This window comes from Condylura cristata, unplaced genomic scaffold, assembly GCF_000260355.1.
Source record: "Condylura cristata isolate star-nosed mole 26May11 unplaced genomic scaffold, ConCri1.0 scaffold00005, whole genome shotgun sequence".
In the NCBI taxonomy this organism is placed as follows: Eukaryota; Metazoa; Chordata; class Mammalia; order Eulipotyphla; family Talpidae; genus Condylura; species Condylura cristata.
Genome location: NW_004567106.1, coordinates 46,272,381 through 46,344,469, shown reverse-complemented (window position 1 = coordinate 46,344,469; position 72,089 = coordinate 46,272,381).

Genomic DNA, 72,089 nt, shown 5'->3' with positions numbered 1-72,089 from the left:
AACTCATGGTTTTGCATGCTTGACTTATTCCAATTTAACATCCAGCAATATTACTTCTGTTACTGTTCACTGGCTCTTTTGTCATTGAAGCACTAACCCTGATATTTTCAGAAGCAGCTTTGATTGTTGATTAAAGACAGATTACTTTGGACCCATCTCATTTTGTCTTTACACCAAACTGAGAGTCAACTAGCCTCCAAGGATCAAAATTTGTGTGCCAGGGTTGCACAGCAGAGTTCGTAAGAAATGAGAGCAGTGTCCCTGCAGTTAGGCCAGTTATAATAATGATAGAGCAGGAAAATAAGTCTCTTAAGGACATGCATTCACACTGATTTTTCCTATGTAACCTATTCCTGGTACCAACTTATCCTGCAGACTTGATCTTCAGCTTATAATAAATATATAATAAAATGGAGAAAATGCATTACCCTCACAGTCAGTATCAGAATTCCTCCTCAGGAGAGCTCAATCTCTCTTGGGGAAAACAAAAAAAAAAAAAAACCTTAATTTTTTTGAGAAGATGAACTCCACTTTCTTCCCCATTCCCACCTACTAGGACTCAGAAGGGCTAAAGAAAGAAAGGATTTGGGTACAGCAGAGAGGAGTAAAACAGGGAAGTTAGGCTTTATAGTGCTTACTCCCCCTTAGATCGTCTACCAAATAAATAAATAAAACATCAAATTCCTGATGTGTATGCATGGTCTCACAATGGAAGGAAGGGGAGACTATTCATGGAAACTGAAGAAAGGAGCGGCGAGGACAGAATATCACCTCAGATTGAGGGATTGTGGGACAAATACAGTATGCAAGAGTGCACACAAAATGTGCACAGTTAAGAGAACTGCAAATAAAAGTTTTCTATTAATTTGAGAAAAATGTGGATTATCCCGAGACTTCTACAGAGTGGAATCAGTGAGGTTAACATGAATTTCACTTTGATACTGAAAAGAAAGGCCTCTAGCTTAAAAATATGTCATAAATAATTGCTTTGAGTAGAGTTGCCTGATGTGGCAATTAAAACTACAGATTTTCCATTATAATTTCACAGGAAAAAATTTATGATATGTCTTGTCAATACGTGGGACATAATTATACTCTCTGGAAGCCCAATAACAGAGGTTATCTCATAATGGAAAGGAATAAAAATTGTGAACCACTTACTAAATGAGAGAGAGAGAGACATCTACAAACACATCCATTGCAATCGCGGGATCATCTGATTTTCCTAATTATAAAAATATCGAAACTTTATAGTTGTGATAAATAGAAAAAGCTCCACCCCATTCATTTCAGTGTTAATTTCTGATTTGATCATCCTGATTCTACATGGACTCTACCTCCTTTACTTTGCAGATGCCTCAAGTCAACAGGTAAGAACCAATGTTTTTTAAACCTACTTTCTAAAATTCTAACAATATCTGTGCGCACATGCAAGAGAATCAATAGAAATTCTTTCTAAAATAGTTCTTTGGCTCCAATTAATTACTTTCTTCAATGCACAGGACATAGCTTGGCCTCAAACACTCCAAAGCTTTCACATAAGCTTTACAAATTGATGACTGTAACATAACCCCTAGATTATCAGATCTTTTTCAAATTCAATTGCTTTGCAAAGCTGCTTTGGAAAGGTGGGAAATCTTTTCAGGTAGGAACAAAGCAGCATGCAAGGTAGGAAGATGCCTGTCATGCTCTGCAAGGATCCTGTGCTGTCAGGGAGACATGGCGCCTTCACTGCAGTTACTAGCATTTTTCCTCTTTCACGCCCACTCACGTTTTCAACACACACCACCTTGCATGCAGTGATGCATGTGATGGGGACTTCTAGTTTAGTTTAATCCCGTGATGGATCAGTGACCCAATGAAGAATTCACCAGGAATGCACATTTCGAGTGAAATATGCATAGCTAAGAATCTTCAGCAAGGAACCAGTAGATTTTGCATACCCTTTCCAAAAGAAATAATAACTAAAACAACAAAAAATAAAAGTTAATAAAACTAACTGAAGTAATTAATAGAAAGCAATGTACTTGCAAACCTTTCTAAAGTGGCATTTCAAAGTCCTGCTGAGAAAAGAGATGACTAAACTATATCCAACTGTGATAAGGAACTCAAAATGACCCCAGCCTTCCTAGGAATGAATTAAGAAAGGGGCATAAAATTGCCTTTGCTTAGATTGTCAAAAGACAGGAAACAGTCTTCAAGCCTCACTCTTATCATGTGCACAGAAATGGAACTGGAATAAACCGGTGTATTCAAACTGTGTTCCCAGAAGGCCTAGTGTTTCTGTGGCCATACAGATGACCAAGTGTGGTAGGTATCACATAAATGAGTCAGAACAGTCATAATTAACTTTTTGGCTTATTGGAATTCAAAGAAAACTTCCATGGAAATAAAACTTTACTGCTTGTGTCAGTTCCTGAGGGTGGCTGCAACAAATTTAATAGCTTGATCAATTTGTTTTTTCATGGTTATAGAAGCCAGAGGTCCAAAATCAAGGTGTGTGGGGCTGTTATTGCCAGCAGCTCTAGGGAAGTTTCTGTTCCTTGCTTTTGTCAGCTTTGGGGACTCCTGGTATCCTCTGACTTGTAGCTCAGCCCAGTCTCTGCCTCAGTCTTCATGATCTCCTCTTCATGTGTCATCTCCACTTCACTTCTCTTACAATAGCACTTGGTACTGGACTCAGGGGCCACTCTAATCCAGGATGTCCACAAGTGGAGATAATTATATTTGTATTGCATATTTTTCCAATAAGATCACGTTCACAGATTTGGAGTGAACATGTCTTTTGGGTAGCTACCCTTCAGCCCACTGTGATACTGAAAAAGATCAACTCAGTATTTTTATAAATAATATAATAGTTTATTTTTACAACATTTTGTGTCTTTTTCCATTTCAGTTGTAATCCCCATGGGTTTCTATCACCAAATCACCCATGTGCCATCACCATAGTCCAGTGCATTCCACCCCCCACTTTTTTTGATCCCATTACCCATTCCACCCCCATAAAATGTCTCTGATATATAGTTGTTTACTATTATTATTATTATTTTCTCCCCTGGTCCTTTATACTTCTGCTATGAGTGAAACCATCCAGTACTTTTCTTATTCTTTGTGGCTTATTTCATTAAGCATGATCACTTCCAGCTCCATCCATGTTGCTGCAAAAGGCATGTGTTTATCTTTTTGACTGTTGAGTAATATTCCATTGTGTATATATACCACATCTTTGTAATCCAGTCATCCACTTTTGGACATTTGGGCTGTTTCCATGTCTTTCCGATTGTAAATAAAGCAGCAGTAAACATGGGGGTGCAGGTATCTTTGTGAATCAGTGTTTTTGTGCCTTTTGGGTAGATATCTAGGAGTGGGATTACTGGGTCATAGGGAAGCTCCATGTTTAGCAGTTTGAGGAACCTCCAAACAGTTTTGCATAGTGGTTGTACTAGTTTGTATTCCTACCAGGAGAGTTCCTTTTTCTCCACATCCTCACCAACATTTATTGTTGCTAGTTGTTTTAAGATGTGCCATTCTCAACAATATGAGGTGATATCTCATTGTGGTTTTAATTTGCATCTCCCTCCCTTATTACAAGCGATGTTGAACATCTTTTCATATTCTCATTGGCCATCTGCATTTCCTCTTTGGAGAAGTGTCTTTTTAGCTCTTCTGCCTATTTTTTGATGGGATTGTTTATTTTTGTTGAGTTTCATCAGTTCTTTGTATATCTTTGTGATAGATCCTTTATCACTAGTTTTGTGTGAGAAAACTTTCCCCAATCAATGGGATTATCTGTTTTTTGTAATGTCTCTTTTGCTGTACAGAAGCTCTTTCACTTGATGGAGCCTCATCTGTTTATCCTTCCTTCACTATCGTTGCATTGGGTGCTGTACCTTCAAAGATGTTATTGAATGTGTGTCGTTGTAGAGTTTCGCCCATCTCTGCTTCCAGGTATTTTATGGTCTCTGTTCTTATCTCTAGGTCTTGAATACACTTCATCAATTCAATAGTTTAAAGATTCTTTTTAAGATATATCTTTTCAAGTTATGGATTTACACAAACTTATTGTAATACATAACTTACAAGGATATATAAAGAAAAATTTACTTTTCTACAACCCTCCTCTACTTACCTCCAAACTCACCTCTTTTCAACATTTCTCTCCAATTCACCTGGAGCCTAGATTGATTGTCTTTTACTCACTGATTGCATCCTTTATTCACAGAATTTAATTACTAACTTCATCATATAATAAAATCTCAAATATACCAGAATCAATTGATGAATGTGTGTGTGTGTGTGTGTGTGTGTGTGTGTGTGTGTTTGGAGGTAGCATTGCTTTACAAAGTTGTTTGTGTTCCAGAAATACAGGACCTCCCATTCAGGTGTTGTTGCCACACCATACCCGCCAATGCAGTCTATCCCCATACCCCCTTTTCCTCCCTGACCACTCTGTTCACACCCTCCCCCTTTGGTAGTCTCACTTCTAGGATTAGTTAATAGTTTGGCATTGTCTGACTATTCATTTGCTTTCTCAATATTCCACATATATTCTCTATATTCCACATGTAAGTTACACGATTCGAAATGTGTCTACGTCCTTCTTATTTATTTCACTTAACACAATCCCCTTCAGATCCATCCATGTTGTCACAAATGTCAACAGTTTATCCTTTTTTCTCTTTCCACTGGGTATATGTATCTAAGCCTCATCTTCCTGAACTACTCATCTATTGGCCTCATAAAATGTGTTTGCAATTATTCCATCATTCTCCACTTTTGGAAGAGTTTTGGAAAGTGTAATATTAGCTCACTTTTAAAGGTTTGTTGAACTCACTAGTGAAACCATCTGTCCTAGGCTTTTGTTTTTGGGGGACTTTGATTACTGTTTTAATTTACTTGTTGTAATTGTTTGTACAATTACAATTACAAGCAGCATAAATTCCATTTAGGTTTTCTATTCCTTCCAGAGTCAGGTTTGGTGAGTTGTATATTCCTAAGGATTTGTCCATCTCTTCAACGTTACTTAACTTAGTAGCATACAAATGTTCATAGGAATCTCTTATAGTCCTCTGAATATTTGAGTTAGACCACATGGGAGTAATAGGACACTGTACCCCAGAAACACTAAATATACATTCTTTTAAAGAGCACTTGGAAACTTCTCCAGGATTAACTTCTCATTGGGTTACCAAACACCAAATTCAGAAATATCAAAATCATATCAAGCATCTTCTCCAACTTTCTAGTTTTAGGAAAATGCCACATTAAGCTTTATCACAGTAACTATTGTGTTTCCAACGATGGCAATGAGCTAGGTCTTCTGTCACTTCTGATTTTTCATGGATAGTTTCAGGCATTAATTATTCCATATTTAAGATCAAAATAGAAAATCTCTCCAAAAATAAAACCTCACGAAATCTAACAAAATTGTATTAAATTCTTATTATAACATTAGCAGTACTGACATTTTTATTATATATCCCACCTAAAAAGATTGCAAGTTTTCCATTTTTTAGCAATACTGTTTTTGATTCAGAGATACTAGTTTTCTTTGTAATAAATCTATGTAATTCAAGGTAAATGTATTTCTTTTTTTTTTTTTTTTTTTTTAAAGATTTATTTATTTATTTGTACAGATCTGGGGTACAGGCCAGAGATGGGGAGGGTGAGAGGCTTCACCAGAGACAGAGTGGGGAGCAGAACAGGCAGATCTACGAAGTACACTGCTGAGGGGAGCAGCGGGCGGGTCAGGAGAGGTCTGGCTCGCCATGTGGTCTCCTCCGGGGCAGGCGGGAATCGAACTCATGCGGAAGTGGCTTTAGTTTCTCAGTGCAGTGCTTTAACCCGCTGCGCCACCAGGGAGGGCCCGGTAAATGTATTTCTAAATGTTGTATATTATATACAATATTTGTATTGTTGTTTTAATGGGTTTCTACTTATTTTTATTTGTAGGTCTCTTTGAGTAATTGCAAGACTGTTCATTGACTATATTGTGTCTTCTAACTATATATCCACAAATTTATTTTATTTATATCATTCATGAGTTTGTATTTTTGCAAATTTTAAATATATAGTCATTCATTTTAAGAAAATAATCTTTTTTCCAGTATCTTACAGATAATCCTTGTTCTAATATTTGTCATAATTTCCAAAATGCTGAGTATTAATGGCAACAATAAGAACCTCTACCTAGTTTCTGATTTTAATTGAAATAATTTCAAGGTTTTAAAAAAAATTTAATTCTATTCAAATTTTACTTAGGGGATTCTTTGAAATTTTATCTAATATGCTTTCACCTTTTGCTGAAATTATGTTTTTTCTCCTTTGGTTTACTTATTAAGTAAGTTTTAATGAAACTTTCTGATACTGAATCACCTCTACATTCCTACATAAGTTCTAGTTAGTTTTAATAAATACAGACTAGGAATGTGGTACATATATACAATGGACTACTACTCAGCTATTAAAAGCTGAAATCTTTCCACCTGCAACTTTGATAGAGCACTTGTTTGTGCTAATCAAAACAAGTCAGAGGAAAATGGATTATTTCAAGTGTGCAACATAAAGAAGCAAAAAGTATCAAACAAAACTAAACAAATATGACTATTGAATAAAAATATGACTTTAGAACTAAGGCCACTAGAGGGGAAGGAAAAGTGGCCCAATGGGCCATGGTGAAGGACTCGGGTGGTTTGGTGCTAGTTATGGTACGGTAACAAATCTAAAGAGAAATATTACCATAAAAATATATTAAACATATAAAAATATTTTGCTACCAGGTCAGATTTTAATTGTCATTATTTAAAGATATGATTTCAAGTTTTTAATCTAAATTAATGTTATGTCTGCTCTATTTAACTTAGTATTATGTTTTCAATGTTCATCCATATTGTAGCAAGTGTCATAAGGTTATTTTTTAGATAAAATAATGTTCTGTTGTATGTACATCATTTAGTTTATCACTGATCTATAGTTGGACACTTAGATTGTTTCTATGTTTTGACTATGGTGTACAAGTGTCTTGTTGAGACCCTGCTTTCAATTCTTTGGACTATATTTCCTAGGAAACAGCTTGCTGGATCACATGGTCTATGCTTAAACTTTTTGAGGCATCTCCAAACTGTTTCTACAATGCCTGTGCCATTTACTTTTCCATCAAGGATTCACAGTTTTTCATGATTTGTCTTTTAGCACCTTTCTTACTTCTTCAGTCATAATTGTTTTATTCAAGTTCTGTATTTTATTTTATCATTTTTACTAATGTTTACTTTTCTAGGAAGTCAATAAATTTTATTTCAAATGTTTCATTCTCATGTCCTACTATTTTATTACTTATATAAAAGAACCTTATTTTAATGTTCTTGCTTTTAAGGATAAGCTCTAGAAAGAAGGTGATGGAGGGAGAACTGTGTCTCCTTAAAGCGACATCACTTTCAGAGTCCCTCACTCGTCATTTTAGTACTTGATTATGTCACTTACTTCTCTCCACTCTTAAATTATTTCACCTGAATAGAGTGAGGTAAGAAGCTTTATTCAGAATTAGGAAACCAGAGTTCAAAATAAGAGTCTGCCAATAGCTGAGTGATCTTAAGCAAGCAGACAACTATTAACTCTAGAACTAGGTTCTCATCTGTAAATTGTCCAAATGTAGAAGATGACCCCTAAGGTCTTTTCCAGTGCTACAATTCAGATTCTACCATTCTGGATAGGAAAATTCAAAGGGGGAGATATAAGTAGCATAGGTCAAGTACAAAAGGGAAACTGCTGGCCCTCCTTGGTGGTGCAGCTGAGTAATGCACAGCACTATGAAGCTGTGCACAGCCACTGCAGCACAAGTTTGACCCCCAGTCAGGGAGCCAACCCACAGGGAGTGGCAGACCTCCCACTGCTCCCCTTTACAGTGTATTCAGTACATCTGCCTGTTCTGTTCCCCATCCTCTCTGGTGAATCCTCTCACCTCACACCTCTGGTCTATACCCCAGTTCTTGTATGCATGAATAAATAAATCTTTTTAAGAAAGGATGAAACTGCAAATTTTCAGGATTAGTGATAAACACAAACTTGTTTTACTATAACAAAATATTATATGCAAAGCTACTATTACAGCATCAGTAACTTTAAAAATGCACTAGACTGTGGTGATGGAGCACAGGTGAATTGGTGGTGGGAAGCCCACGGAGATTACAATTGAGATGGAAAAATGCACAAAATGAAAAATGAGTTTAAAAAATACTATAAAAAATTTAAATAGCATCAGTTTGTACTTGTTTGTAAAAAAAAAAATTACAAATTTGAATTGGGTTAAATGCTTTAAAGTCAATCCTATCGTTCATTAAGATACCTGCTAACATTAACTGAATATTTTAAAATTATATATTGATCTTCATGACTTTCCAATACAACCTGTTCATAATGAATAATTACGCATTTGCAATGTACCTGTATCTGGTAGACAGAATTATTTTGTGTGTGTATGTATGTCAAGCCATATTAACTTTATACCAACCACCGAAACTATAATCAGAAATAAATTCCAAAATATAAATGATACTACTTCCTCCAAAGTCTATCAGGAAGAGCAGGTAAAATTGTGCAGTGTAGGTCTTCATATCCATTCACAAGCATTGCATCTCTTCTCCTCTTTATCCAAAGAAAGGAGCATGTAGCTAGAATAATACCATGGATATCTGGTAAAAAGAGCTCTTAATTGGATATCCCAAAACTTCTACAATCCAATAGTAAGAATTCTGGAAAACAAGGTATATGCTAATAAATTCACTGTAAGTGCATTGCTTCTTACAGTCTGAATGTGAGCACAATTAAAAATCAAAGCTAAGATTTATTTGTCCTTGCATATAAGTAGACCACACCCATACTTCTGAAGACTTCTGTGGTTTCTAAGTACTTAAAAAAAATCAATATTTTATTGAGCATCTATTATGATCAGATAATTTGCTTTTGAGGTATGAGACAATGAAGTAGAGAAAATATAAAAATATGGAAGACTTGACATCTACCCTTGAATTTACAATCTAATTTCAGAATATTAATAATAATGTGGTATACAAAAAAATGAAAAATAGTTATAAGGAAAATTCAGAAAAACACAATGTCATTGAAATGGGCAGAATTATGAGTCACTGGAAATATCTAAGTCCCGGCCCTTCCTGGTGGCGCAGCAGGTTAAAGCACAGCACTGAGAAGCTAAAGCCACTTCAGCATGAGTTCGATTCCCACCTGCCCCAGAGGTGACCAGATGGGGTGGCAGACCTCTCCTGACCCACCCACTGCTCCCCTCAGCAGTGTACTTCGTCAGTCTGTCAGTTCTGCTCCCCATTCTGTCTATGGTGAAGCCTCTCACCGCCCCTGAGCCTCTGGCCTGTACTCCAGTCTGTATGCACAAATAAATAAATCTTAAAAAAAAAATCTAAGTCCTAGTCTCTAAAATCTATGCATTTATTACTTTATTTAGTGAATAGGACTTTTCTGTTCTCAAGAATCTTGAGATGGAAGATGATCCTGCATTATCTGGGTAGTGCTGTGTGATTACAAGTCTTCTGATAGGACAGAAACAAGAACATCAAAAACAGAAATGGGAGTTGACGATGTAAACAAGAGGTTGGAATAATGCCAAGAAGGGCCTCCATAAAGAACAGAAATAATAATATTCTTCATTCAGTCTTCAGGAGGAATCAGCCCTATTAATACCTTCACTTTTACCCAACCAGACTATTCATGAACTTCTGACTCCACCATTAGAGAATCCATATTACTTCAGTCACTACATTTTGGGTTATTTGTTAGAACGCAAAAGTAAACTAATACAGTCATGTTATGATTTTTAAAAATAAGAGTAGATGGGGCCCTCCCTGGTGGCGCAGCGGGTTAAAGCACTGCACTAAGAAGCTTAAGCCAATTCCGCATGAGTTCGATCCCCGCCTGCCCCAGAGGTGACCACATGGCGTGGCAGACCTCTCCTGACCCGCCCGCTGCTCCCCTCAACAGTGTACTTCGTGGATCTGCCTGTTCTGCTCCCCACTCTGTCCCTGGTGAATCCTCTCACCCTCCGCATCTCTGGCCTATACCCCAGTTCTGTATGAATAAATAAATAAATCTTTAAAAAAAAAGAGTAGATGATAATATTAAATTCAATCAAGGATAAAGTGTAAAGGGAAAGAAGTGATGATGTGATGATGATGATGATGATGATGATGACGATGATGATGATGACGACGACATATTTGTTAAAGGAAAGCTCTCATCTACCACATCTCCTTCTTTCTCCTGCCTCTTTTGTACACAAGTGCTGATAAAAATGATGTCTCTGATTAACTTGGAAAGAATACCTGTACAAGCCCACAATGCAATTGTCATTATTCTTGAGGAAAAAATGCTGCCTCTAAAGACAGGCATGTTCTGCTCTTCTCTTTACAATGAAACCAGGTACAGGTAATAATGCTCTTAGGCAGGGTGAGTCTTTTAATTCAGGAGTATATTTGCAGGCCAATTTGTCTCTAAATTAAACTATAGTCTCCAACATTTCTTGGTCAGTAATCAGGTGATATTTTCTTGTATTTTTACTTTTTCTAAATTCCCAATTTCTTAAAATCTGGGTGGGAAAGAGAGGTGCAAATTTGTGAGTGGAATGTAAAGGAGAGGAGTTCTAATTCTTAGCTACTGTGTGTGAATACATGTGCCAAGCACTGCAGAAAGCATTTTGTATCTGTCACTTCACTTCATCCTCACAAAGTTTTTATAGGGCAGTACTGATATTAACTACATTTTATATATATTAAAACAAGATATAGAGAGGTTAAGAAAATTGTTCTAGGTCTGACAACTTGGGAAAAAAACAAAGTTGTGATTCACAACCAGGTCTTTTTCTCTTCAAAGCCCAATTTTTTAACTCTCTGCTTATTGTCCTTCTTCCTGAGGATGAGTCTGGAAAAGAGTGTGAATGATAGTTCCTAAAGAAAGCTCTATCTTTTTGACATCAATCTTAGTCTGACCTCTAAGAAAATTGTTTGATGTAAAGTTCAAATAAAAAAAAAAGGCCATAGATTAAGCAATATTTTTTTAATCTTGTACCACTAATTTAAATATTAATTGCTTGTGTCATGTATTGTCTTACCCATGACTTGATTACAAAAATAAAATTTATTTGACAATATTTAACCATTTAAATAATGGATACCCAGAATTCTTTGATCTTTGGTAGCATGGAAACAGTCTCCACTCAATCAGGAGCTGCCTAATGGGTAATCTCAAAAACTAATGCTATCACTGAAAATTAAGATATCAGACTTTCCCCTCATTTGACCAATTTTATGTGGTGTTTGATTCTACCGTTTCTCTTTCTCTTATCCTGCAGGCAGCAGAACATACATTTTTTTTACTCCACAGAGGATTTAATAAGTAGTCACAATTCTATAGCTGGACACCCCACAAAGCAATATTCTCAATGATAAATTTCAGCCATTTTGACCCTCAGCTTTCCTTTGAGAGCCATATCAACCATATTGATAAGACCTCATATTACCATCTCAGGAGTATAACAAGGTTAAGACGATTGCTGTCTCAGCAAGATGCTGAGCTTTTGATTCATGCTTTTATAACAACAAGGCTGGATTATCACAATTTGTGGCTGGCATCCCTCCCAGAATGCTCACAGCTTTGACATGACTTTGTAAAAGATTCAGCAGCCAGAGTGTCCCACAACTAAAACAGAAATGCCTGCATATACCATACAAAAACTACAAACATTATGCTGAAATATATAGTTAGTTTGAAAAATTGTAAGTGCAGGCCCTTGGTTTTAACCCTATGAAATACAGTGAACCTTTTCCTTCCAGAAACAAGACTTCTAAACACAACCCTGGCATAGAACTCACTGTGGTTCTAGAGTCTAAGCCATTATTATAATGTCATACTCACTAGACTTAAGGGTCTGATCAGAATCTAGGGAAAACTTCTCTGAGAGTTTAACAGGTTCCAAGCCAATTCCTACTTGCTAGCACACTTAGCTATACCTTATCAAAAAACACTTTCATTTTAAAAAAGCAATATATAAAGCACAATAATATTCTATCATCTGCATTAGGACACTAGAAAAATTCAAATCATGTCACGTCTAAGTGTTTAAAGTTTCACTGAGGAGTATTTATCATTTTTTTTTATTTTTTTTTTAAAGATTTATTTATTTTTATATACAGAACTGGGGTACAGGCCAGAAGTGCAGGGGCAGTGAGAGGCTTCACCAGAGTCAGAGTGGGGAGCAGAACAGGCAGATCGACGAAGTACACTGCTGAGGGGAGCAGCGGGTGGGTCAGGAGAGGTCTGCCACACCATGTGGTCACCTCCGGGGTCGGCGGGAATCGAGCTCATGCGGAAGTGGCTTTAGATTCTCAGTGCAGTGCTTTAACCCGCTGCGCCACCAGGGAGGGCCCGTATTTATCATTTTTAATTGAATTCCTTTTTATTGAGGTAATCTTGTTTTACAGTACAAAAATCCATTGGGCCCCTCCCAATTTTGCTCCCAAATACTCACTAACCACTTCTGGTAACCTCAATACTACATTAGATTTCTAGAGTTCATTTTGGTTTTGTTGGTCTGTTCTTTGTTTTATTTTCATATATGCCACATATAAGTGGAACCATCCAGTATTTTGTCTTTGTCTTTCTGGCATATTTTGCTTAGCATCATTTTCATTTTAATGATAGTTTCTTTCATTGTATGAGATTTTCAGTTTAATGTCTCCTTAGCTTATTTTTCTTTTATTTTCCTCCCCATTGTAGTTGAGTAGCTAAAAATTTCACTGAAGCCAATGATGCAAAATGTCTTGCCTATATTTTCTTCTACGTTGGCTTTATGGTTTCAGGTCTTACTGCCAATTTTTTTTTACCTATTTTAATGTGTTTTGAGATATTATAACCCTCTAATAGAAATAGAAAACCTGAACACAAAAATTATAATAAGAATATTAAAACAGTAATCAAAAGTCTCCCAAAAAAGAAAAGTCCAGGATTAGATGCTTTCAGTAGTGAATTGTACCAAATCAAAAAAGACCTAATTCCTATCCTTCTCAAATTCTTCCCAAAATTTAAGAAGGTGGACTACTTCCTAAAACATTTTGTGAGATCCACATTACTCTGATAACAAAAGAATACAGTGACATCACATAAAAAAGAAAACCATAGACCAACATCCCTGATGAACTAGATGTAAAAATCCTCAGCAAAACCTTAACAAAGCAGATTCAACAACATGTTGAAAGGAGCATACATCATGAGCAAGTGCGATGTATTACAGGGAAGCAAGGATGGTTCAACATATGAAAATAAATCAATGTAAGGAAAAAAGTCCTATTTTCATATCAGTAAATCAAAGAAAGCATCTGACAAGATTCTGCATTCATTTATAATTAAAACACCCAACAAACAAGGCTAAAAGGAAGATAACTCACCATAATGAAGGTCATGTCTGACAAATCCACAGCTAATTTCATATTCAATGGTAAAAACTGAAAGCTTTTCTTCTAAGATCTCATACAAAAAAATCCTGTACCACTACTATTCAACATATACTGGAAGTGCTAGCTAAAGCAACTCTGCAAGAGAAAGAAATAAAATGAAACCAAATTGAGAGAGAAGTAAAAAATCACTATTTTCAGAAGACAATACAGAGAACACTCTAAAAATGCCCCCAAATATTGAAAATAATAAACCAGTAGAGTGAAGTGGCAGGCTACTAAGTCAACTTACAAAGATCTGTAGCATTCCTGTACACAAACAATGAAATGGAAATGAATAAAAAAAAAATCCCTATTAAAATCAAATCAAAGAGAAATAAATAGCTATGAATAAATTTAACAAAGGAGCATTTCTTATTTGCACTTGTAATGGCTGAATGAAGTTTCCCTCCATTTGCCAGACTAGAACTTATCAAAGGTCACAAAATTTGCACAGCCAGCTTAAATACTATGTCGCTCACTCCCATCCCACCTCCAGCTAGACCAGGCAACAGGTGGTCTAGGTGACAGGAGTCAAGTGTTTGGCTTTTCCAGCATGGTGCACTATTTAGCTCACTCGAGGTGTTCATTCAAAAAACAGATCTTGGGGTTCTACCTATGGAACTATAACCTCTGTGTGGAGGACTAGAACCCAGCATTTGTAAACCAACTCTGCATCTGACCCTAATGTAAATTACACTTTGAGTACCACTACCAGGGACCCTGCAGAAGTTCCTGTTCACAAAGCCTTGTGAACCTAACACATGCTCAGCTCTGGTATACAGCTATTGTCCCTACCTATATGATGAATTAATGAATAATTGATGAATCCATGGAAGAATCCACACAATCCTAGTCAGCATCTCTGTTGGTGAGGTCTGCTGACACTCTTGACAGGAGTGGACACAGGTAGATATGTGAGTTGAGGGCATGGAAGGGAAAAATGTCACTCAAAAATATGACCTCCTAGGATTACCTGGGCATCTCCGTAGAGCCAATAAAGCCACAAAATATCAAAACTGATTTAAAATCCAAAAACATATGTCCATTTCTGGTTTGGGAAAGTATGTCATTTATCAAAAAAAATATTTCCTTTCAAGGTTCAGGATGCAAAGTTCCTTCCCTCTGAAAACAAACCAAAATACACACACACACACACACACACACACACTAAAATTTGGAGAAGCTGCATTCTTCCTGGTTACATTAATCAAACCACATAGACTAAATGAAGAGGGCAATTTGTGGCCAAAACCCCACAGTTATCTACTAAGCTGCCACTGTACTGATTCAGCATTTCAGTGCAAATGAAAAGAGTGAGAATTTCTGTAAACTAAGCTGTTTAGGAATCAAAAAGCGTTCCTTGATGCTTCTTACTACCACTTTATTGGGATACTCGCTCACATCCCGTGCAGCTGCTCAGGAAAACAAAAGTGCATCATTAGAAATAGCATCAGTTACATGAGAGGAAAAAAGGCAGGATTTGACTTATCCTGGTTATTCTTATAAGATCTTATATTAGTTGCAATCAGGATTTAAAAAAAATATATAGAGTACTTTTCATAACTTCCTGAACCATTATATTTACATTCAGCTTCTGAAGTCGTCTTTAAACAAAGCAAAATAAAATAAAGCACTGAAGAAAAATACAAAGGCTGTCATATTTCTGTTGGAAAAGAACAATTTCAATTCATGTTGATTTTTTTCTGTCATAAAAAAAAAACAACAGAGATTCTTGACAATGCTTCCATATTTTCTTTTTCGTCAACTAGCACAGGACATATATATTCAGCTGCTTTATAAGTCCTACTTGTGAATATTCACCAACTCCAAAATCAGAACCTATACAAGGCTGCAACTGATCTGAATATTTTCCCTGTAAAGTCACCTTAATAGACACATACCAAGTTAGTAAGAAACAGAGACACTTGCATATAGACAAAAGCTGCATTTTTAAAAGATATGGTCCCCTCGGCCCTCCCTGGTGGCGCAGCGGGTTAAAGCACAGCACTGAGAAGCTAAAGCCGCTTCCGCATGAGTTCAATTCCTGCCTGCCCCGGAGGTGACCACATGGCGAAGCAGACCTCTCCTGACCCGCCCGCTGCTCCCCTCAGCAGTGTACTTCGTCGATCTGCCTGTTCTGCTCCCCACTCTGTCTCTGGTGAAGCCTCTCGCAGCCCCTGCACCTCTGGCCTGTACCCCAGTCTGTATGCACAAATAAATAAATCTTTAAAAAAAAAAAAGATATGGTCCCCTTTATATTGTTATTTGGTGTACTTCTTTACTCTATAGAATTTCTCAACTGGGGGTTGAGTTGGTTTGCTGTAGTGACAGTTAGTCCTGTCTTCCCACTACATGCCTCTCATTCCTAACTTTACAAAATGTGCACAGCCAGCTTAAAGACTATGTCACTCACTCCCATCCCACCTCCAGCTTGAGCAGGCGACAGACGGTCTAGGTGAAGGAGTCAAGTGCTTGGCTCTTCCAGCATAGTGCTCTCTTTAGTGATCAAATGTTTCTGACATCTCTATGAATTCCAAAGGGACACGCAGGGTTTTATTAAGGATATAGTAAACCAAGCTTTTCATATTCCCGGAGATGCAGTTGGAACCAGTGCATGATTAGTCACAAGCAAAGGGAGTTCAATCCAGTGACTCCATGGTTAATGCCATTCAGTGGCAAGAATGTACTTCTTATCCCTAAATTTTTAGTCTAGGAGTTTTTCTTGCAAAATGAAAGGGGTCCATCTACAGTATGGAAGGCAAGTGGGAGCATAAGGAAGAGCCATGATGGGTGAGCACAGGCTTTGTCTTCCCTTGTTTGTGTCACTGTCTGGCCCGAACTGAACTGCTCCATGATGGTATAGTAGCTGGAAAAACTTCTCTGGAACTCACTGGCCCTTTTCTACAGCCCAAACCTTGGATGACAACTTTCTACTTATTCAAAGAAGAAAATCAAGTAAAAAATAAGCACCTACACAAAGCCACATGAGGTAGAAAGGGGACCGGCATGCTGGTTATGTGGCCTATCCATAGACTCATCAGCTAATGTCGTGTACTGGGCAGGAAGGTGCTGAAACTACTTTAACTAAGGAAGAAGGCAATATGGCCGGACTTCTATTTTAGAATGCCACTGTGGGAAAACTGTAGGATGTGGATTGGAGTTTCATGAAGGTAGAGTACATAAAAGCCATAATAAAAATGCAACTCAGTGGCTTGAGTTTAATTCTACTAATTCCTAAATTTTTAGTCTAACAATAATAATGGAAATGTTGATTGGTCCAGTCCTGAAGGAAAACCATATGGAAGTTTCTCAAAATATTAAAAATAGATTTACTATATGATCCAACATCTCTGTCCTTCTATCTAAAGAATATAAAAATACTCATTTGAAAGATTATGTGGATTCTTATATTCACCGCAGTGGTATTTACAATAGATAAGCTATGGAAACAACCCAAATTCCCAAGGACAGAAGAACGATAAAGAGCATGTAGAATAGATACTAAGGAATACTACTCATCCATATAAATAAGATGAAACCTTGCCACTTGAAGTAGCTAGAATGGAATGGGAGGAATCATGCTAAGTGAAATAAAGCAACAAAGCAAAAGAATAGACAAAAGTAAGTCAGAACAAACCTTAGAAATCTGTCAGTGGAAATGAGGCTGGAGTGGGAGGGGTGGGGAGTCAAAGTAGGGAAGAGGCCTAGTGGACTCCGCTGGATAGTTATTGGTGCTGTGTTGGTAGAGGAGGAGTGGGAACAACATACATCTGAAGAAGTGTGAATCCATACACCTAAATCACATACGGCATTGCAAGCCAATGTTATCTCAATTTAAAAATACATCTTTTAAAGTAGAAATAAGAACAAGTGTAGCAAATTATTTCAAGCTCCTTAGGATATAGGTTCTACACTCTCTGAGACAGATGAGATTGAGAAGATGACAAAGATTTTTTCAAAATGAATCCCACATTTCCACCTTTGGCAACAGTAATAGTGTTATTAATAGAATTTGGGCTTACAGGAAGAAGAAAGTAATTTAGTGTCACCTGACACTAACTACTTTAGTGTCTCTGGACTATTCCAGCACTGAGAGTATAGTAAGCAAATCCAGAGAGCAAGAGCAAGCCCTGAGCTTTCTAAGATAGATACTTGAGGATTATTAGTATAGAGTAGCAGTTGAAACTGTATACACATAATGTAATATCCTGGGAAAGACAGCAGACAGTGTGAAGACATCTCTGGATCAGTGAAATGAGTTGAGGAATAAATGCAGGTAGAAACTGGAAAGAGTTACTGTCAGGAAGTACAGCAGTATGTTTTTCTAGGTGTTCCCCAACGAACTTCACATCCTCGGGATCAAGCAAAGTAAATGGCGCATCTTAGAGCCATCTAGGCAGTGAAGTTCTGAAGAAAATGAACTATAAATTAGTTAGCATCTCATACTTAAGATACAGATAGTGTCTGGTGCTCAGATAGTGTCTGGTGCTCAATTAATATTCAACAAATGAAGGAGAGAATGGGGTTTGGGAAAGCGCTATTGCTAGAGAAGAAGCAGAAGAGATTTTATTTGGTATGGGGAATAGAAGAGAAAAATTACAAATTCATGGGGCCAAGTACACACTGATATGAATAAATAATTGAATAAACAAGTAAATAAAGGAGAAGAGAAAAATATTCCTCATAGAAATATTCCAAATAATGTGCAAATGCTCTCTTCCCTTGAGTACAAATTGGAATTAATTACCTTCAAATAATAAAGACTGAAAGGGGGGAGTCATAGCTTTAGGCCAAAGAAATCTTACTACCTTAAATAAGTGATCAATATTAATATCACTGGTGACACTCTTTTGCTTTCCTGTGCACCCTAATATAATGTGATGAGAAAGACACTTGATTTCTGTTGTTTTCTTCCTAAAAATGCCTCCAGCTTAATCTTGAGAAAGCATTACACAAACCCAAATTGAGTAATAGTCTACAAAATAATTTACCTGTAATCATCAAAAGTCATCAAGGCCATCAAACATGAGCACAGAGAAACTGTCACATCTCAAGATACTAAGGAGAAGTAGGAAATAAATACAATGTGGTCTCCTAGACTGGATTCTGAAGGTAAACAAGATTTTGATTCAAAACCAGTAAAGACCAGAATAGGGTTAATAGTAATGCCCCAGTGCTGGATTCTGGTTTTGATAAATGTAACGTACCTAAGACGTGGACAGTAGACAAACTGGGTGAGGAGTTGTGTTTCTTCCCTCGGGCTGCCATAACAAATTAGCACAGATTTAAAACAATAGAAGTCATTCTCTTACAGTTCTGGAAGCTAGAAATCTGAATATAAAATGTTAATATGTTTGATTCTTTCTGAAAACTCTGAGAGACAATCCTTGTATATCTGTCCTCAATTCTGGTTATGTCTGGTGATTTCTTGGTATACAGTTCTTTCCAAGCTTTCATAGCCTTCTCCCTCTGACTATTCTTTCTCTGTCTCTAATTAAAAAAAAAATTAAACTTTGTATTTAGGGTCTACCTACAATAGGAGGATACTCTCCTCTTAATTATGTAATTTCTGCAAAGACCCTATTACCAAATAAGGCTAAGATTCAGACATAATTTACAAGACCCTAAGGGAAATCACTGTACAATCATAACTTTCCTGTAAATACATAGTTATCCCCAAATGAAAAATATTTTCATAAAGGGGAGTGAGCATTATCAAGTGGAATCTGTATAAAGAGTGAAACCTTAATTATTAAAAATAATCTTTCTCAGTAACAAAATGAAGAAGGAAAGAACACAATGGAATAGAGACATTTCATAGCAAGAGAGAGCCATAGAGAGATACTAAAGATAAGGCCTCTGAGGAGATCTGTGCTGTTTCACAAGCAAGAGCAGTAATGATAAGTGAGAGCACGGGGCAGTCTTGGGACCCAACTGTCATCACACCACAAACAGTGTAGGCACAGTAACAGAGAAAGATTAGTTTGACTGACCCAAAGAAGAGACAGACAGGTAAACTGACATGTCTGACATAGAGATGATCCAGGGACATGAATAATAACTATTAGGATCTATTTCTCTGTTTTCCTCTGAAAATTTAGCAGTATTAGTCATCACTTCTAGGTCTTTGGTCCGTTTGGAGTTAATGCTTGCAGGTGGTCTAAGGCAGAGACTCAATTGCCTTCTTTTGCACGAGGAGATACAAGTTTCCAACACTTGACTGAATAGATTGTCTTTCCCCATGGCTTAGTCTTGTCAAACATTACATGACTCTATGTGAGTAGGTTTATGTTTATGTTCTCTGTTCTGTCCTGCAATCCATGTACCTGTGTTTATGCCAGTACCATATTGCTTTGAGGAAAATCAGAAAAGTGTTACTATTAGGTGGGTCATTTGCAAAGTTGAAAGTGCATAGAAAGCATCTGGGCGTTGTAGTGAAATGCAAATTAGGTTTGAAAAGAGATTTGGGCAATTCCAACACACCCCCAAATAAAGTCATGGCCACTGTTGGGGGGGTCCAAGGAACTCATTTTGAGTTGCAAGAGGGTCTAGAAATCTGGAATGTTTCATATGTAGTAAAAGGATGCAGAACTGTAAAAAGAAATGAAGCTGTGGGAATTCAAGGGTTTTCTGAGATGGATCCGCATTGGAAGATGATGACAGAGTACAGAAGCTGCCCCAGGCATGACCAACTAAAGGCAGTGGCAGTCAACTTTGGTGTGTTTGATGTGTCCTACAGACACTTAAGACACAAAGATGAGGACAGTTTAGATCTAAAGGAAAATTGTCAGCCAAGTATTATGTTGCATAAAGCACCTCGAGAATAAAGAGCTGAAGACTAACTGAAGTAATGTAGCCTTGGGAGTCTGAGGACAGACAGGTTTCCATTCATATTTTGGAAGAAAAACTGGAAAGCACTAAACCCAGTTTCTGTGACACGAGGAAGCAGTATGAGAAATGCCCCTCCTGCCTCTTCCCCCCATTGAAGGTTTGGAGGATGAATTTCATTCATACTCATAACCCAAATTCACTAAGTAAATCTACAGTTAAGTAAGGAGGTAGAAGGCAAAATTAATGAGGAGCTTCAAGGTTGTAAGGAAGGTGAGGGGCCACAATGTGAAAGGTTTGGAGGGAGAGCCAGAGAGGAAGGTTGGAGCAAAATGCTGACAAAGAAAAAGAAGAGATGTGTCGGCCTTTGCCCCACAGGTGAGGAGCCGAAAAGCAGGATGGGAAGGGGGCTGGGAGCTACAGAGCAGGATCACAGGTCTGTGCATTTCCAGGACTCAGCAGAATCGCTGACCAAAAAATGACTTCCCTCCAGAATACACAATTCCTCATTCTCACATGTATGTCAACAAGAGACATCAAGAGTGCTTCTCAGAGAATCTTACCTTTAAGAAAAATGGAATCTGTTTGCTAACAATGAAATGAGGACCTCCACTAGTATGATTATCAGTTATTTTAAATTCTAATTTATAAAAAGATGTCTGTTTTACCTCCTACTGCTGATGCTCATAGAAACTATGCTTATCATTGGTTCTGGGAAAGGTAGCTGGGGGCCCTGCAGTGACTGACAGGAGCGCTAACAGCTATGTAATCCAGAATGGTGAATTAGAGATGAGACCTTTAAAGGTGCCCTGCATTCTAATTAGTCATGAAAGATGTAAGCTTCAGACATTGACATTGTCACTTCAGGCAAGGACAAAAGTCATCTAATTTGTATTAATATGAGAAAAGTTTAAATCTGCCCACTTAATATGAAAGAATTTAGGCAAACTTTCATTAGTTTCTTTGATTGATAAATGAAATGCTGCAAGACCGTAAAAGACACCATTTATTCTATAAATTAACAGAGATTGAAAATCACCTAAGTTAAATCACCCTTTTATCAGCCAAAATATCTCTGAAATAGAGCAAGTGGAGAATACTTTATTATCATCTTAAAAAAAATCTTATTCTTGTTACTTTTAAATCCATTTACATTATTGTCTATTGCATGAGTTAAGAAGAAAATGTTTTAGTAAGGAGTTATGAAATCTGGTGATAATATGGAAGATACTTAGGTCCTTAAAAATACACATTTTTTTACTGTTTTGTACCCCCAAATTCTTTGGGTTAATGTAGTATGTTTATAGTTTTAAACTTTCGATCGAATCCCCTTTAAGTCTGTTGTGCTCTTGCCTATGGTGACATAAAGACATAAAATCAACACAGATTTAATTATTAAAATAATTCTTACAACCTTTTTTTCCTTAAATAGCAATGCTTTTGTTCTATTCACAGGTTGGAATAGTGTCACAAGAAGACCTCTAGAAAATTAAGGATTATTCATTTATACTCCCTAAAATTCCACTGAAATATCTGAGTAAAATGCAAGGACGACTAAGTAAAAGCTTGTTTCCTAACCAACACTGTCTTCTGAACTTGGACTTATTTAACAAATAGTTTCTGATTGTTAGTGTGTCTCCCAAAAAATGCACTAAGTATTAGATTTAGAAAGAATGTTAATACATTATTACTGAGATTAAGAAACCTGCAGCTTAATTAAAGAACAGGTCATATAGGAATGATAAAGGTAGTTAACATCAGTGCAGTAGGTGATTAAATGAGGTATACTAATCTCATTTCCTTCACTAAGCATTCAGACTAGGTTTTTGTAAAATTGCTTACTTGTAGAATTAACTGACCGCTTGTCTTTCAGAAAACTGCAATTCATTCTAGAATGTTTGCAACTTGTTTAGTTAAGTGTTATTACGATGCCACTTCTTTTGGACTCGCACATGGTAGGGACCCCACAAGTGATTGAACAAATGGGTACATGAATGAATCAATGAATATGGTAACAAACTGCAAAATACAGCCCTCCCTGAGGTGCAACAGGTCAAAGCGTAGCACTATGACGCTAGCCGCAGCCACGACTGCACAAGCTCGAACCCCAGCCAAGGAAGTTACCCACATGGTGTGGCAGACCTCTCCTGACAGGTTCATCTGCTTCTCTCAGCAGTGTATTTCAGTCTGTCTTCTTGTTCTGCCCCCCACTCTGTCTCTGGTGAATCCTCTCACCTGCTACACCTCTACCTAGTACCCCAGTTCTTGTATGTAAAATAAATAAGTCTTAAAAAAAAAAGAAAATGCAAAATACTATTCAAATATTTCTTCTTCATATGAAAACATGAGACAATTTTGGTTAAACAGATATCAAACTAAATCTAAGTTTTCATCATTATTTCTTAAAATAGAGCCAGACATTTAGTCCAACTAAGTATTTTGGCAAATTTTCTTCTCTTCATCTACTAATTTACCCAATTATCTACAGTGATATTAGAATGATGGTCTCAGTCATGTTGTCTTGAATGTTTCCCTTCCTCACATTTTTCATTTTTTATCTTATATTTTGCAATTGTTTTCAAGCAACCTGGGGGAGACTGGTATTGTCCTCTATCAAGTAAGAGTGACATCAGTCCCCATGTTTGCCTCCTGTAAAAGAATCTGCTCTATTACCTCTCCCTGTTCTCAGGGGAGGCTGCCTGTCTTTGACAATCTCCTTCACATAATAACATCATATTAAGACCCAAGCCTCACTACAAAAAGCCATTTCTCTTAATGTCATTTCTTCTAATTTAGATTTATTATCTTCAAATATTTTTGCCACTTTGCCACGACTTTTAATAATCCTGATACTACAGTAGAAATAACATATGAAAAAAATTAATGGCCCACTTTAGTAGTATTTTTATCACTGTTTTCTCCCATGTACTTGTTCTCAGTTTAAAGCCTGAGTAACTGTGCTGTCTCTTTCTCTGCCAGCCAGAAGGCAGCTACAAAAGTAAATTACAAGGAACAACTGAAAAAAAAAAAAGGTAGCAAAAGGCATAGTACACATTAATAAACCTGGGAAATTCAACCAACAGCCTATTATTATTCTTTACATCAAAAGAAAACACAGGAACTGAGCTACAGAAGTGAAAATGAAGGGAAAAATGATGACAAGAGAACTTGGAAATTAGATGAGACATCAGAAGGCAGAAAAGGGTTCAAGGAGAGAAGTCAAAATATACAGGAGGAAGATGAAATGAGTAAGACAAGAGTTATAACTATGCTGTGGCAAAAGCCTATTGGTAGCTACACTCACAGAATTAACATATCTTATATTATGTTCCTCTTACTTTAAAAAAGTAATTCCTTTAGGCTTCACCTCTTCAATTAAATGCATGAAGTACTTCTAATATGAATTAACTTAATAACTAGTTGCTCATGCAGTCATTCATCAGACATAAAACATCATTAGTGGCTTTGAAACTGGAGAACACAACTGACTTCCAAAGAATTGTACTCATTGGTGACCCAATGGATGACGTGCTACAGGAGGATGTCAGAAAGTTCTGGTTCTTTCTCATTATAAGTTCCAACTTTTCATATATTTTATCACTCCTTCATATTTCTGGCAAGATCTAAAAGGTGAGTCACACAAAATATTATCAGGAAAAAAACGAGCAAGATACTGTACAATTTGTTATTCCTTTATTGTCTGTGTCACCTCATAGGTGCATAGAAGGAAACTCTGCAAAGCAAAGAGAGGTGTGGATTCACTCCTGCATTCATATTACCTATTACTGGAAACAGTGCCTGGCACACAGCCTTTGAGAGAATGCAAATTAGGACAGGTGGCTTCACAAAGCATTTCCTAGAACTAGCTCACTAAACAAGTATATCTTCAATGATACCTTCCATACTGAGTTTATACAGTATATTTATACAGAATTATTACAACCATTGTCTATTCACATAACATGATATTAATATGCAGAAAACAATTTTTTGATGATTATCAGTTACAAAAAATTAGCAAATAAAAGGTTAATCCTTAAAAAGTATTCTAAAATGTGGGGCCCTCTCTGGTGGCACAGTGGGTTGGAGCACAGCACTAAGAAGCTAAAGCCACTTCAGCATGAGTTCAATCCCTGCCCCAGACGTGACTGATATGGCACGGCAGACCTCTCCTGCCCTCTCACTGCTCCCCTCAACAGTGTTTTTGTCAGTCGGTCTTGTCTACTCCCTACTCTGGTTCTGGTGAATCCTCTTACTGCCCCTGCATCTCAGGTCTATATCCCAGCTCTGTATGCATAAATTAAAAAAAAGTATTCTAAAATGTGCCGAACTGACCAAGGTATAGTTCATATTATAGGGTTCAAAGCTTATAAACATGGAGAAATGCAAGGATTTTTTCACCTGATAAACAATTAAGAAATTGTATAGAACCAGGCCAAAAAAAAAAAAACATAAATAAGTGAACTGATAGGCTACCAAATTAAAAAGACAACATCAACAAACAACGTATATCTAGTACAGAGGACTTAGTTAGGCATAATTTAAAAACATTGGTATCTTTAGGAAACCTAAATTAGAATAAAAGGTTTGCCTGAAAATGGATTTCAGGTACACAAAAGCAGGAAAGCTGGAGGCAACCAGGACATGCAAGGCTCCAGTATGAAAAAAAAAAAAAAAGAGAAAGAGAGAAGGGAAGGCTAGCACAAAGGCCAGCTGACAGGAAGACACATGGGAGCAGTGGATAGCGAGTCCCTCTATGACAAAAGGGAAGGGTAAGCAAATGAAAACTAGTGTGGTTTCGCAATTTTAAATAGCTTTCACCACAAAATATTTTTGATCCTACAGAAATAGTTCTCAAAATGAGATTGTTTTGTAAGGGGGAAAGGATGCCCTGAAGAGGCTCTACAAATACAGGCTTTGTGGACTCCACCCCCACCACAGACATCAGAACTACAAATCCCAGCAACACCAAAGAGAAGCATGCTGGGACCTGAGGGTGGAGTTAAACAGCCAGGTCTGGATATAAAATCAGACATGGGGTCTTCAGGGGTCTCTTGGCATCATAGTTGAGCTTGTCTCTTGGCTCTTCACCTGTTTTCAGCATGCTATTGGGGTTCCAGGTCAGCAGAACTAGTAGGATGAATTCATCAATGTATCTCTCTCTCTCTTTCCCTGAGTTATTCATTTCCCTTTTCTCTTGTAAATAAACCCATTATTAACCTTTTTGTGTGTGCCTGCAATTGAATCTTAAGTTCATGGGTGAGGACCCACAGTAAGGCAACCCAATTTGAATTGGATTGTCCTGTAACAGTTTATGCTCTAAAACCCAATTCACAGCCTCAGAGAAACTCTGAGAAGGTAGTTTTGAAATAAAACAACATCTATAAAGTTAGTGCAAACTAAGAAATAACTACTTTCTTAAAAAAACGGCATGAAATTATTTACTTTGATGAACAAGCAGGTTGAGAATACCTAGGGCACTTTAACACCTCTTTTGCACTGTTAAAACAGTCTACAAACAACAGGAAATTCATAAGGTAATGTTAGGAGAACATTTAAAAATAAATCTAGCATAAAATGGTGAACAAATAACACTTAGAAGAAACAAGAGGCAATCAAAAAGGCTAAGAAGAGAAAAGGAAAAAGGCAGAGGAGGGAAGGAAGGAAATGGACTGAGACAGCTCTACAATTCTCAGCTTGACTAAACTTTAGACAGGCTTCTTCCTGGCCTCCTTTTATTCTTAGAGATCTGACTTTCAAAAATCTGTAATTGTAATTTTTTTTCCTGCCCCTTTGAGATGTATGTAAATCTTTTCAATAGCCTCTTGACATTTTTAAAATCAGGAAAGTCTCAAAGACCTGGAGCCATCTCTGAAATATAAGCATAAGAGAAGAGAGTATCCTTTCTCCCTACTTCTATGGGACAGTAGGAACCTAACTTCAACCTAAAACTTCAAGTTAAAACTACCTCTTGTCACAGAGATAAAGGAGGTTTACTCTTCTTTTGGGTAAAGTCAATGACAAACAAATGGTCTGAGTTCTCCTCACCTGGAGTGTTTTTTCAAAATTCCTCCTACCTTTTGTTAGCTGGAATTGACTCAGTACAAATCCTGCTCTCTCACAGTCTTGAATGAGGCCTTTCCTACCTGCTTAACTTTGTCTAGTATAAGTTTTGTTTTGATAAAAGTAAATATCAAGGAGTGGAGGGGGAAGCAGGGGAGATAAGCTCAGGGACTTCATCACTCTTAGTTTAAAAATATGGTAATGAAAGGGTTTTTTTCTAATCACATGTTTTAACTAATCATTCATTATAAAGTGAAACTAATCCATCAAGCATCCCAATCATGAAAAAGTACACATAACACCAAGGACTAATCATTTACCAAGAACTCACTGTTGTAGGGCAGGCTTAACCAAGCATATTTGGGAAGCAATTCAACCTGGTTGTGAGGAGGAAGAAACTACAATTGGAAGGAATGAGTAGTGGAGCCGACAGCCACTGGCTCCAATACAGAACCGGATACTAGAGTTGGCACTTGTTCTGATGCTCGCCTTCCCAACACAAAACAGACTGGCATTTGGTTCAAGCAGGCACCTCAGTCCAAGTCAACAAGTGAGTGTGGCAACAGAACCCACAGTGCAGGGGGCTGAAGCTGAACAGATCCCGTAGTCAGGGGACAGCGCTGAGTGGGTTCTCCTGTGAGAATGGCTTGGCAAGGACACAGGGAAGAACCACCCAGCAAAACCGAAGTCAGTGACCAATCAGATGGCCTGAACAATTCCATGGGAACAAATATGGCCACCGAGGGGCATGTGGCTGCCTGAGCCATATCCTCACACTTTGATTCTGTCAATAAGAGTAATGCAATGTCCCAAAGGCTTGCAGACACGCAGCAATCGGGATGGTCTTAGCTACTGGGGAGCAGGGAACAGAAATGATGATAGGTTAATGAAATGGCTGAGTTTTTAGGTGGAAAGAGTGAGGGTTAAAACCCAGAAGGGCTGGACAAGACTGGGCACCTCCCCTGAATTCATCCTTGCTCCAAGGTGCTGGGCTTCTTAAGAACTTTTGAAAACTCCTGCTACTTTTCTCTCCAGGGCCAAGCATAGACATTTATTTAAGGGTGTGATACACTAAACTTTTTCATCAACTAACAAAATGTGAGCCCTTCCCAGAGAGCAAAGCAGCACACTCCTATTGTCTTTCATTTCCAAGTGCCAGAGGGGAATAGCTTTTAATAAATACTTTTACACTGCACTTCAGTCGAATTGCTATCGTGTGAAAGCAGGCCTGAGGAGAATAACACATTGCCAAATTCCCTCCAGCGAGTGTAAAATAATACTGTAGGTCTGGCAGAGAAATAAAATGGAAATCTGATTACTTTGTTTTATTCTATATGGAAATAATGTGTGAGCACATTTAAATACATAATTCAACGTATCTCTGCAATAGCCCTAGATGATGATTTAATGTCAGCCTTACACTAACCTTGTAACATGAGAGCTGCATTTAGAGCTGACAACTAAAAAGAAAGTTGATGAAATTACACTTTATTTTATTTTCTGCAGAGCTAAGCAGACCTGTTTATTCCATTTCTAATGCCAGCTATCACCATAAATTTGAGGAAACTAAACCTACCTAGAGAAAGCCATACATATTAATAAAGCTAAAAGAACTGTCTGCTTACCATATTAGAATATGTTCAAGCAAGAAATAAAAAATAAATAAATTGTGTGGATCATTTTCATAAATCAAATTATGTTAGGTGACTTAAAGGCCAAATAGATTTTGGTAATTTACCTCTTAATTATATAAAATCCACAATTTTATTAGAGATAAGTAAGTGGCTAATTTTGAATATAGAACAATTTTAGGAAAATGCAGTGCAGAAAGATAGTCTGCATAAATGGTTAAGAGCTTCGAAGGTCACTAGCATGATGTTAAGCAGAGAATTTTAATACTTTCCTATAATATTGTGGAAGACTTGAAATATCTTACACTGGAAAGTTTTAATGGTAATAATTTTAAGCTGATCATTTTTAAAATTGGATTTCTTCTCTCTTAGGTATTAACGTACCTCTTTAACAACAGCATAGGATAGCCCAGGAAATCAAAACATTGACTACTTTTGATCCTAACACTAATTTTCAGGCAACACACATAGTAGATGACTATTATTAGAAGACTTTCAGAATCCTGTGGACTTGATATTATGCAATACCTCATAATGTCCACGTATAGTTAAAGTCATGCGTAGCACTCACAGCTGGAAAATGGTCTCTTTCTAAAGGTCAGTTTTATAAATGCTACTTTTGTGACAGTCATAGAAGACATTTGGATCTCTGCCAAATCACAGGAAGGAAATAAAGAAGGAAATTTTAGGGGTGCCACATAATCCAGCTATTTTTACCTCTTTGTCTGAAAGATATTTTGGTACAGAACTATTTGCAAGCAAACTAATTATGAACTAATAGAAAAATATGGCAAAAACAACCTCGGTTTTACAAGATTCTTAATGGAATTATGAAAAACAAAGGTGCTTTCCCATTTAGTGCCAAATTTCTGCTCAGTCTTCTAGAAACAAGTAAAATAGAGGTTCTGTCTTAAATAGTATCTTTGAGAATCAATTTTTGAGTGCCAAAATGCTTCATATCTGCTGATTTCTTCATTCAGCTTATCGTGTAGATTTAGCAATATTTTCCATTTTAGATTTAACTAATAAGTTATAGCCTATCTTGTAAAAAAAATAATAATAATAAGTATTCAAGCAACTGTCTCCAGCTTTATCCTGCCTGTAGGTTTCTATTTGAATTCATTTGATTCCCATATTTAATCTATAAAACTGTCCCGCTTAATTGCTACTGTTGTTACTTCTGTCTCTACTATACCGCTACCACTACTTTTCATGTTGCTTCTACCTCTGTCTTTTAATAATTACAAAACTTGCATTTACTTACACAAAGGACTTGGCAATACCTGTGATGACTTGGGAGATTCTATAATTATTCCAGAGGTACATCTGAAGCTGTGAATGGACTGGCTGTGACTGAAAGCAGGAACTTCAAGGTCCCCACCTGGTCAAGAAACTCAAACTCTTACTCCACTTTCTCCCTTCAAGACCACAGTTTAATATCAGTACCTGCTGATTGGCCACTGTGTCCTCTTAGGGTCCCCCTCACATAACCTTTTGTTTCTCAACAGTCATTTCCACCCTTCCGCAAAGGATATTGACTTGATCAGTGATTTCAACTTCACCTTTGCTTACCACGTGACTACACAGAGAATTTCCATACTGGAATACTCTGAGTTCACCACCTAGTGCCTCTAGTCCTCAAGTCTCAGGTTCACTTTATCCTTTTACTTCTCACAATGAGTGAGATACTCTGGAATTTGAAACTTTAAAATGCCTAATAGAAAACTGAGATTCATGTTAACAGCTTCCATATAGCTCTACACTTCTCAATGTTTTCAACCTGCTTGCCTTTAATAAAAAACATGTTCTAAGGTCTGTCTAGGGGATACCAAGCAAAAGGCCTAATCCAGTGTGTGTGTTTGTTATGTCTTGAAGAATGCCATCAAAATTTTAGAAGGCATCTCTGCCTTGACATTCTATCTTATAATAAAAACTATGTACTTGTTCTGTTCTTATTCTTAGCACAGAGATCCCTACACATTTGGGATTTCTGGCCAGCAGGCCCAAAAGGGCTTTTGCTATGTTACTGAGGTGACTTTTGCAAAGGCCCTAGCTAATCTAAGGACTGGGGCTGTTTGCCAGGGGAACCCACTTTCTGATAAAAGGGCTGGATCTATGAGTCCTAACCACATGGAAGAGAGGGGACTTGTCCTTGAGTTCCTCACCAAAGCAAATGACTTCATCATGTCTATGTAATGAAACATCCTTAAAAATAAAAAATAAAAAAAGGGAGGGGAGTGAGGTGGTTGAAGAGTTTCCATAGTCTGATTTAGTGCCACTCTGAGTTATGTGAGATGCTCCAACAAAAAATAGCAAGCTCAAGGGGGAAGCAGGGATCTCTGACCTATAGCCAGTCTGTCAGAAGAACAGGTGAGAACTTGGACTTGCAACTGGCATCTATAAGTGGAGGCAGAGCAGGCCATACGACTGAGCACTCAACTTGTGGATTTCACAGGTAGATAGTTACAGAACTGAGTTGACTTGACCATCAATTTCTTGATGGTTTGAGAAAAAAATACTACATCATATGGGCATTCCTTGAAATTGATGCATTAGTGATCACAAAATTGACCCAGTGGTTTACTAAATGTTGCTGGAGTCCATCCAGAATTATATGCTCCACATCCCTATGCATCCAAGATTTTGGAAGAAATTGATTAGTTATAATTCACTGGAAGAGAAGTACAGCTACCCAATGCATCCCCTCATAACGAAAGTATAGAAATGTAGCTTAAAATTTAACTATCAGATTTTGTAAACAAAATATTTAATAATATGTAGTCACTTTCAGTTACATTTTGTTAGAAGAATTGATAAAACCTGGACTATGGTGATTTGGTGGTGGGTCTCTTAGAGGACAACACCTGATGGGGGCACCCAACCATTACCTTAATTAAAAATTAAGTAAAAATAAAAGGGCAATGTGGAAATATAGCCCATGAAGGGTGAGCCTTCCTGAGATATTCAGAGCAGGCCTCCCCATTACCTCAAGAAGTATTTGTCAATAGTTTAGTTGGAAGCCAGATCCTTGGGCAGAGGCCTGGCATGATTCTGGAAGATCACACAGACCAGGAAAAGCAATTGTCTATGCATGAAACATGCAATGTAAGCCCAAATGTATAGTGCCTCCACATTGGGTCAAGCTCCTCAGAGTTCCCCCTTCCAGGAACTCTAGCCCACTGTCAGATGGTGTGTGGGTACCGAGAGCAGTAGCCCAGCTGTGTCTGAGTGTATGTGTACATGTGCATGTATGTGTTTTCTACAGGCACTTTTTAGATGAGTCAAAAATGCCTGGAAGCATGTGTAAGAAATTCACAATAGTTACTAATGGTTCCTTCTGGAAAGTCTGGAGAGCAGGATTTGGGGAAGCAGATGGTCTGTGGGAACGATAGGAAACTTTAATCTCTTTTTTATAAGAAGAATGCATTACTTATATAATTTAAGTCTAAAAATTAATTTTAAATAAATGAGTCCAGTTGGAAGTGTGGGGGTTATAACTTTACTCCTTGGCTTTTCCCAGGCAGCACCACAGGAGGCTGGCCCTATCAGCCTCCCTTCCCTCCCGCTCTGACTATGACAATACTGTGAGTGGGTTGTAGGTATTCTTTTTTTTTTAAAGATTTATTTATTTATGCATACAGAGCTGGGGAGCAGGCCAGAGGTGCAGAGGTGGTGAGAGGATTCACCAAAGACAGAGTGGGAAGCAGAACAGGCAGATGGATGAAACACACTGCTGAGGGAAGCAGCGGGCGGGTCAGGAGAGGTCTGCCACACCATGTGGCTCACTCCTGGGGTGGGGATCAAACTCATGCTGAAGTGTCTTTAGTTTCTCAGTGCTGTGCTTTAACCCCCTGTGCCACCAGGGAGGGCGCCATAGGTATTCATTTTTAACATGGTGTGGTTGTAAAATGTCAAACCCTTCCACTTTTCCTTTATATTACTGAGTTCCATGGATTTCCAGTTTTCAAAAATAAGATAAACTTCTCTCCTGTGTTTATGTACCTTGGACTTGTTTTAAATATATAGTAGTCATTTATCTAAAGGTGGACATCAAAACTGTGTTTACAATAATCATTTTTCTTTTCAAGCTATCTCAGAGCAATCCCAGGAAATGCTCTTTCATGATCAAAGCAAATCACTGCCCGGAAAACTGCACTATTTTCAGTTAACTCTGCTACCAGCAAGTGCCAAATGCATTTGAAGACAGAATGTTTCACACTAGAGAAAGTTAAGTACAGCACTAAAAGGCAACCATGAGATCACCAAGAGAAACTACACAAAAAACATGTGGGCAGACTGTACGTGTTTATTCAAGGCTAAACCACCATCGGTGTGCAGAGCTTAGCTTTATATATCTCACAACATGCCCCAGAGAATAACTGAGACTAGAAAAAGACAGAAGGGAAATATGCATGGCTCCCAACTGTCAAAACAGGCAGTTGGGCAACTATATTAATCGTGACTTAAGAGCCTTATAACATATTCTATTTCAGTGATATTCTATTTTCCCCCTCTTGAAAAGAAGATAGTTCCCTCTAAGAAAATGGACAATTTGCACTTGAACTAACTATGAAGCCTTCACTAAGGTCAGAAATAATAGTGTTTCTGTCTCAGTGGACAATAACTCCTGTTTAAAAAGCCATAACAAACCATGGAGGAAGGCGAAGCCACAATGCCAGCTCCCAGAGCAGCTTAGCACCGGGAAAGCGAGCCATGACAGACAGCGCTAACCTTCTGCTCCTCACGACCAAATTAATATCAATTTCATTAGTATTAAGAAAGTGCATGCCAGATTAGTAGGAACGTGCGGGAGAGGGGGAAAAATCTATCTTATCTATTTTACAGCAGTTATCACTGCTACAAATTATAACGTACGAAGTCTACCTTCATTCGCTCTACAGCTGCCCCTGATACAGTGCTGCAAGAGCCGTAATATTGAACTTCTATTTAATTCACTATAGAAATTTAAAAGAAGGAAACCATGCTTAATTAATATTTACTATCTGGTGAAGCTGGATTCCCACCCTCAGTCCATATGTCAGACACCCGGTGTCCAGTACACTGAGGGGAGTGCGGGTCTTCCCCAGCGCACCATTGCAGAGGTTTCGGCTCTCTCAGTGCAATGAGTTGCACAATGTGTACGACTGGTTAGGTAGAGCTACAGACTGTAAGATTTCAAGTAAACTACAGTGTCTCAATATAGTCAAAGCATTTTTTTTTTTAATCTACAGGTCCGATTTTTTAATCTTGGTGGCCGAAGGTCAAGTGTCAGCACTATTATTGCTGTGGCCTGAATTCAATCCCCTGCCAAAGAGCTGACCCAAATGGTGCCACAACCTTCTACTGTCTCACTGGCTGCTCCCCTCAGCAGTATACTGCAATATCTCAGGGGACAATATTAACTAGAGATAGTTAAGAAATAATATATATATATATATATATATATGTATCTCTACAGTGTGACAATATCAATAAGTACATATGTACATATGGAGGGTATATTTATTTTCTTTTACTGGTACATGCATATGTCTAAAAATATTGAGGCCATTCTGCTAAAGCACAGAACAAGGAACAGAAATGGATCATCAGAGAGTAAAGTATGTGCCAATTCTGATGTATTCTAACATGCTGACCAAACTTATTTTCTAAGAAAACTCTAATTTAAGTAGTACACATTAAAGGAATTGTTGTATATATTTTTTTAAGCTATGCTGTTTAGCTAACTTTGGTCCACCCACCTCCAGAACCATTTTCCAAAGTGATTAACTTAAGAAATGCATGATGACACACTAGATTTCAAGAGGAAATGCTGATTCACTTAAATAAGAGTAATTTCCAGCTTACTTAAGTAGTTTAAATGCAAATGATCCATTTTATGTTTTGTCTCCATGTCTTATCTTAGGAGAAAAATGCATATTATTTCATAGTGAAAGTAGAAAAGACTGTAAAATATTAACATCCTCTAAAGAGGAAAGTACCTGCAAAGCCTGCCTCCCTCCTTTCCCAGCTGTGCAGCTGCAAGGCACTGGAAGGCTGTCAGAAGTCCGAAACTGCATTTCCTCATTTTACAGATGGCAAGCCTGAGGCGCAGCAAGGTTAAGCTCTGTTAGAAACACTGTGGAGTTCATTAGCCATAAGCCCAGACCAAACTCTTTGTGACTCATGGACCGATCATTCTTCAACTTACAGAGACTGAAGCAGAAACACCACAGTATCCTTAGCAAGGAGTTTACTCAAGAAGTTAGCTCAGATACAATTGCTTTTCCAGAATGTCTACTTTCCAGGGAAATAAAAAAGAAAAAAAACAATAGGGAAGGCTATACAGGGAAAAAACAGAATTTAGGATATAAGCTTTAATGGAGTTTAAACATGATTACATAACTAACAGTTTTGACAGATGCTTTGCACATTTTCATTCTTTGCAGAGAATCTCAGTATGTTTGGGAAATGTTGGAAGATAGGGAAGCACATTTATGGCAATATTACACAGCATAGAAAGTAACAGTATATCCTACTGATATGAATATACTGCAGAAAATTACATGGATTATCTTTGCTTTTGTGATCCAGTAACTCATGACTTTTTTTTTAAATACATCATAGCTCTCATGTGAAATAGTTTTGCTTCAAATGCAGTTAGCACTTGTGAGCTGCAGAATTGACTAAAAACAATGCATTTTTCTAGGAAGCAATTTGCTTTAATTACAAAAGATTTCCCAAGAGCTACTCACCAAGGCAAAGTAACAATTTTTCTTTTAATATAGAACTTAGAGATTTGTACTTATTGGGTCTGTAAACTATCATTTTTAGCAAGTACTTTTGCAATTCTGATAAAGTAACATACCTTCAAGAATAATGGTTTGTAAGAAAAGCCTTTTGATGCACTTATTTTACAGACAATTCCCTGAGTATGGGGCAAGCGGAATGCTTCCATAATGTGTTCAGTGCTACACCTGCTTGATTTTTTAAATATAAATAATCTGTTTATTTCAATTAAATTTCTTGATTTGACAATATGAAGTCACATACTGCTTGTTACAAAAAAGAATGCTGGGCCCTCCCTGGTGGCGCAGCGAGTTAAAGCACTGCACTACGAAGCTTAAGCCACTTCCGCATGAGTTCGATTCCTGCCTGCCCCGGAGGTGACCACATGGCGTGGCAGACCTCTCCTGACCTGCCCGCTGCTCCCCTCAGCAGTGTACCTCGACGATCTGCCTGTTCTGCTCCCCACTCTGTCTCTGGTGAATCCTCTCACCCTCCACATCTCCAGCCTGTACCCCAGTTCTATATGAATAAACAAATAAATCTAAAAAAAAAAAAAAAAAAGAATGCTTTTCTGAGATTTCTGAGATGACCCAAGAAGTTATAATCCATAGTTAATAGAAATCTTCAGGGCTTATCTAACCAAATCTAAATGTCAAAGCCCATTTTGTTTGTTTCAGATAATCCTCATTTTTAAAGAATAAATGCCACAAGTAAGTATCTAATAAGTATTTTACCTTTTTAGGTAAGTTTGTCACAGAATTTGTCCTGAGGCAAAGATTGAGAGGAATTCCTAATCCAGAATTCTCCCCTTTACATTTGCCATCATATTCAATAGTTCTACCAATACCTATTGTCTTCTAAATGTTATCTGGAAGAATCATATTAATCTATCAATGACCACCAATGTATAAGTGGAGACTGATTTATTACAAAACAAGAAGACAGGACACTAATGCCTGAATGAGAATGAACAAAGAAAAGATGAAGCTTAAATTCTAGGGTTGGTGCTCTGGCCTGGAAAGGTCTCCTCTATTGCAAATATGGGCTCCTATAACCAACAGAAGCATGAGGGAAATGAACCCAGCAAGATGCAAAGAGAAGGGAGGAGGGAAGAGGGAACTCTTAAAGATAAGTCAAGATGCTTCACAGTTTTTGTCTTCTGGTGTGGCCCATAGTCCTTTTATGGTGAATGCTTATAACCCCCTGCCTGGAGCAGGCAAGTCAGAAACTCTTTAGCTAAAAGAGATTGTTTATTTGCAAGCAAAAGTTAGGCTTCCCCAAGATGCTCAGAAAGGGACTTTCTAGGATCAGTCACTTTCGAGTGTAGATTATTTCAAATTGAGGTTGATCAGGACCCTGCAGCCTCACTCCATAAGCAACCAGGAAGAGTGAAACTGGGGGGTAACCCAAGTGTATGGTTTTCATCAGAAATAACTATTCTATTCTATTATAGAAACCTATCTATATAACAGGAAAACATCTAATTATACAGTATCATTGTTTGTTATGTACATCACTCTCTTCTCATCTTATGAGTCTCCCTCTTCTGCGTTTAAAGACCCAGGCCTCTATACCACTTTTAGCAACTTTGGAATACTTTGATTAATGAAGAGTCCTTTAAAGTACTCAATTAAAATTTTTTTTTCCTCCTACTAATCTGCCAGGTATTAGTTTGATTGCTTGAATTTCAAAAAAATAACCCCACAGCGGTAGGGGAAATTTCCTTTCCTCCCAATATAACTCAGATAGACCAGATTTAAAAATCCAAACTCCAACAGCAGCTATGTTACCTGTCCATGTCCTCTGTAGATCTGTTTACCATCTATAAGATGGGATAGTCATTCCTGCCTGAGGAACTCTGAGAATTAAGGAGATGCACAGGTGAAGTTCCTCATGTGGTGTGTACTCACGTGCTCATCTGTTCTCCTCCTTCTGCATAATCTTCAGTGAAGGAAAGAGGACTGGGAGGCCTTTCTCCCTGGTAGCACATCAAGGCATACATGAATTGGTTTCTGAGATCCCTTATAAGTTTTTGTGTCTTTTTACAAAAGCAATTTGCAGCAATTTCCAAAGATAAATAACTCCATGAATGTAAACTGATGATAATTCATTTTCTGTCATTTCAGTATGCATAGATAGATATAGATTTGAAATATGTATCCTTCTGAAATAAGTCAAAACCAACATTATTTTATTGAGGGGTCACTGTACTGGCACTACAGGAACTACAAAGAAACGTAAAACACTGTTTCTACAATAAAGAAGTTAACAATTGATTAGAAATTTGAAGCAAGAAAAATATTTCAACCCCATAGAAAATTAAATAACACTTTAAGACACAAGAAAAATGTCATGAGGCAGGTCATGATCAATTTCTAGATGAATTGCAGAGCCAATAGTTAAAGGTTATATATTTGGGAGAAATCACATCTGTTTAGTAGATTTTGGAAATTGGTGGCCTGTGGACTAAAATCAACCTATAGGCCCATTCAATACAAAACTTTTAGCTTTTTGGTTTTGAGTTATAATTTTAATAAGTTGCCAACATCAAAAAAATGGGGAGGGCAATTCAGACAGTCCAGGGAAGGCCTTTCCACACTAAATTGGTTGTCATGGGAATTTTAAGAAAGAAGAAGGAGAGCAAACATCCAATTATAATCCTTCCTCCATTAGTTCTTTCATTTTTGAATAGCATCTCTCTTCTGTTTAGGCATTTCTAACACTGAAATGTATTCCCTGCTTTTTTCTAAAAAAAAAAACCTTGCCATCAACCTTAAGAAACTTACTATTTCTAGAGGTACCAATGATAATTAAAATCATCAGGGTAAAAATCAGCAGTAACTCCTTATAGGTGATTATCATTTTAGAACTGACTTCATAAGTTGACCACTTCATAAAGTGAACAAGTAGGTTATTAATTCTTCAAATCTGTAGGAATCCACAGGGACTACATGCCAACAAGCAATCTCACATTAAAGATATTTTTGGAGTCAGGCCAAATGAATAAACAGATACCTTAGATCTGATTCCGGCCTATTCCATGACTGCAAAGCAGCAAAGTGAAAAAGAAAGAATTTTGTTCAGAATATCTGTCCTTTTATTTAACACTATTGTGTTGGTAGAGCATTGAAATGTTCTGATTTAAATATTCAGAAACTCAGGATGGTTTGTTCTACAAAAATTTTATCATATAAACATGCCTATCCTTGTGGGATTTAATTGATATTTACTACTTCAAGTTGTCTTCAAAATTTACTTTATTCATTGAAAACAGCAAACATTCTGTGAATTAATCTGCATATCTGAAAGAATTTTTGTATACATTCAAGCATAGCCCTGCTCACCAACTTTTACTGAGTAATACAGTATATTTTAAATTTTATTTTAATATCACTTCAGTCTCTGAATTTACCTTCAGAATTTTAGTTGATAATCAAGAGAATCCTTCACATCCATAAGAAATGTTAGCAGCATGCTTTAGAACAAGAGGAAAAAAGATAAATATTTTCCATCAGAGTTGAGCCACTGAACCATACATATTATTTCCATTCCCAGCATAGGAAAATTTCTCTTTCCAAAATTAAGAGACTATTTTTTTTCTTCACAAAATATTTTGATATTGTGACATCATACCCCTTAAGTAGATATTATCTCAGTGTCTAACATATATAAATACGTGAACTGTTCACTAAATATGAATTAAATGAGATGTTCAATCAACACCCAAGATGTATTTTCAATATAATTTCTAAGCAATATGTATATTACCTGAATATCTTCTGTGGTGCTTCAGATTGTCCTCATTCACTAATCTCCATAAAAAAAGATAAAAACAATTCATTTTTGTCAAGTCTGGGAATCTACAACCTAGGCACGTTTAAAGTTTTCCCTGAGGATATCCAGGAATCTGCTATAAATTCTTTCAATTTATAGAGTTTTAGAGGATGAACGGCATTAACCCACTAACCTGGCAGCTCAGTAACTGGGGGTTATAATTGAACAGATTGCAACCTTTCCCTGAAATATTCATTTTTGTACATACAAAAATGGGGGATTGGGGGAGACAATTATGGAGACCCAAGTGACCTGTGTTATGACACAAGACTAATATATTCCCCACCCAAACTGATATAGGGAAATAAATAAATAATAATAATGAAACTGCTTAGAATTCAAAGCAATGAGGCTGTGGATAAGCCCTGCCAGAAAGAATATCAAATGAGTCCCTTAAGGTGTATAGGACAGATTTCAAATTAGATCCCTCTGTTGAACAAATTTGACCATTTCAAAGAAAAATGCTTCTTTACAGACCCTCATGTAAGTATAAAGCAATATGTAGTCATAAGGCTGACATCACTAAACAAAAGCTAAAAATCTATCCACATTGCTCTAAAGTGTATGTGCTCATCTAAGCAGCAAGAAGAATAAGCAGAGCCTGTAAAGCTCAGGCTCCTGTTTTGTTTCTGTCTCTGTGGAATGTACAACACAGAGCCTCAAACAAGGGAAGCATTAGCTATGTGTTAAACAGGTAAGGATGAACCTTGGCAGTTTAGAAAAGTGAGAATTTCATCTTGTGGGTTTTTCTCTTGATGAAACCTCCTGTACTCTCAGTTTTTTTCTGTATTAAATTCTAGCTTCTAAAACACCTCACTCCACTGAAATTATTCCTACTGACTTCACCCATGACTTTCTGATTAGAAACACTATTGATCAAAAAGAAAGTAAATAGGGTAATCAAAAAAGGCAGAAGAACTAAATAGGTAGTACTCTCAAAAGGACATGCAGAGAGCTCACAGGTTCATCATCACTTATCATCAGGGAAATGCATATCAAATGAGATACTGTCTCACTCCTATGAGAATGGCCCATTTAAAAAGACCAGAAACAACAAGTGTTGGCAAAGATGTGGAGAAAAAAGCTACCTAAGGAAAAGATGTTGTCACTCTCTTTGTGTGTCCCCATCTCCAAGAACACTGATAAATAAATGTTCCTGAGCTATTTGTTGAAAGGAACAACTTGAAAATACATTGTCTGTACTTAGTGTATAATAATGAGATTGTAGATTAGCCAGATGTTGACCATTAAACAGGAATCTAGGTTTGACAGCAATGATTCTCAAACCTGAGTGTGCACTAGAGTTACCAGTGGAGCCTCTGAAAAACAGGAAGTTGCCTTGGACCCTAGCAAAGACCTACTGAAACAGAACCTCAGGGCTAGAGTTCTGGCATCTGTTTATATGAACTGTCCAGATGAGCATGGGCACATGAAAATCTAATGGCATCTGCTCAAGTTGACAAATCATTTTTCATTCCAGGACAAGCACCAAAAAAATATTCTAATCCTCTCTCCATTGTGACCTTAGCCAGAAGGATCTGTCACTACAGGAGACATCACAGGATAATTCATTGTAGTCACTGCTGACCCACTTTCCTCCAAGGTCAAGCAGAAATCTAAAAGGAGCTTCAGTCCTGGAAGTCATTTGGACAATTCCAGTTGAAGAGTCAAAATGGAAAATTAACATTCTGGCTCCAAGAATCTTTATTGTCACTATTTTTCTGGATGTAGTAATGTATGAGTCAAATTGAATTGCTCTGGTCAGAGTAATTTTGGATAATGGTTCATAAGTGGCATTCTGGATCACATTCTGCATTGTTTTCCTACATGTCCATAAAGAACTGACCACACTATTCCTCATGCATCCCACAAGAACCCCACCCTATACCCAGTACCAGTCCAGGTCAATCAACCGTTGAAAGACAAAGAATGTGACACAATAAATCAGAAATGGCACAGAAGATAAATTTAGCCAAAGAGTTACATGCCTAAAGCCAGACTAGCTGTTTTCTCTTTGGTCAAGGCAAGAATAAGCACAACTCCCAAACTCTCTCTAGAACTATTGATAGAAAGACAGACAATGGTTCTTTCCTTTAAGAAATAGACCAGATATCCATATGAGCCTGATTATTCAATATCATGCTTCAACTTCCCCATTTATTTATGCACTTCTTATCGGAGTCAATGATGGTCTTGGAAGTGACTTCCATCACTATTCAATAACACCTCTGGAGGGGCAGAGCTGACTAACAGCTCTAGCTCTTGGTTTCTTAGGATACACCAGACATCTTCTCAGTGTGCCCCCAGCCAATGACTCAGCACAGAGGCCTAGATCCATTTCTACCTGCTGTGTGACTCCCATATGGTTAATGTTTGCTTAGGGCTGAAACTGCCAGAATTTCATTGAAGTCCGAGCTTTTCCACACTCAGTCCTCTTTTCATGGATGTAAGAACTATACTGTTCTAAAGTTTTTCTATAATTACCTCTACTCTGTCCCTCTTTGTCTTCATAAATGTTTCCCTTCAATAAATCTCTCCTTTACATATCTAATGACATCTTAGCCTCTTGAAGGACCCCACACTGACTGCAGTCCTTGATTTTTTAAAAGTCCTTGCAAAGTCTTTGCAATGATCCTCATTAAAAGGTAGAGACCGGCCCTCCCTGGTGGCGCAGCGGGTGAAAGCACTGCACTGAGAAACTAAAGCCACTTCCGCATGAGTTCGATCCCCGCCTGCCCCGGAGGTGACCACATGGCGTGGCAGACCTCTCCTGACGCGCCCGCTGCTCCCCTCAGCAGTGTACTTGGTCAATCTGCCTGTTCTGCTTCCCGCTGTCTCTGGTGAATCCTCTCACCCTCCGTATCTCTGGCCTGTACCCCAGTTCTGTATGAATAATTAATTAATTTTTTAAAAAAAAAAAAAAGGTAGAGACCCAGAGAGTCCAGTCATCTAAACGTCCATATCAGGATGCCTGTGAAAACAACTGGAAACCTGAAAAAGAGTATCAACCAGCTAAGTACTATTGAGTTATCTCTATCATCATAAGCAGCAGAAAACTCATCCAGCCAAAGTCTGTCTGATTTCCAGACTCATAATTTTAAGATAAAATAATATAGCTGCTTAGCCGATACATTTTGGGGTAGTTTCCAGCACTAGATTAACTAGACTAGGAACAATTTTTTCCTTTCTTTGATTTTTGCCTTTTTTAACTGAATCAAAAATCAACATACTATTTATATAATCTCACAAAAGAAAATTTTCAAGCTACAATTTTTAATGTAAGATTAGTTTTATTAGAAACTTCTTGCAATTTCAGTTGCAAAGAAAGCACCTTTTAAAACTACCATGCTGATGGGTTTGTAATTCATTGGCTCACTTGCTATCTTAAACTTACAGAGAGTAAGTCAATAACTTACAATGTGTATGCAATTTTGCAAGAGTTTTTCATACTCAAAAGAAGAAGGTGGGAAGTAAAAGGGTACAGTTAGAAGTGTTTCCCAAAAATGATGCTGTTGATGCATGCTGTTGTACAGCATGCTGCTGCAGGCAAATCTGAAATGGAACACTGATTTTACTTTGATCAATAAATCCAGATAACACACAAGCATTACCATTCTCAAACACCACAGTTTTTGCTTCATTTTAACAGAAAGTGTCTTGTGGAATCTTGTTTTATTCCATAAAACAAACTGACAATTTTTTTCCCCTGCCAGACAAGCTAGACCTATCTGAAATCAATCTTTCAGGATGGCAAATTCATTGCAAATTATAAAGTAATGTGTATACTAAAGCAAGTGTTGTAGTTAATTTTAACTATCTTTTAAAAACATGTCAGGATTTTGATAATGCCAGTGAGATGAAAATTTCTTATACAGCATGCCGGATCAGCAGAGTTTTCAATTTGAGATTACAGGTCATTGACTAACATGTCATGAGGTTCATATAGTATTTATGGTCAATATGTTCAAGAAATTAAAAACATTCAATCTTGGGTGAGATATAGACATGAATGAATGAAACAGAAGACCTGAGAATATTACAGTTATGATAAATATATACCTTTATAAATGTTTTCATTTATTTTCCCAATAACTCAACTCTATGTAAAGTGCATGTAAATCTTCCAAGACCGCCAGACCCCTTAGTCTCCTCTGTAATCAGGCCATTTCAAAACCCTCATCCTTAAATTAATGGGTACCAGAAAATAATCCTAATGTTTGGTGTATGTTTCTTCTTTAACATCACTCATAACCCTAAAGTTTGAGTATAAGTCATTAACTCATTAACTCATAAATGCATACATCCATAGAACTACACATACCTCGTGGAGGTAAAGTTTTTAAAAAGGAAAAAGATGTTTATAAAACATGCCATTTTACTGGGGGAGGAGAGCAGGAATGTTTGTTTTGCCTTCTTAGCAGTCTGCATTTTCCCTGGAAAGAACCAAATAAAATCAAAGTTTGTTCTTTGGGATTACTAATAAAACTGAAATTTTCTAATTTATGAAGAAAAAATAGAGCAAGCATTTTTAGAATTATCAGGAAATGGTGATTTTTAATTTCCAATTCCACTTAATCTTTTTAATGGATTTCAACTCTAGAGTAAAATATTCCATTTTTGTTATTAATTTTTCTTGAATATAACACTGAGTTATATTAACTTCCAACATCTCAATCACTAGTGGGTATTTCCATTGTCTACTTTTCCCCAAGGTCCTATCTGTCAATGCTCCAGAACACCCAAAAGGTGATGTCTTCTTACAACTGGTTTTTCTTAAGCTTCTAGCCAGGACACAAGCTAATTAAGATAAGGGTTTCAAGCTGATTTTTTTTTTTTTTTTTGAGGTCTGCCCTTAGCCTTGTGTGTTTATTATGGCCGTCAGCTAAGAGCCAGACCCAACCCACCAGGTAGACCCTGTAGGGCATATTTCATCCTCCCAACACCTGCTGACTCCTGACACTGTGCTCCCAGCCTCCCTCCTCCTCTTCTACTCTGTCTCCAGGTCGAAAGTGCTTAGCAGGCAAATCTCACTTCTTAACAATTCTCTTTACTCTAAGATTATGACTCCTCAAATTGTGGATCTTCATAAACCATTCCATGCCTTCATTTTCCACCAGATTTCCCAGTTGCTCTCTGAAGCAATTATCACATATACATGCAGTGATGTTGAGTCAGCAGCTGGATATACGCTGGTGTTCTGAGTAGTCCAAGATAGAGACATGAATTTGTAAATCTTCAATCTGTACAGTTGAAGTATGCAAAAGGCTGAGACTCACGTGACCTTGAATGCCAGGCAGTGGGTGGCAATCTTGAAATCTGAGTCACTTCATAAATCTCCCGCTTTTTATACCAGGTCTTTCTGGTCAGAATGTATAAAGTGGAGTGGGGGAATAAGACAGGCAAGTCTCTGTACTTGTAAACACACCCTGCCACCCCCTGTTTCTCAGAAGACAAACAATCATGATTATCATGTTTGTCTTATCAGTAGGGCAGGAGGTTTGGCACCATTAGTTTCCCTTCCCACCCTCCCAGAGGACTGCACAGCCTGAAGAAAGACAGAGCGGTGCATATTAAAAGGGAAATGAGACAGTACCAAAGGGCTTAAGAAAGAAAGTGAAAAATGAGAATGACAAATAAATGAAAAAATACAAGCATATTTTAGTCACACTAACCCTTTCGTTTTTAAGAGTCACCTGTTCTTAATTGTTTATATTAGGAAATCTGAATATTTGACTCTAACCTCAGTTGTCTATAAGGAATATTCATCAACAACTATGAGTGATCCACATTTGTTCGACTTTTTAAATAACTTCTCAAGGATGAAGAATAAAATTGCTTTTCTAAATCCAAGAAAACCTAAACCTGCTTTTTTTTAATAAAAATTTGTTTATTTATGCATACAGAACTGGGGTACAGGCCAGAGGTGTGGGAGTGGTGAGAGGATTCACCAGAGACAGAGTGGGGAGTAGAACAGGCAGATTGATGAAGTACACTGCTGAGGGAAGCAGCCGGTGGGTCAGGAGAGGTCTGCCACGCCATGTGGTCACCTCCAGGACTGGGATCGAACTCATGCTGAAGTCGCTGTAGCTACTTAGTGCTGTGCTCTAACCCGCTGCACCACCAGGGAGGGCCCTAAATCTGCTTTTTAAGATGTCAGTTTTTCCTACTGTCTTCCCAATGACCTCTTTCAGCATTTCACACACATGCTCATCCTATGGAGCAAGGACAATCAGAAACAGAGGTTGAAGGTTAGGTAGCTACATTTATTTTTTTTATTCCCACCAATTTCAAGATAGAGACATGAATTTGTAGATCTTCAATCTGTATAACTGGAGAATGCAAGAGGCTGAGACTCACGTGACCTTGGAATGCAATTTCAAAATCTTGGTTAGGAAAAATGACAGATAATTTGCTATCATTCCCCAATTTGACCTTATCAGTGACTAATAATTGAATGGTTGCATCCCCCTAAATTCAGATATTGTAACCTAATCTCCAATGGTACGGTATTTGGAGGGGGGACCCTTGGGACATGACTGAGTCGTGAGGGCTGAGAACTCTGTCCTTATTGAAGTGAGGTTTGTTCCTCCACCTGCCTTGTGAAGACGGCTGTCTGTGAACTAGAAAGTAGACTTAGTGCATGCTGGGACCACTGGTGTTTCTGTGAAAATGCCAGGAATGAATGTTTGTTATTTACGATCCCAGTCTATAGCACTTGGTTGCAGCAGCCTACATGGAAGCAAATAGTAAGGAAGAGTGGCCGGAACTTCTACTCTCACTGTACGTTACACCATCACGCAGTCTTCAGTGGTCTCAGAAACTGCTGATATCATTTTCCTTTGCTTGGATTCACTTTTTGCCAGTATCCACAGAGCTGATAGAACAGTCTTCCTAGAGCAGTGTACAGCACTCCCTGATGAAGAATCTACCTTGCTTTACTGCTGTATGAAGTCTCTTTTTTTAATTTAAACTTCCTAAAATATTCCCATAATTCTCTATCCTGAACTCTAATTTCAATCTCCTTAATGTGTCATATAGCAAAAATTCAATTCTGTTTATATTTTATTTCATTTCCTAAACTCTCCTTATGATTTACGGTGCACCATACTGTTTGTGTATAATGCACGATACAATTAGTAGAAGACTCTTAAGGTGTTACATCAAAGTGTTACCGTAAATGCCACCTCAAAGGATATTAGAAGAACAAGCATTTCATGACCTAAGTGTCAGGAAATCATAACCCTTATATCAGCTCCAGTGATAACCAGTTACATGACCTTGTATCACTTTATTTCTGTGAGCTTCTGTTGAATCATTTATAAAATACAAGGATTAGATTCAATTATCTTCAGGCTCTTGTAACTCTAATGCTTTATGAGGCTCTTACCTCTCAAAGGGAAGGGTGAATTAGTGACTACAAATAAATAGCATTAGTTTATAAAATAGTGATTTTGTAAGAAATATGCATCTGAAGCAACTTAGACTAGATGATACTATATTTAATAGATGCATATGTTAGTGATTAATTTGCATAGGGATTTTTATTTGTTTTTGTCATCTGTGTATTTTTTCATTTGTTTATAATCTAAAATAATCTACATCTGACTGATGTGCCTGCTTTACACAAATGCTAATATTTCCAGACAACCCCAATTGCTTCAAATCTACTCACATCTGGTCACAGTAAAGATAGGCTGTGATAATATTTCTAAAAAATAAGCTTAAATAAGCTTATTTCAGAAGCCAAAAAACAATAATCAGAATAGTAAAGTTTATCACATCTAGTAAAAATGTGAAGGGAACTGCTGCAGACATTACAGATCTTGGTCATTTTTGCCCCCAAATTTTGCTCATTCTCTTACCCTCAGAGGCTAGCCTGTATCATACTGTCAGTCTGACCCATTATTTCCTTCAAAGTTAGACTCAAAATTCACTCAATACTAGTCATTCCCTAACTCCTCATTCCTGTAAGAAGAGGCCAGGGCTAGTTGTGCCACCCTCCTGGCTCTTCCCTCGCACTTCCTACATCTGTATCAACGCACCATCATTACTCTCCCACCCACAGAGGAATCACAAGCCACTGTACATACTCTAACTTCTCATCCTCCACCTGAATATTCTACACAAGATTTTGGCTATTTCCTGTTCCAGATGACATGCTTAAAGCAAAGTAATTCTGATGATTAAATACTGGCATGTTGCAGGTAGAAATGAAAATACCATTTAGTAAGTTTTGAAGTTAATGCAGTTCTGGAGATATTCGATAACATAAAAAAGGCAAAAATAGACCGCTGCCTAGTAGGGTTGACTTTTATCTTGGATCAGTTCAAGTAGAAATTAAATCCTTCATCAGAATCTAGGATGAGCTGTATCCTTCTTCTAATCACTAGGTAGAAGACAGAGAAACCATTCCAGATAATGCTAATAGCCAAGTAGCAGAGAAGGAAGAATGAAGCTTTTTGTGAGGAGTTAATGACAATGATAGTGGCTAGAGGCACTTACCCAAGTCAATTATTGCCCCAAGTCAACCCCACAGTCAGTTACTGCCATGGGAACCTCAAGACAGTTGTTCCTCACCCTGTGCTTAACTAAGTTGCCCAACAATAAAGTAGGAAGAGTACTAGTCCGTACCTCATGGAGTTTTTGTGAAGAATAAGTAGTTCACCTGCAGAGACAATATGTAGAATAAATAAGCACATCCAAATACACTAATGAAAGATTCCTCAAATAGTTAAAGCAATAAATTAAGAACAGATAGAGATGGTAACAAAATCTGCACTTAAGAAGAGTTTTACAGTTGGTAATCAGCCAATCCTGATTCAGAGAGGAACATAACATGAAGAAGCATGAGGAACACAGAAGGGCATCACAAATACTTTAAATAAAGAAGTCCCACAAAAAAAAAAAAAGCCAGAAGAGAACATTCCTTTAGCATACAATTCTTTAGTTGTTACTGATACCCAAACAATTCTGTGAATTGTAGTGGAGTTGTTATACATATTTATATGTGTGTGCATATGTATGTATATGTATGTATGTATATATATAAAATGTATGTGAAGAATAATTATTAATTAGTATATTAATTAAATATACTAAATTAAATATATTAAATTGGTTCAACTCCTGATCTAGTCACGTTTAATGTTTTTTTTTTTAAGATTTATTTATTCATACAGAACTGGGGTACAGGCCAGAGATGCAGAAGGTGAGAGGATTCACGAGAGACAGAGTGGGGAGCAGAACAGGCAGATCGACGAGGTACACTGCTGAGGGGAGCAGCGGGCGGGCCAGGGGAGGTCTGCCACACCATGTGGATCTCCTCCAGGGCAGGCGGGAATCGAACTCATGCAGAAGTGGCTTAAGCTTCTTAGTGCAGTATTTAACCTGCTGTGCCACCTGGGAGGGCCCACATTTAATGTTTTTTTTAACAAACTTTACACTCATAAGAATGCCTAAATAAATATTTGTGTTATATGATCCAAGTGTCTGGATCATGGACTAGACAATCCAGACAAGAAGCTCTGCTTTCAGAACAGTGCCTCAAGGAAGCCTATTCCTTGTGCTGCCAACTCAGATACAGTCTTCCTCTGAAGTTCCCTGGCAACTATTACAGCAGCATGGAAAGCTTAGGTTAAAGGGAAGGGTGGAATCATTTCACATAATCCACTCCTTCATTTCCTGACTCTTGTGGTAAGTGGAAATGACCAGTCTCTTCTGGCTTTCTTCTCCCATCCAGCTCCAAGGCTGTCTTAACACTCCTCTCCACCCAGTGTTCTGAACACTAGTGTTCCTCCCAAGAACTGCCTGTTTTATCTAGAAGGCACAGCGGACAAGTTGTGTGACCTTTCATTTTGCTTTCTTTGCCCCTAACACAGGAATTTCATGTCATCCTCATGCTTCCACGTTCGAGCATTATTTTTCTCTCTTTATCTGTTTCTTTTATCAAGTTATATGCTTAACCATTCATATCAGCTATTAACCTCAGGAAAACTTCTCTCTTCATTCTACTTATGAGTTGAAATTTTGGCCCAATATGTGTGTTATTGACAAAGAAATGGCAATTTTCACCACATTCATATATGCTCCTCCTTATATCTGCTTCTTTAGAGCAGGGATGTTGAGCTCTGATCCTGAGAGTGCATCTTTGCCACACCTCATTCCTCTGACTGGCTTAGGAGAGGATGGCAACCATGTAGCTGGCCAAAAACAGCCCCTTGGCAATGTAACTATATGTGTATGAGGATAGTGGGAATAACGAGACATTAGCCCCTGAGAGAAAGGCTTTTCCTATCCTATGGCTGGGAGGCAAGACCCCCAGGTCACACTATGCTGTTAGTGACTCTGCATCATCATAGCATCAGGGCTTTGTGGCCTTCAGTTGTCAAGGAAAAGTTTAGCCCCAAAGAAGACAGGGTGAGGTACTTCATAAAAAGTAACAGACATGCAACTCCCAGTTATCTTTTGGAAAACATACATGTTTAGGCTATAGACAGATACAACTTAAAAGAAAAATTTTAGTCCCTTTTTATAAAAGGTAGGTACATACACTTTTTAATCATAGGCAAAGTTGGAGAGCGTTCCCAGGCTCTCCATAACCTTACCTAACTCAATAGCCAGGAAATATAGGAAAATCATTGCTTATGATAAAGACACCTATTTGAGCAGGTAAAACAGTCCAACTGATACTATGGTTGGAGAGGACAGTGGTTCCCACAGCCACAGGTGCCCACCACTGAAAAGCAGTGATCTTATCAGCTCAGCAAGCAGAACGTGGCGGCTGATACTTACGGCACACTTACTATGGCCGAGACCTAAACTAGATGCTGTTACCTATGTTTACTTTTCTACTGATAATGTTAAGAGCTGGATACTACGGTCGTCATTTCAGAGAAGAGTAAACAGAGACAGAGACTCAGATTCACTCTCGGTCACCTTCCCAAGAGCTCAAGGAAAGATAGTCTCTGGGCAGTCTGTGTGATTCTCCATTCTATCCACACAGAGACTAAAGAAGGGCAACGTGCAGGAAGAAGAGCCGGGAATTCATACAGATTCCTGAGAAAGAACATACTGGGAAAGGCTGAAATGTACTGCAGACTTCTTTCTTTGCAGTTAAATTAAGGTTACTTTGCTAAATGTTTTGTTAAATTACTTTTTAAATAATTTATTATTTTAATTAGATTTATTAAAATATGTATAAAAATGTCCAATACCATTAAGAAACTTGTGAAGAGAGTAATTCTACATCGGTGCTGGGAACGAATGCCCAGAAAGACTTATAGAGGGGTGACTCCAGCTGAGTTTCATTAACTAACAATCACTTACCAAGTGGAGAGTGTAAGGGAGGAAGGAGAAGAAAGGGATAACTGGCAGAGGACATGCTCAGAAGAACCAAGACCTAAATCAATACAGCCTCATCAATTAAAGTAGGTGAACTTTTTACTTGCATGCTATGTCACATCAATGAATTCTGACATTCATCTGTGTGACTCATACCCTAATCACATTATAGAGCATAATCAGCCCTTTAAGTTGGTCACCACCAGCCATAGCTAGTCCTGGTCCTTATTTTTATCCCCATAGACTGAGCTCACCTATTTCTTGAACTTCTCATTAATGGAGTTAAGTAATATGTACTCATCTCTAGAGAGCAACATAAAGTTTTGAATATACCAGTAATACATTCCTTTTCACTGCTGAGATTAGTGATCTATTGCATGGATATGCTGCAATTTGTTTATCCATTCAAGGAGCAAGTTGTTTGCTGTGACTAGTCTACGGATTTATGTGAGGATGGGGGCCATCTCTCAAATTGAACCTAATGAGAAAGACAGGACCAAAATCACGACATCTGGCCTGAGCAGAAATTTGTACGCCATTGTAAAAGCAATAGTCATTAGGAGTTTTAAAGGAGCAGAAGTATATATAACCAGATATGAACACCCATGGTATCACTGAGAGGAGTTTCAATTCTAACTATTAATTATATAAAATTTACCTCATGATCTGAGACTACATCACTGTTAGAACAGACATACTCCCTCTAGTAATCTTCATTTTCATATTCAGTTAACATATATCAAGGATCTATTACGTGTCACACACTATACATGATGGTTCTTAAGGTTCCCACTACCCTCATTACCCCATGATGGTAGTTCCATAACTTCATGGTCTACCTTTGCACCATAGTTTGGCTGTTTGATTTTGCTTTTTATTCTCCTTTTCCCTTCTAAATGGGAAAATTTAATTCTACTCATCCTTTTTGGAGGAAAACAGAACTTTGTGATTAGAATTACAGCTAAAAGCAGTCTCCCCTCATTATAGACAGAGTCTCAGCAACGCAGAGGTATTCATGTGTAAATTATTCATGCCCAATCTCATATGAGCTGTGGGTGCCAGTTGGACAATCAACTGGACAACTAGTTGGCAGTTGCCAGTTGGGCTGCTGGTTGTGGCAGTTTTCTGGATGGTCCTATGAAAAGATTTTTCTGAGTCTTTTGATGGAAGTGAAGTCAAGAAAGCATACACACAAAATACCCCGGACTCCATTTGACACAGGTGACTCCAACCTGAGAAATAGAAATAAACAAGGACCACTAATTTCTACAGCTTTTGAAAAGATACAGGACTGTTTGCTTTCTGTATCCCCCTCCCATTAAAACTGGTTTCCTTGAGTATAACTATTTTTAAAAATCTAATTATAGTGAATATAATTGCTTTAAAGTGGAGAGAAATGGCCACTTACAGATACTACATTCTTCATAAAATGCTTTGTGAATTGAGTTTGTGTCAGGGAATTTTGGACTGCAGACTAGCTAGGGATGCCAGACTTTGTGGGGAAAAAATAAAGAGAAAGAACAATGCCAAAGGGAAACAACTAAGAGGTTCACCATCCCTGCTCCCAGATGAAAGATGAATGATTTGCCAACAAAGCGACTCCTGGAAGTGAGGGAACAAAGAACACAAAGGAAATGGGCTGAGCCCAAGGTTCTAGAGAAAACTGAAAGTAGATCTCCTGGCAATCAGGAGAAACAGACTGTGATTGTCTACAAACTGGAAGTGACCCAGGGAAAAGGTCTCTGGTGAGTGATGAAAGGCAGAGGACTTGCCAGTCAGGCCTCCGCAATCACAAGACAGATGGACATTGAGATGACTGATTGTTTAGCTGGACTCTCATTTGCCCATTCTCTTTGCCAGATAAAATGTATGTGTGTGATGAAAATTTCAGGATCCAACTTATGGTTTGCCCTACATTTTTTTTTTCATTCCTTTGCTTTTGAAGCTGAAATAGGCTCCACGTTTGTATGGAAGCTCAAGGCAGAAGAACCTGGTCTTTCTCTTCAGAAGCACAGCACTTCACGAGTGAGATAGTAAACTTACAAGGTGACCTGAGGCATACAGCAGCAAAATGGATGAAGGGTCAAAACAGGGGAGGAAAGAGGACAAGGGGCTGTGGAAACGGATCACAGGTGCTATGGTGGGAGAGCGAGACTGCACCTGAGAATTAGTGTTGTACAAAAACGAACTTAAACAACGTAAGGAAATAAGCATACACATAAAAAAGTAAAATGAAAAGCAGCTGTTCCACAGTGAAGTAAGTCAGAAGGACAAAGAAAAATATCAAGTGGTTTCACTTATGGGAGGAATATAGGGGAACCAAATAAGACATGGGGGGGGGGAAATAATAACAATATAAAAGACAACAAAATAAAACAAAAAAAAAATGATATACCAGAGGCTTCCTGTGGGGAAAGAGAAGAGAAGGAGAAACATTGTTTTAAAATGAACAAGGGGCCCTCCCTGATGGCACAAAGGGTTAGGATGCAACACTGCCAAGAGGCCACAGAGTTTCACTCCACATGGCACAGCAGGTTTCTCCTGTCTCACCCACTGTTCCCCTCATCAGTGGGCCTGTTCTGCTCCTCATTCTGTCTCTGGTGAATCCTCTCACTGCCCCTATACCTCTGGCCTGTACCCCAGTTCTGTATGTATAAAAAAAAAATGAACCATGATGTCAAATATGTATAAATAAATATTTCTTTATAAAAGTAGCTGTCCCAAAGCCGTATCGTGAGCACCTGGGCTCAAAGTGGGTCTATTATCCCTTGTTCACACAGAATTCAAGGAAACTCAATCCCACTTGGGCTTCCTGAATTATGCTGAGTCCCATAACCCAGGAACAGTATAGCGAGAGCAGAGCCTCCTGACTGAAAGAGAAAGGCAAAATGGGAGGTCCTATTTTCAATGGTTCCATCTTTCTGTTCTCCATCCAACCTCTCATCCCCTTTACAGTGAAAGAAATCCCTGTCATCTCAAATTCCATTGGACTTCTGCTTTGAAAATGAAGCCCATGAAAGCCTCCCATAAACTTACTCCACATAAAGTAGCAGTAGACATTACTATTTTCTTGAATGGGGAAGATAAAGGATTTTTCTCACTACAACATCATTCGATGATAAAGGCCCATTACCAGGGCAAGTGGGACCAGGATACGTATGTACAGTTCCACTGCTCCCGAAATGTTAATTCTACTTGGCTAACAACTGCATTCCAAGCTACCTCCTTCCTTCACCAAAAAATATGTAGAGTCTTAATGCCCTCTCAGCACTTTCCTAAATTTACTCTCTCAACGATGGGTGTTTAGTCACATCCATGGCAGAAAAAGGCCCAGTGACCATAGGGTCTACATGAAACCTTAGCATGTTTTTAATCCTGGGGAGACACTCAGGCAATTCCCTCCAGCCCAGTGGGGAAGGAGTTATACTACTGACTTTGTTCTCTCCTAGGAGAGGCAGTAGTTATATATAAAACTTCCTAAATCAGACTTGGCATCAAATCCTGGCTCAATCAGGATTGTGTGAGGAGGAAGAAGACTAACAGTGTATTCTCAAGTGTTATTGGGATGACTGACTTAAAATGTACAGACATCCACAGTCTAGACAACAAGAAAGGAAAAAAAATCAGAAAACAGACACTCCTCCTTCTAAGTTCTACATACAACTCATGCAATGTCCCTCTGGCCAGAATGTAGCTACTGGGACACAGCTTGTAGACAAGGGAATGTTATCTTTCTTCTGACACTATGAGCTAAAATTGGTGTCATTCTGTTTGTGAGAGCCAAAGGGGGAATAAACATTGGAGAACAATTAACACACTCTACCAGAGGTTATCTTGAAAGTCTGAGTGTGTAGCTGGAGATTTGTTCCTGCTATATAGACTTATTTAGGCTCTTTCAACACATTTTATTGAGGCCTTTGCAAGATGAGTGAGGTGAAGAATGTAGGTTTCTCTCCAGAATTATAACAATTTTCACAAAGCTCAGAGAACACATGCTAACAAAGGGGATATTCCCACATTTAGAAACCTAGCCTCTTACAAGAGTATGCACAAAGTAAAAGTTACCCAAGAACAATTTTATTTAATAACTAGACTATAAAGGAGACAGGACACACATTTAATCCTGAGTTTATAGATTGAAAAAATTGAAGGTGATTGAGGTTTCTGGGAGTGTACAATTGTTCCATCAGAAAACCTGCTCCATTCTCTATGATGTCTGAACACAAAATCAAGTGTTCTTTGTTAAACTAAGCCTGATTTTAGACCCTATCTAAATACTCACTATGTATAGCACCTTTTACAAGAAGAAATGAGTCTGGGCAGAGTGATATTATGATATAGTGATATTTTAGGGGATAGGTGTTAGAATTCTGGACTTAGCTGCACAGCTACTTAATCTGTGACTTGGACCAGTAGGTAATAATCTTATGCTTGAGTTACCAGATTGAAAAATGTGAAAGCTTTTTAACTTTACTTTTAGTTCTATGTAATGTGTCACCAACTACAGTATAAGCTATTCCCAGGCAAGAATCTGGCTTTCATATAACAGAAGGAGAACCACCTGTCACTAAGCATATAAAAATAACTCAGTGTGATCTGTTGGACTAGATGACCTCTCAGGTTTTATGGGAAAATGTTTGGATACCCACATAGCATCCAAAAGCTTTGTGGAACTGCATGGTGAATAAGTAAAAGCTCCTCTGATTTACACTGTTTGGTGAATAAATCATTTGATATTTGTGGCAAGTGAATGAAAAGGAAATTGAGATAGTCTAGGAAGCAAGGTGAATCAGACAAGTGTCTGGAAAAAAATTATTTTTTAATGAATTTAACCAGTAGTAATTAGGATTGGCAGTAGAAATTAGCATAAAAACACCAACCAAATGATAATGCAACTAGAACATGTTATCATTGTTATAAATTGTTAATGCCTCTTTTAAGAATAGAAAATGACAGCTCATCAAAGAACAATTCATCAGGGTTCACCCAGAGCTGACCTGAGTGCTTCATTGCTCTGATCTGTGGAACCTGTTCCAATTTATGAGGCAAAATGCTTGCAGGAGAGAGGACAGCATTTTTATGTATTAGGAGTCCAGATTGGTAGGTTTCAAAATTTCTTGGTTGAAGAACATCACTTCATTTTTCAAAGGAATTAGTCAACAGAGCGCCAATGTAGTAATAATATTAATAGAAATAACTATTTTTTCTAATATTATGATATATGAGGTACTGTTCTAAATATATGTATTAATGTATTTAAACTTTACAACCCCACCCAAAGCCTGGTAATATTATTATCCTGAGTTCACATGAAATGGTAGCATGAGGTTAAATAAATGGTGGTGATCACCCAAGTAATAATGAAAAGAATCAGGTTTCAATCAGACCAGAGGTCAACTACAGTCTTTGCTTCCGTGTAAAACAGATATAGGAAAGTTGTCCTGGTTGGAAGCTAAGGAAAGTGACAGGCCCCTCCCGAAATGTTACCTACTGAACTAAATGAAATCTGCCAGCAGAGCAGCTTATATATGAATATCTGGAAAAGCATCTCAGATGTTGTCCTTGAATTTACCAAAAATCTCTTCTTTATAACTAAATATTTTTAAGCATGTCTGAATGACACGTTATTTGTGAAGCTTTTTCTGGATCAGAGGTAGAGAAGTAAATAGGAGATTCTCCACAATGGCATTAATGTTCAGAGCAACTACATGTAACTATTAATACAACTGACATCACAAGAATGTGGGGAAGGGATGACCGTGTGGAACTCTGTCCTTCAGATGTTCAAAAGATCAACAATTGTCATGATAGGAAGAACATATTCAAGAAACAAAAGCCATGGTTTTCACTTCCATGAGGTAGGCGCCCTAACTCCTGTCTGTCCCTAGGCTAAGACTTGCCACCTTAAGCATAATTAACTTTTCTCTTTCTGGGTTCTTTCATGTTTTCTTTCTCTGTCAGGTGAAACTGACAGGCCCCAGTCTGCAAACAACGAAAATGATCACCAGACCATCACCAAAATTCAACCATTGTAGGAGACACTTGAGTATATCACATGACTATTGTGAATAGGTGACAACGTGTATGGAGTCATTTCAAAATAGGACCCAAGGTACCACAATTTAAAAAAAGAAAAATCTTTATTGTCTTGTTTGGAATGAGTCAAAGCTATTTGGACTGAGTCAAATGACAATTGCTTCATGAAATATTGCTTAAAAAATTAATAAGATAATGGACTTCCTCATTACAAGGACTGAAAATCATGATATTTTGAACAAGATTGGAATCAGTAACCAAATATATATAGCAAAGAATCATTTAAACTTGTAAAACACTAATTGCCCTTCCCTTTAAAACTTACCTCATCTCCCTCTTATTTTCCATTGAAAATCCATTAACTGTTACCCTTCTTTGGGGTATGTTTTAGGTATTACTTAAAATTATACACCTTCAATTGCAAGTGTTTTTGTTGTTGTTTTTTTTTTAAGATTCATTTATTCATGCATACAGAACTGGGGTACAGGCCAGACGTGCAGGGGTGAGAGGATTCACTAGAAACAGAGTGGGGACCAGAACAGGCAGATCAACAAAGTACACTGATGAGGGGAGCAGCGGGTGGGTCAGGAGAGGTCTGCCACGCATGTGGTCTCCTCCGGGGCAGGCGGGAATCGAACTCAGGCGGAAGTGGCTTTAGCTTCTCAGTGCTGTGCTCTAACCCACTGCGCCACGAGGGAGGGCCAATTGCAAGTGTTTTTATCCCAAATAAATCTACTTTGCCTTTTAATGACCTCCTGAATTTTTAGATTAACACTAAACATCAGAATGATATTTTCTTGTTCAAAAGTGGATAATTTAGAAATAGCAAGAACACAAACCTCATATAGTAGCAAAGAAATGTCTAAATGCTTTTTTAAAATCTTTCTTATAATTCTATTCAATAAATGTTTACTCTGTTCCTGGCGCCAATGATACCAAGATGACAGCGACCTTGTACCACCCCATCAGTGTAATGTAGTAATCTTGATCACCTTGGCTCATTTGTAAAGCTTTCTCTATCAACTACTTGTCTCCTTTAATGGAGGAAATCCTCACCATTCAATACTTCTCCTTCAACAATGGATAACTCCAGTGATTCTCCAGACGTGGCCACAGAGAAAGCGTTAGAGGGCACAGAGTTTCAAAGATAACCCAAAGGAACATTAATCATCTAGCTAATGGCTGTGAGAACTACAGGGCATTAAGTACACAAAATCATACTCTTCTTGCTTTGGCATTTGTATCATGAAGATTTTACCAGGTGGACTGGCTGTTCCAGAAGAAAAATCCTTTAGAGAGGGAACAGTGTGAGAATAGGATAGACCTGATAGGTGAACAGCAACAGCATTGAAGGAAGATATCTCTTCATGTCTGAATCTGCAAATGTCTACGCTATATCACAGAAATGGCAGGAAGAATATGTGCACTAGGTAGAAAAAGCGATTTCCAGTTCTAGGCATCATTCCTTTAAAAGAAATTCCAATACTAATTATCTTTTTAAAATTCATAAATGAAGAATGCGCATTAGTTATAGTAACACTAAGTTTTGCTTGAGATTTTGAAAACCTATTATTTAGATAGGTGACTAAATAACTATTATTCCTGCTGTGATCAGAGATTATAAATACGCAAGTGTGAGATTGGTGTGCTTCACTGATTACCTTTTCTTATACTTAATATTACTCTTTTTTTTTTTGGTAGAAAAACAGACACACATACAGCCAGTCATTGGTGAAATAAGTAAGAAATCACAATATTAAGAGTTCATATTAGAAAATTTATAATTGATAACAATGATTTAGGAGTCATGTTTTTAAAAAATTGAGAAAACTGCTGCACATTAAAAAATGTACAGAAGGTGTGCAATTTAGTAGTCATTTACAAAGGTGCATAAAAAATAAAGTACCCATTTTTCCCAAAAGAAATGGAAATGCAATGTCCTAAGCAAAATCTATTCATGTTGGAATTTTTATTAGTTTTCTGTAATGGAAAGGCTATTAAATATATATTGTTTTGTGCTTCTGAATAGTTTTCACATCTTCTTAAGTGAAGACAAGATCAGTATTGCATTATGAAAATTGCCACTCACAAATTGTAAGAACCAGTTCACAATGCAACAGGCTGGATAAGGCAAAATAAATTTCAAAATATAAATAGGGCAAATGTGTTAAGATGAAAGATAAGCTTTATTGCTTACTCCATACATGCTCCAGAAAAGAATACAAAAAGCTAGGATTTGAAGCTAGCTTGAAGTGAAATGTTAAATCCAATTGCTTGAAAACGCAGTGACATCTAGTGGCAGAGGCAGCTTATCACTACTCTGTGCTCACTGAGAGACCTTGGACCACCAACATGTCCAAAACAGGAAAATTTATCTGTCATTTTTAGCCATCATGGAACAAGCTTTCATTTGATAGATAAGTACATAGCAATACGGAAGAGGTTGGTATTATGCTCCCTCCTTCATATCCTGGTGGTTGGGCAGAAAAATGTTGGGTTCAATTCTATCACTTCAATGAGGATGATAACATAACTCAAACCTTGTCAATGTCTATACTCGTAACATGTGAAAATGCTATTTGTAAAAAAAAAAAGATGGGGAAAATTTAATCTTGGTACAGTCCTACCCCCAGTGAACAAAGGTGTTTATAAACTTCTTTTCCCTGAAGAGTTAATTCAGTTAGACTGTCTGGAAGCATTTACAGAGAACTTATGTTTAGGTTAAGCATACACATACTTAGACACCAGAGGCTTAAATGGATAATTTCTCCCCCTCGAAAATATATGATACATTACATGAAATATCCAGGCCAATTTTAGGCTCTCACAGAATATCTACAAGTATGACATAAACTAGAAAGTATGGAGATATCTATGGAAAAACAGGTATCTGTTTTCAATATAATATAATATTTAACTAATTACAACATTCCTAAGGACGTAAATCCCAAAGATACAGTTGTTTCTTAGTATATTTAGTGCTCTGACCCAAGAATACCAAAACCCCAAATTTTGGCGTCCCTTGTATATAATTTAATATTTGCATGTAAGCTTACATAATCCTCTCTCATACTTTACTCATATATTTAAATAATAAATGCAATTTTTAAAAAAACTTATATTTTAAAGAATAATGGCCAGGGGGTAAAGTCTGCATATTTGCAGTACAGAAACAACCACCGTGAGACTAACTACATAGTAAATAGTTTTGATCCACAGTGGATTAAATCCATAGATGAAGAATTGGTTGTTATGAAGGGTTGACTATACTTGGCTTTAAATTTTCATCAACAAAGAAATATCCCTTATCCATTAAGCCCCAGAATTAGATTCAGCGGAGCAAAATCTAGTATGTCAGAACTTGGGAACTTGAGACTTCTTAGTCTGATGGGTGGATACAGGAAGCACTCGAACACCAAGGCAGAGGTTAGCTCTGAGATCTTCTCATGGGAGCCAGGGGAAGTGACCTAACCCAGAGGAGGTGAGAAGGGTAGGAAAGACCAATCACAAAACCTGTTTCCTGGCCTGATGGTACTAGTGCTGACTTCTAAAAGGTGGATAGGGCAGCGATAGAGGAAGAAATGTGTGATGACAGGGGAGGGTAGAACCAAGACAGAACGAATGGAAAGTTAGAAAAAAACAAACATGGGAGGTCATGGCACATAATGTAAAAAGCAAACTATATAAGATAAAATTCACAGAAAATAGTCAGTTATCCTTGAATGATTTCAAGGAGTAAAGCAATCATTTGAGATAGAAAACTAGAAATACCACACCCTCCGGATAATAAACTAGGGACTCTCTAAGACATACTGAAGTCATAGAAGACTATCGAAGACAAAATCCAATGCATTCTGTAAGGATAGGCAATGCCTACCTATTTTATTCCAGTATTTTGTTTTAAGATTTATTTGTGCATACAGAACTGGGGTACAGGCTAGAAGCACAGGGGCAGTAAGAGGATTCAGAGACAGAGACAGAGCGGGGAGCAGAACAGGCAGATGGACGAAGTACACTGCTGAGGGGAGCAGCGGGCGGGTCAGGAGAGGTCTGCCGCGCCATGTGGTCACCTCAGGGCAGGCGGGGATCGAACTCATGTGGAAGTGTCTTTAGCTTCTCAGTGCTGTGCTTTAACCTGCTGAGCCACCAGGAAGGGCCTAGTCCAGTATTTTTTAACTAAGGTAAGATTAGGTTCCCTCCAATCAGGTACCATCGTGCACCACCCCAAATCACCCATATCTGCCCCCAGAATCCATTGTGCTCGTTCCCTTTGCTGTCACCCCCAAATCCCCCACCCCTATCCTGGATGCTTCAGTTTTATAGTCCTCTTTCAAGGGTTAGATTTTTAAGCTTCTTTTTACGTGATCTTTAGTTTGGTCCTTCTATATTCCACATATAAGCCACACTATTGTTATTATCTTTCTCCTTCTAACTTATGCCAAATTTGTTAATGAGACTTGGTGCCTTATGCAACTTGGAAAGAGAAGCTCACAAACAAATTAGCAAACAGTTGTTCTTAACAATCTAGAAACTTCAGTTCATTCCATAAAAGGTCAGGCTGTCCTAGTCTTGCCTTGAATCGCAATCGGAAGATATGACTTTCTCCAAACATCATCAAACAAAATCAATGAGCACAGAGCTAATTCAGTGACTGAAAATATTTATTTAAAAGACCTATAATTTTTATCCCTTACATTATTTGTATACATAGGAGGGGAGGAAGGATTATTACATCATATGTAGGCAAGGAAATCAGTACCATGATGACCAAGGCAGTTTTCCAGACAAGAAATCCTATGAGTCAAAGGAAAGCTATAGAAATATGACCTGTGTTCAGAAATACTAAGGAGACTGAATGAATGAAGCTTGCTGAACCGTTGAATGTGAAATACAGGGGAGTGAAAAAAATCTGAGTTAAACCCCAAATTCTGACTTAGATAGCTAAAAATGTGATGCCACACCCTTTTAACCTTTGTTGTAACTCAGTTTATACACCCACCTGCTCCTCCCCAGCTGAGTCCCGCCCCCTGAAGAAAGTCTGGCCCAGGGCAATCCGGTACCTGCAATCCAAGGTAGGGGAACATGGCGCCTGTCCCGTGCTCTGCAATGCTTCTCCCTTTTCATAGGAATGCCTCTGTAACAAAAAGATGCCACTCCCTGCGGTTGTAGGAGGTCAACAGTAGCCTTTGAGAAGCTATCTTCTGCAGAGTGGTGGATGTGAGAATCCCTGGGGAAGTTAGAGACTGAAGCAGTGACTACAGACTTTCCTTTCAACATCCCCATTTTGAGGCCACAAAAAATTAGGGATGATATTGAGCTATACGGGACCTAATACTAAAGGAAACTGAAAATCTGAAACCAGGTGAGGAGATGGGTGATAGCTAATGGGAATGGTCATTTTGAAATATATGAGTATATCAGATCATGCTGCTGTCTATCCAAAATTAATACAGTGTTACATATCAATTATTGCTCTTTAAATAAATGGGGAAGAAAAGATCAGGGAAACCATAGTAACACCAAGTATAACAGGCGTTTTTACATGTTAACAAGATGAAAGACAATTCTAAAGACATGAGAGGGCTGGGAAATACGAGGAAATCCTGGAAAGAGTCAGTATGGAGTCTTTAAGGATAATAAAAATCTCATTTAACATATTGGTTTCCCTCTAGCCTTGCCAGTCTCCTAGTGTTCGCAGAGGAAGAAACAGCGCACCAATGCTAGGAGCCCAGGATAAATACTTAAAAACAACAGTGGGCCTTTTTCAGGTATTCATTTTTTATAATCTCTTCAGACGCACAACCCACTATTTTTGCACCATCCTGCAATTTAGGTCCCCAAATCAGCGTGTTTAGTTTCAGATGCCTGTAGTTCAGAGTAAGGCACCTTGCCGGTGCTTCCCTACTCTATTTCTTGTCTGCTCTTTTATTTAAACCCACTTCACTCTATATATAGCCCATAAAATGCTTTAGAAATGGAGCACTCTTTCATTAATTTTCTCTTCACTTACTTCAAAATTTATCCTGCATACTACTATTAAACTTGTATGATTTATGACATGCATTTATTTTCGTCCATTGGAGGCATTGAAGGCCAGCTCTGAAAACCATCCAGACACTAATTCAAATCTCACTGAATCTGAGCCCCTGTGTGCTCCTAGGTATTTCACAGACTACCTTGGAGTAAAGTAAGTTCTGAAGGCAACAGAAGGTTCACTTTACATAGCACACAGATTCCCCTCTACTCTTTTTTTGGAATAGATTTCCACTGTTTAGTCTTTTTTAACATTTTGTTCAACCTTCTATACGCCTTTCACAAACAAATTATGTTACCTACTTCAGAATTTTTTTCTAAATACCTTAAAGAGATGCACTTTCACTTGAATGAATGTCTGGATATAGCCACCACCTTAAAGTCAATGGATGGGCGGGGTGACAATCCACTGTATGGTACAATTAGCTATATTCTTGAGACACCCCAAGATAATTCTTTAGGTATTTATTAATTCATATCACTATCTTCTTTCATCACCTTTAGCCTCTCCTATCACACAAACTGGGCCATATTTTCAATGTAATTGAAGATTTGCAGAGAAGCATGTAAGAGACAATTAGGAAGGGAAGGTAAGTTTGAAAACCTTTTGAGAATAATCCAGAGAGAGTCATATATCTTACTCTGAAATTTGGGATTAAGTTCAGGGCTAAATACAACAGTTCCTAATCTCAAAATGATCCCTTTCTTATTTCAGGAAAGATCCCTGATGTTTTCTAGGTGGAAACAAGCAGGATAATAATACTATATTCTATTATCTCCAAATTGGCACTCAGCAGTTCCAATGTCAGGAGCTGTCATAAATGAAAAGGATTAATATAGTTTTCCAAGGAGTACAGCAAAAAAAGAGAAAAAAATAGCTCCAAACTTGAGGGAATTGTGATAAAAGAAATAAGTCAGAAGAAGAAAGGTAAATACCAGATGACTTCACTCAGATATGGAATAGAAAGAAACAAAGCAAAGGAATAGGCAAAACAAAACATAAACAAACTCTTAGATCCTAAAAACAAAATCAAGATTATGGGATAGAAAGCCAAGGTCAAAGGGGTCTGCTGGACTGTGGTAGTGTTATCAGGTCCTTGCTGATGGGCAATGGTGTGGTATCACAGCTGAAAAAGCATGAACCTGTATTCCTAAAATATGCAAAGTTTTATAAGCTAATGTTACCCCAATTACTTATATATATGTATATATATATATATGTTAGTTATGTATGTGTGTGTATGAGTGTAGCTCCAAGCCTAGAAGAGTCCCATAAGTAACTAGAAACATAGGGTAGATGAAAACAGAAGGTAAGATTTCAAACAAGATTTCTCATCCATCATATGACAATAAATGGATGTCATATATTATTTCTTAGCTTAGTTTTCCCTTTATTCAGCTTTCAAGAAGGAGGACTAGAAACAATGTTAAGACATTTAAGAGTAAACCTGAGGTATGTAAACATAAAAGTAGAAAATCCACCTTGCATCAGCAAGAGAGAAGTGGAATTCCCACTTAAAAGTTGCCATTATAAGAAATACTTTAGAAAAAAATAGTTCACCCTGTTTAAGAAAATAACCAAAACATTTCCTAAGATAATATGGACACTACTTCTGCTTTCCTTTAATATGTCATTAATGAAGTGAAATAATTAACAATGACAGCTCAAAACCATTCATTTACCCAAAGTTTTTCCTTAGCTAAGAGGTCATGCAGTATATAAGTGGATCTAGGCTTATATACTTACTTAGTTCTTACTTAGCAAATTATTATATTCTATAACAATGTCCTTGACTCTCTCCAGAAATCATAACCCCCCATCACATGCTATAGGGGAATGACTATTTATAGATGGTATCTTCCTCTATTGGTGCTGAGCATTAGGAGACAGCATGAAGTAGTGATAGCATGATGTAGATATGTAGGTTTGGGAATTCATAAACAGGGTTCTATCTCTGTATCCAGAGATTTTAATGAGCTACAGTCTCTTTGAGGATCAGTTTCCTAATTTGTTCTAGAAAAAGTTTTGGGGTGATGACCATTATAACAAAATAAAGTCAACTTTTAATGAGTGTGTCATTTAAAATATAAAAGCCAAAAGACACAGAATTACATATTTTAACTCTTTATATTCTTAGTTATCTTCAACTGCAATCATAGTCACACTGGTTAATATAAAAGTTAGATCATATAGTCTCTATTTTATATTTAGACCGGTTAATATGTTCATAGGATTTTGAGCTTCCTAAAGCCTTAATTTCCATATTAATTATTAAAATGTCAGTTAGCAACTGTTCTACTATAATACTGTCCATAGAATACATAGGTTATGATAATATTAAGACCCACAAAATACAGAAGAGATAAATATCCTCATAGACTTTTCCAGTCCTACAGTATTTCTCCCTGTGGTGAGCATTTTCTAAAGAGTCATTAAAATACTATTTTCCCTGCATAACTATGAGCAGCATGGGGTTAAATCAAGTGAATAAATGGCTAAAAGGAGATCATTTTCTTTAAGAAATTGTTTTCTAATATTTGTCAAAAGCTCATCAATTGTCTGGTTTTGTCAAACTCATCATCATTTTTTAAAATTTGAAGTAATGCATGTGCTAATTTACATATCACACAACAGTGAAATAGATATGATGCTGGTTCAGACCAGATGAAACTGGGTGAACCTGGCTCTAACAAGTTCAAACCAGTTCTGACCAGTTAAAACAAGTTCTGACTGGATAAAACTGGTTTACACCAGTTATGATTGGTTCTGGCCCACTGTAACAAATTATACCCAATGAAAACAGTTCAGACTGGTTCTAACTGTATAAAACCAGTTCAGATTGCTTATGGCCAATTCTGTCTGGTTGAAACCAGGTCTGGATGATTCTGACCAGATAAAACTGGTATAAACCAGTTTTGAGCATGTAAAACTACTTCTAATCCATTATGACTAGTTCAAATCTGGTTCAAACAAATTCAAACCATTATGACCTGGTTCAAGCCAGTTCTGACCTGCTGAAACTGGCTTAAACTGGTTCTGTCTGGATGAAACCAGTCATGTCTTAACAGAAAAAAGTGAAGTAACAGTACGATTCTGAGTTCTAGAAGGTGAATTAATGATTTCCATGTTTTATAAGGAACAGACTTTCTCATCCTGCATTGTCATTCACTTATTCATCAATCCATGACTTCTCAATTTATGATACAAGTAGATACCTATTCAATATAACACAAAGATATGCCTTGGTACTGCAGAAGAGAACACCTTTGTTGAATGTTTTTCAGTTGTCTTCTAGATCCCCTTTGACCCTTCCCATGGTGTTCCCAGAAGGCAGAACATGGCTACTTCAGTAGTTTTAACTGTTGGCCTCAGGTTTCATTCATTCAATGGGAGACACTGAAATCAGGACAGAGGGTACAAAAACATGAGGAAAGGGTATTTCTCCTTGAGAGGGAGATGCAAGTGATACCAGCAGACCACACCTTCTGTTAGATAATCTTCTCTTCAGAGTAAAGAATAAGGCACTACCTCATTTACCCACTCAGGCCTAGCACTGATAATACTTCCCAGCTCTTAGTAGTGCTGGAGTCCTGCCCTATTCTCTGTGGTTTCCTCTTAATTACATCAATACTTTTGTAAATTATCCCCCTATGAAACCTGTCTTAAATTACCTACTTTTCTTGTTGTCTTCTTCCCAGACTGAGTTGGGAAGGATTACATTTAAGAAGAAAAAAATGTATCATCTGGTCATAAAGAAGAAGTAAATGTTGGTTAGGAGAAGAAAGGAGTGGATTTTTTGAATGTAGGAGGAATTGCATTTGCAAAAATATAAAGGACATAGACCACTTAATATGTAGGAAACATCAGGAACTGTTGAGAAAGCAATGGAATCTATAACTAAAGAGACAGACAGGCCAGATCTTACAGGGCCTAGAGCACTATTCAAAGAATTTGGGTCTCATTATGAATACAATTCATTTTCCTTGAAGCATTTTGTTCAGTGCAGTTTCAAAGGTCACATTGGTGGCATTTTGGACAGTAGAGGACAAAAAATGAAATTGGAGCTAGGGAGAGCATTTATCAGTTTATTAAAAATTGTCACAATAACACAGTCCAGAATTAAGACATCTGTGAAGTAAGGCCATGCCAGAGGGGGCTAAGAAAAGAAAAAATGAATAGGCATGTATATTTGATTAGCGTATCATGCCCAATTAAATATCAGGGAAAAGGTAATAAAACATACTGGCTTAGATGACTAGGGGGTAAATGATAATTATTAGGGATTTATTTTGTACTAAGCACTGTTCTTTTGAATTTTACACATTTTGACAAGATTTGTCCTCCCAGCTACTCCTGAAAATAGCAATTTTATCCTTTTTTTTTTTTTAAATGTACCAAGGAAGGTACAAAGAACTTAAGCAACTTTTCCAAAGTCACACAGATAATTAGCAGAGAAAGCAAGATAACAGAAAAGGAGGTTGAGGGATATTGTAAGACTAAAAAGCTGTTAGTGTCTTTGACAGAAGAAAGATATTCGAGTAGTGATATCTGATATACAAGTAGATATATAGTACGGCCCGTTTAACCTCAAGGATAGGCTCTTAGAAGTTATCCTCAAGTGAAATCAATGACAAAAGCAATTACAGAGGAAATTTACGTATAAGGAAACCAACTTCACCATAAGCTAACTGGTATACACAAGGGTTAAGTTTGCACAGCATATTTCAAAAACATCATCCAATTTCTAAATCCTCAAAACAGTTCTAATATTAAACACTGGAATAAATGTGAACTGTATCCCACTTAAGAAAAATTAATGAAAATAAGATAATTATTCATCTAATTTTTACTAAATCAGCAAGTGACAATGGTTGTGGTGGGTGCTGGGTGGTAGCAGGAGGTAAACTTAATCCTCGCCCCAACAGGTGAGTAAAGGTGAATCTGGACCCTGAGCATAATGGCTGAGGAGCAGAGAAGCAGCTGAGTGATTTAGAAGAGGCAGAGAAACAAGGCAAGAAATCCTTAAGTGGCCTGGTGTAACCCAGGGCAGGGGCAGAGTGTTGTTGCTGGAGCTAGTGTGATTGCCAATACCCCAAATACCTCAACTTCTTCATCAGTTAGGATTTTAAAAACTTCTACAACCTTTATTGTTTGCTGGTTTTTCTTTTGCTTGTACAATTCCTAGGAGCAGTTGTATCTACTCATTCATTCACCTGTTTGCTTCTGAGCTTCTACGAATTGGAAAACCACAGAAAAATCTTTTGATTGTTAAGATCCTTGTTGGTTCTGTATCCTCATTTTCAACTGCCTCCTCTCCTCTACCTCCATGAATTCTCATTACATAATTCAAGCAAGTCCACTACATCTTCTTCATTTATTTCATTCACGCCAACCTGATAGACCTGCCCTGCAATCTCCTGGTGATGGTTTTCTAATCACTGTTCAAACCCTAAAAGTGTGCTATGCATTGCAGATATATTTTATACCAGTTAAGATTCATTTGGTTGTTTTTCTTCCTGCTAAGCCTCTGCCAAACTGTCAACATCATCCATGATATGGCCCCACACCCAAAATCCCTTACAGGGGGGAATTTTGTTCCCTTACAGTGGGAAGTTCTTAGCTTCACCATCAAAGAACTTAATCATTTGTTTAAAGGTATACAGTAAATAGTAGGCTTTGGCTGTTGCTATAACATAGCAATCCACAGGTTGAATAATTCTGCTGTGTGTGGAGGCAGAAAAGCTACTTGAACACTACCTGTAAGGACACCCAGGTTAGGAAGGCCTGAAGCACTGGCAGAAAAAGCCAAGCTTTATTTTCAGGGTTCTTAGCTTAACACTATTCATTGATGACTGGGCATAAACCCCATGTACACTTTCTGGTGATCCCCTCCTTGTTATTTGACCATCAAGTAACAGGAATTGCAGCATAGAGTAGCCTATCAGAGCTAGTGGCGTATCAGAAAAATACAGTGGTTTGAGTTTCAGATCTCCTAAAGCATCAGCACCATGTAGGAGAGTCACACAATCATTGGCAGCTTTTAATGTTGGAGCTGCTTCTCTTTCTTTATAAATGTGATTTCTGGGACCTTCCTGGCAATCTATAGGTCAAGTCTCACCACTACCATCAGGATGGCCTGCGTTTGTTCCCCATCCAGGGAGGTGACCCACATGGCGCGGCAGACCTCTCCTGTCTCTCCGGCTGCTCCCCTCAGCAGTGTACTTCGTCCATGTGCCTGTTCTGCCCCCCACTCTGTCTCTGGTGAAGACTCTCGCCGTCCCTGTGCCTCTGGTCTGTACCCCAGTTCTGTATGCACAAATAAATAAATCTTAACAAAAAAATAAAAAATGTGATTTCCTTTTGCCAGTCATTTCCCAAAAGGCTGGGCTCATCTACGTTAAGTATTTGCTGCAGAGTATATCCTCCCTTCGCAGTAACTGCTTCAGTTAAAGTGAGAAAGAAGCTGCTGCTGCTTCTCTGTCAGATCTTGCACACTCACCTGTTACCTGTCTGTTATTACAGTTCTGTTTCTTAAAGCACTCAAACTAATCACAGAATGTCATGACAGTCCCCATCAGCACTAGAAACTTGTTTGTTCTTTACACCTTCAAATAAAATTCATTTCTGTGGCCATATGTGCACATGGAGCATTCCCCTGATGCAGGTCCTCCATCCAGACATTTAAGTCTTTTGATAGTTCCTATTTGGCTGCTTCTATTTTGAGTTGTGTGTCAACTAAAGGTGTCACACTTTGAGCAGCAGCTTTCATCTTTTCAGCATTTCTGGGACTTGAACAGTTCTTAGAGATTTTTTTAGTGGTCTAGGAGCTCTTCCAATATCCACACCCCACTGTCCATCATCAAATCTCTTAAAATATCTGATTTTATTTCTAACATCACACTTCATTTGTTTTTGTGGTCATAGATATGAGGCGTACATATACATATTGAACTCTAGATGCAACAGAGTTAAATCAAGGAATATATTTTTGCAAAGCAAAAGTTTGTAAGGAGCATTTCAAAATCCTCCAGCAGTTCTAAATCAAACAGTAACAAATCCTGTAGGCTCACTCAGCCTCATTTATTGTCATGCATTTATATGCTGATCATTTATTTTATGGATTTTTATCTTACAATAATTTTATTCCTTCATTCATTTTCCAACTCACATATTCCAGGCAGGGTCACAGATGGACAGAAAATATCCCAGCAGCTCAGGGTACAGGAAAGGCATAAACCTTGGACAGAACACCCTCCCATCTCAGGATGCACCTACATACATATTCACACCTACATACACACTCAGACTAGGAAGATGACGTGTGCCTTTTCATGTAACATGCGCATCTTTGGGATGTGAGAAGAAACTGGAGCACCCATAGAAAACCCAAACAAGTATGGGGAAGACCACATAGGCAGTGACCCTGGCTTAAAGCAATTTCTTTTTTTCTGCATTAATGATATAATGAACAAAACAAACGATTGTAAAAGCTTGGAGTACAACAGTTGCACAATGGTAAGATACAAGCTTGAAAATTTTCAACATATACTCTTCATAACTGAAGTTTGGGGAAAGGAAGTAAATCCCAAAGGAGATTATACAGCGTGAAATGCACTTGAAATTGGAGACCAAGTTAACATTAACACTTAAGGAATATAGTAAAAGGGGGCTGAGCAGTAGACCCCAAAATCCAATTCTCTTCTAAACCCCTTCACTCATCTTCCATCTTTCCCCACTGAGAATCATATATTCCAGAAAAAAATTGTCCTCTTCTCTTATATTTTAATTCTCATGAGTAACTGCCTTTGGAAGATGCCTCCCCTGCATTCTACTTGTACAAACCTTTCTCAGTCTTCAGGAGCCATTTCAAATCTTATTTCCCATTAGAATTTGGCACCAATAATCTCATTGGTGGAAATTCAAATAGCACTTTACTGTAACACTCACTGTTTATTCTCACTTTTGTGAATATTTATCTTTGCTTTTCTCTATACCAATATTTCAAACAGATCATGGAATCCTAAAAGAGAAAATATTCTTCATTCTGTGTTCCATTATTTTAGTACCTCAAACATGGCTGGAAATGGTAAATAGTGTGCATTCTGATTTGGTGTTGCAGAGACCAAATATTATTCATCTTATTAGCTAGCACATCCTTTACTAAGGGCCTGGGGAAAGCATCACAGTGAAAATAATTCACTCTACTTCCCTTCCCTTCTCTCCTACTCTGAATGCCTATGTTCAATCATCCTCTCTCAGGAACTATCACAATTTCTATGACCTTTCTAATATATCTCCTACACCAACTCATCTGACCACAATCCTATTCACTCTGTACCATCCTTCTTGCAAAATGAGACCTGGCTAACCTGTATTTTCCTTCTTCCAAATAAAAGGTAAGATTTCCCAGCTATATCTAGAAGAAATGCACTAAAACTATGAACATACTACCAAACCAGGAATTTAGGCACTGTAGAACATATTTTGAGACAAGTAAGACTTGGGATTTTCTTCAAACCTTACTGCACAGTTCTAGTTCCTAATTATTTCTAGGATCTTGACCTAAGAGCTAATAAAATTTAAAGGGATCTTGAGTAGAATTTTCCCTTATCATAAACTCAATAGTTAACTGTACCTGTTCACGTGACTTTAGACAAAACTTTAGGAAAGCAATTCATTTATCTTCCACATGGGAAAAATATCCTCAAATTTGTAGCATCTCATATTTATGGCATGAGCAAACTTCCTACTTGCCTCAACACTAAATGGTGTAAACTTAATGTCTAAAATAATAATAAGACCACAAATAATGTTTGCTTTGTTAGCAAGATGAATTTTTATGCCTTCTTTATTTTCAATATAATTGTTCATGGGTTATTAAAAATAGCATGTATAATAATAATATTAATAAAATACTAACTTATGTCCCAATAATGGTCTCCCACTGATAGATAAATGCTAGGAAAGATATATTGACATTATTTCTGATGTAGTTTTAGCTCATTACAAGTATTACTAAACCTATTCATTTTTTCCTATAATAACAACACTGTTTCAAAGATCCTAATCCATTTTACTTTCATATGAAAATGCAGTGATAGATAGCTGGAAAAAACTCTAGAATTAATAATCTTTGGATTAGAGTACCTATTCTTACTAACTGGTTTTCCCTTTAGGGACTAAACAGTCTAAAAGTTAAATTTTTACATTTTATGGAACAAACATTTGAAAATCTTTCTATATTACATTAAATATCCACATAGATACAGAATTATAAAAATCTCTATATACTTGAGAGCAATTTTGAGTTTTATCTTTATTTCTTGCTAGTTTATCATGATTTTCCATGTAAACCAAGGACCTTAATGATATGAAAATCACAAGATTACAAAGATTTTACTAAGTGTAAAATCAAAAGTGTTCTCAGCTAGCAAAACCCTATATAAATATAACTTACTAACATTATCCCAGGTCTTCAAAGAGCTTAATAATTCAATGTGGCATAATAAAGGGAAAATAGGTTTTGGAACTCAATGTCACTTTATAATAATGGAAATTTGGATCACTTAACTTTATATCTAAATACCAAAAATCTCAATCATTGAAGTTTCACTTCCACTGAAGTATACAGAGAACTGTAAGGGTGCATCACTTCAGTCATTACTTCTAACACCAACCCCAAAAAACAGGAAAATTTACAAACAAAAAATCTTTGTAAACCTGTCAGAGAAATGAAGCCACCAAGTAATTAGTAAACCAAAATCCCAACTTTTGAAGCATGATTAGCTCCTCAGACAGGAAATTCAACACACTCTTTCACCTTTATCAGAACATGGATGTGATTGTTATAACTGCAAGTAAGAGGAGATCATATCATCCACTTAAAGGGTATTAAGAAATGCTATAATAAGCACAATTCCAGCATTTTGATAATTTAGATGAAATAGAAAAATTCCTTGAAAGACATTAATGAAATTCACTCAAGGAGTAAATATACTGATAGCCTAAAATTCTACAATACCTTTTATTTGGAGCTAATCACTT